The 72,089-nt window shown below is 37.3% G+C and overlaps 1 protein-coding gene across 1 annotated transcript; it reads left to right on the top strand.

Moving 5' to 3' along the window:
• Positions 1–13,344: 13,344 nt before the first annotated feature.
• On the top strand, positions 13,345–54,343 carry mpped2 (metallophosphoesterase domain containing 2b). Its single transcript, XM_065273542.2, has 7 exons — positions 13,345–13,578; positions 14,804–15,034; positions 16,768–16,949; positions 18,490–18,715; positions 50,614–50,729; positions 50,861–50,974; positions 53,112–54,343. The coding sequence occupies exons 2-7, from the start codon at positions 14,907–14,909 to the stop codon at positions 53,228–53,230; spliced, it is 885 nt and encodes a 294-aa protein (XP_065129614.1). The 5' UTR covers positions 13,345–13,578; positions 14,804–14,906; the 3' UTR covers positions 53,231–54,343.
• The last annotated feature ends 17,746 nt before the right edge of the window (positions 54,344–72,089 follow it).

Genomic DNA, 72,089 nt, shown 5'->3' with positions numbered 1-72,089 from the left:
CTGGAGATCATCTGCCACCTAGAGTCACGCGTGACTGTGTGCGCGTGTGTTTGTGTGTGTTGGGAAGAGATGGGAAAAGAGAGAAATAGTACAAGGGTCAAAACTGGTTCGCTGTCTGTACATCTTAACATCTCTTATAGCAACAACTTTTAAACACGAAGAAGAACAGCAAAATATACTGTTTAATATTCAGCACAAAGTTTTGATGCTCCGTGCGGGTTTAAAAAACAGAAAGTTGTACTTACACCAAACTGAATTTACTGTTTAAGATATTAATTTCCATTGACGCATTTTTAGCCGTTAGTGTTTTGCAAATGCGTTTGAATAAATCAATAAATACACTCTCCTAAATTCTTCGGACAGTTATCGATTTTATATTCCTTTGCAACACCGTCAATTTAACCAGCACTATAAAAACAGACAACTACTAGAAGTAGACAAGGGATTACCTTAATATGATATTTTCTCTTTGTTTTGGATAAACAGTGCTATTCTTCGGCGTCCTGCACGCCGAGCCGGCTAGGGTCGTTGTTTATGACGTCAAGACCGGGCCCGCCCCGACCCTCCCCCACAGACACGCCCCCAGCTCCACCCCAATGGGTTTTCAACCAGCGCAAAGAGGCTATTCAGCAGCATTTACCGTTTCCATGGTTTCCGTGATGAATTTGTATGGCCTCTAGAGGGGTAAGCCCAGGCCTCTCCACTGACCTGTCCCTTGTCCTATCCAGTTACACTGCTCATATGTAGCTGCGATAAACATTCTTGTGATTAAATTGGACTATGTTGTGTTAGCGTCGTAGGTTCAATGCTAAGGGGCACGTGCTGAATAAGAATGTATAGACTGAGTGCACTGCAAGTCGTTTAGGATAAACGCGTTTGTTGACCTGTCTCCTGTCCTATCCAGTTACACTGCACAATGTATCGATAAACATTCTTGTGTTTAAATTGGACCATGATGTTAGCAACGTAACGGTCGTAGGTTCGATCCTGAAGGAGCACGTGCTGAATAAGAATGTATAGACTGAGGGCACTTGCAAGTCGTTGAGGATAAACGCGTTTGCTGACCTGTCTCCTGTCCTATCCAGTTACACTGCACAATGTATCGATAAACATTCTTGTGCTTAAATTGGACTATGATGTTAGCAACGTAACGGTCGTAGGTTCGATCCTAAGGAGCACGTGCTGAATAAGAATGTATAGACTGAGTGCACTGCAAGTCGTTTAGGATAAACGCGTTTGCCAAAATGTAAATATGTGAATGGTCATTAATATTAAAATCATTTGGATTATCGTGCTATTGCGCAGTACATGGCACTTAAAAACTGACACATTTTCATTTTTAGACCACAGTCATTCATTCATTCATTCATTCATTCATTCATTCATTGTAGTGTAGCATCATATTTTCGCCTGGAATGTAAACATCTCCATCAAACCCTGTCACGTCTTAACAGCAGGAGGTGCCAGAGAGCTATCAAACAAAGTTAAAAGGACTGGTGCGCCCAAAACAAACAAACAAAAAGATTTTCCTATTCTCAGGTGAGTACCAATTCATATGCCCCCTTTTTCCCATAGAAAACATAGTTTCTTTGAAAAGTTTGCTGGCCACTCTTAAATTTAAAATGAAAATGTCAAACAATCCATTACGGAGCTTTAAAATTGTACAACCAACATGACCAGTTTCAAAACAATATTTCTGAAATGCAAAACACAAAAATACAATATGGTAAAATCATAAAAGAGAATAAAATACTTTTTTTGTAAAACCTTTTTTATTTTTTATTTGTGGTCACTGTCAAGTTTAAAAACACACACACATTTAAAAAATGATGTGAATAAAAACACTAAAATTGACAGTCGAAATGACTATGCATATACATTGTGCTGACATCAAATCATACAAAGTAATTTTGAACACAAATCTTTTAAAGCCATGCTTTTAATACACATATTACAAATGTGTAAATATTTATTAGATACAAATCTTTACAATAAATAAATGAGTACATTACACATATCAATTTCATTTTATAAAGGAATGAATTAGGCATTGAGTATTTAATTAACTTTATTTTAATTAAACCAAGTGACAGCTGCTCTGAGGGCTCATGATATAATTTGGGTAATTGTTACTCTGATTAAGGGTTTAATTCGTGGATTACAACCTGAGGACAGAGAGGAGGTGTCATGTTTACTTGTGGATTTTCCGAAAATCTATCATCTGTGATCTTGAATGTAATTCCTCACTTCAGATCTGAATTGAATAATCAGAATTAGTCTTACGGTGGTCAGGTTGCCTGAAGAAATCCAACAGTAATGAATTGTTTGTCATGTAATACTAAATGATTTATTTTAATTACACACACACACACAAACACAAACACACACTTATGGACACTATCTATCTATCTATCTATCTATCTATCTATCTATCTATCTATCTATCTATCTATCTATCTATCTATCTATCTATCTATCTATCTATCTATCTATGGCATTACAGCTGCGTTCACACAACACAGCGAGTGAAAAAGACTGATTTGTATGCAGAAGAGTCTACGTAGTCTCTGTCCTGCTCACTCATGTATATAAGACAGGACAGGTCAGATGTAGTTCCTGATGGACTGCCCATCCAACAGTATTCACCTCAACTGGTGCTAACAGAATGTAGAAATAGCGAGGAAGGTAATATATTTATAAAGGGAAAGCCATAGCATTTTTTTTACAGTTTACTCTTTGTTGCATGTTAATGTGATTTATTCATGTGTTTCATCGGTCATAGATAAGAAAAAGGGAGCCCAGAAAAATGTTGATTATATTTACATATTTGGCCAATGCTTTTATCCAAACAATTTTTTTTAGTGCATGTAGGAATTGAACCTCTTATCTTAGCCTTACTAACACAATGCTCTACCAATTGAGGTACAGGAACAAACATCTTACTCAATGAATAACAACTGTTTTGACTTCAAGGTCCTCACATTGTCCACAAAAATATTTCAAGGTCCCAATCAAAATTGCTACCCAATAAAATGTGACCTTGTCTCTAAAGAGCCAGCTTTATGATTTGCGTTTTATACGTAAAATCGTCCTACATAATGTAAAGAACATTCTGTTAAAATATAACCTTGATATCTTTCATATTGACTGAATACACTTTGTAAATGATTAAAGTAAAATTGATAATTGAAATTAAACTTTGATATAAGTAGAAAGATGTGTATTCATTATGAAAACAAACAAACACCAAAAGAAATGTTTAGATTTTTCATTATTTTAGCACATATCAATACTTGTTTTATTTTAGTTTTAACAATTTTAAGTAATCTTAAGGCACCCTGGTTAAGGTTCTTTAAATGTTATCTAACAAAGTAAAAATAAAAAAGAATAATAAAACAAAAACTTATTTATTATTCTTTAAATTTAACCGATTTACAGAAGTTTTGCAAAGTTATAATGCCTCTCATCAGTGCAGATGATTTATGAAACTGCAGACTGCAGAGATTTAGGAAACGTACACAAAGCCCCAGAGCAGAAGCACAAAAGCGATGAATAGTTTGTCACGGACTGCAGCACATGCCTGTATATGACCGCCACATAACTGTATTCTTCATCCACAATAGCCTCCTGCGCACTGTTTCATTTCATCCAAATTCATGAGGCCATTTTGAGCGACGGTCGTGTAGGGAGACGGCAATAAAATCTGTCCCGTTATCGTTGTTTTTATGACACAGGAGGAGAGTTTGTCACTGATGTGAAATTGAATACCATAATTTCTCAAACGAAGCTCCTGTCACTGTGTCGCGGGCACGTAATAACCTGAACAGTTGTCATCGCCACACGGAAATTTATAACGTAAAGAGATGCATATCATTGCGGTAATCTCTGCTGCTATGCAAGCTCTCGAAACACATATTAGAAGTGAGCTATTAAAATTCATGAAGGTTCTCAGTGTTCCTAAAAGCATGCGGTCTGGGGAGGTATTTACATGCCTGACACATACAAAGCTGGTCTTTCATGAGTAAGATAGACAGATAGGAATGGAATACGAGAAAGTATTAAAAGGATGCAGGGATGTGTCTTTAAAGGATGTTTCTATATTAAAATACTATGTTTTTCTAATTGTATGTTTTTAGGTATGCCGTTTGTAAATGTGTTTTCCCCACTGTATGGTCTGTAGTTTGTCTGTGTTTTGTCAATTTGGCTTGAACCACACTATCTGTCTGTTTAAGCATTGACAGATTAATTCTGTCATGGAGCAATGAGCAGGTGTAGAACTGAACCACACTGACAGAGCAACATTGTTTGAAACAATAGCGTGAGTTTGAGGCGGGGTTATCTGTTTGACCTGACCAATCGAAGACAGAGGGAGGTTGGTAGCCTGCTGGATTGTAAACTGATTGTTTTTTGCATCTTACAGCATTGGTTTAGCCATGTTGTTAGGTTAACCAATAGTAACTTCTGTACAGATACGTGTACCTGTATGTTAGATTTGAGTTACGTCAAAAAAATAACAACAGGTGGTTGATGGCAAGCTGTAACCCCAGCATGAGGTCCAGATTTAAGACCAAGTTGATGTCAAAAAGCAACCAAGGACTTAAGTCAAGCTGTAATGTCGGATTGACATTAAAAAAACGAACATCGGCATTGATGTCAAGCTGTTATGTCGGACAGACGTCAAAAAAACAACGTCGGATTGACGTCAAAACCCAATGTCGCCTGTCTTCAGGCTGTTATGTCAAATTTATGGCAAAATCCAACATCGGACTAAAGTCAAGCTTTAACGTCAGATTGATAATAAAAAAACAACATCGGCATGACATCAACCTGTTATGTCGGACAGATGTCACAAAACCAACATTGGACAGACGTCAAGCTGTAACGTCGGGTAGACGTCAAAAGCCAATGTCAGCCTAACGTCAAGATATAATGTCGGGTTGAAGTCAAAAACCAACGTCGCCTGTCATCAGGCTGTTATGTCAGATTGATGTCAAAATCCAATATCGGACCTGACGTCAGGCTGTAATCTCGGACTGACATAAAAAAACAACAACAGGGGGTTGACGTCAAGCTGTAACCTCAGCCTGACATCTAGATGCTAGGTCCGGGTTGATGTCAAAAACCAACCTTGGTTTGAACTTAAGCTGTAATGTCAGGTTGATATAAAAAATCAACATAGGACTGACGTCAAGCTGTAATGTCAGATTGACGTCAAAAAACCAACCTTGGTTGGACGTCAAGCAGTAAGGTTGGGTTTATATCCAAATCCAACATCGCCTGTCGTCAGGCTGTAACGTTGGACTGACATAAAAAAAACTATGTCGGATTGACGTAAAGCTGTAAAGTTGGGTTGATGTCAAAAACCAACGTCACCTGTCGTCAGGCTATGTCATGTCGAACTGATGTCAAAATCTAACGTCGACCTGATGTCAAGCTGTAACGTCTGATTGACAATAAATCAACGTCAGACTAACGTTAGGCTGTTATGTTGGACTGATGTAAAAAAAAAATGTCTGATTGACATCAAGCAGTAACTTTGGGTTGACGTCAAAACCCAGTGTCGGCCTAACATCAAGATGTAATGTCCTGTTGATGTCAAAAACCAAAATTTGCCTATCGTCAAGATGTTATGTCAGATTGACGTCAAAAATCAACGTCAGATTGACGTCAGGCTGTTACGTCGGACTGATGTCAAAAAAACAACGTCGGATTGACGTCAAGCTATAAAGTTGGGTTGACGTCAAAACCCAATGTCAGCCAAATGTCCAGATGTAAGTCAAGTTGACATCAAAAACCAACATTGCCAAACTTCAAGCTGTTATGTTGGATTAACGTGAAAAACCAATGTCGTCAAGCTGTTACGTTAAGTTGATGTAATAAATTAACGCCAGCCTGACATCAAGCCGTAACGTCGAGTTGACGTCAAAACCCAATGTTGGCCTGACGTCAAGGTGCTATGTCGGGTTGACATCAAAAACCAACGTCGGCCTGACGTTAAGCCTGTAACATCGGGTTGATGGCAAAACCCAATGTCGACCTAACACCAATATGTAATGGCGGATTGATGTCAAAACGTCAGGCTGTAACGTCAGACTGACATAAAAACAACATCAACAGGGGCTTGATGTCAAGCTGTTACCTCAGCCTGATGTTCAGATGTAAGGTCAGATTGACGTAAAGCTGTAAAGTCGGTTTGTCGTCAAAACCCAATGTCGGCCTAACCTCAAGATATAATATCGGGTTCATGTCCAAGTCTAATGTCGCCTATCGTCAAGCTATTATGTCAGATTGACGTCAAAAATCAATGTCAGACTAACGTCAGGCTGTTATGTCGGACTAAGATCAAAAATCCAACGTCGGATTGACATCAAGCTGTAAAGTGGGTTGACGTCAAAACCCCATGTCAGTTAAATGTCAAGATGTAACGTTGGGTTGACGTCAAAAGCCAACATTGTCTGGCGATAAGCTGTTATGTCGGATTGACATGAAAAACCAACGTCAGACTAACATCAAGCTGTAATGTTAAGTTGATGTAATAAATTAACGTTGGCCTGAACGTCAAGCTGTAACATCGTGTTGACGTCAAAACCCAATGTCGGCCTGACGTCAAGGTGTTATGTCGGGTTGACATCAAAAACCAATGTCGGTCTGACGTTAAGCTGTAATGTTGGGTTGATGTCATAGGTATATCTCTGTATGCCAGTGAGCCTACTTACAGTATACAATTCACTAAAATTATCTCTTTGTAGTTTGAAATTATTTACATTTGAGTGCATTGCAAAAAAATACTTTTGTGAATCACTTGGGATTTAAACGTCTGCTAAACGGCTCAATGTAAATGTAAAAAGTTGAGCGGGTTTATGGGGTTAAATATACAATGGATCTTGATAGCGATTTGTGCTTTCTGTAAATCTCTCTCACTATCAGATTATAGTCTTCCCTGAAAAAAGTTTTTTCATTAAGACAAGGACAAAGAGTGTTATGGTTCATCACACTGAGACACTCAGTCAGTAGAGCAAATCAACCCTACTTTTAATGTACTTATGTTAACACATTACAATTTGAGACACTGTAGTTCTAATTTCGCATACTATTTAGTATGGACTGTAATAGACACCATCTGTCCAGGGTGTTCTGCTTGTGGCTGTATTCATGCATTGATTTGGGATAGACACTGTAGTATGGTATAGGGATAGTACAGCAAGTATCTCAAAACCTATAACCTTCTGCCTTTGATAAACCCACTTTGGCAACATCAGTGATTGACAACAGTAGAATTAATTGAATAAGAGATTGAGAGAGACAGAGGTCCTGAGATGACAGGAAGGGAGGGAACAAGGTTGAGGTCTAAATAAGCTTTTTACAGAGACACATGACATGCTATCTCTAACTCACTCGCTTGCCCGTCTCTCTCTCTTTAGCCCATAGAAGCAAGTCAGTGTATCACAGCATCAGGGACAAGGTGATTGCAAGGCCACAGAGACACAAATCAATACTTCATTTGGTGGGCAAGATTCACTTTCCGTTGCAATATCAAACCCATCAGATGCTGTGGGAAAAAGGGGGGAAAGATCAGAATCTGTGAAAAACTTCACTTAAGACCTTTAATTTTCCCAAGACATGATAAATGTGAGAGTGCGCCCGGGCCTATTATAAGTCAAGGCACAATTGCGAGGTCATGCCCCGAACATGTTAAAACTGTTTTAACATCTCAATGAACAATACCTCTTTGAAGACGAGCATCGGCTGCAGTCCACATAAAAGTTACTCTGCTAATTGCTTAAATGGATCGAAGTAGGTCTTTAATGAGTGTCCTTCATATTGTGAGACGTTAACCCGTCCATCATGTTTTTCTGTTTCAATCTTCAGTAGGTGTTTTGTGTACACTGTCAGGTGTACATAACCTTTAAATGCAGTTTAAAACTATTACCATTTACTTGTTTCTACAATCGCATGTTAACATCATCAACTACTACATTTGTTTATTTATTTATTTTTTTAAAACCCATCTAAAGTGCCACTGAATGCAAAACTCACCAGCAGTAGGCTGTGTTGGATGGTTGCTGTGTGGCTTCTATGCGGTTGCTAAGGTTCACATTCACTTAGTCTGATGAAGAGCCTGCACGATTGTAATGCTACGCATATGTTATGTATATGTAATATAGCTCCAAGACATAGCCTTAGTGATCATTCCCTTGGCAGACATCACTATGAAAATTCCGAAATAGGTAACATATGGTTTTGCAAACCCGCTGGGACAATTTATGAAACTTCTATTGACTTTTTGAGTGATCTGTGTATGTATTTGATTAACCTTTCCCAAGGTTGCTTTAGTTTGATCACCGTCGTTCTTAAAATCCTTCAGTATTCATTCACTGTCCTCTTGATAATACAGTACGCATCGTGTTGCTTTGGCTTACATGCTGAATACGCATATTTATTATTGACTACATGTCATTTGCAATGACTGACAGCTGCGCCAGAGAACCATTCCCCGCTACTTTATTCCAGAATGTCCTGTAATTATTGGAAAGGTCAAAGGGCATCAGGCCTTCCTTCTCCAAGGGACTTCAACTACAAGCCAGAGTTCCAGAGGAACAGGAAATGACAGTGTCACGTAACCTTTGACATATTGACAAATATTCGTGTTCATCAAAGACGCATAAACTGAGCTGTGAGGTACACAATCAATATAAAACTCCAAAGAAGTCACTGACAGGAATAGATTCACATTTAATACGCTGCATTAGTTGGGAGCCAAATAAAAAGCAGATGTTTTTCAAGTTAAAATTTACCATAGAGTTGGGAACCGAAAATCAATACCAAAACTTGAATGGGGTTCTTACGGTTTAAATCATTTCAAATTTATTAAGTTTTCATTTCTGAATTCTGACTTAGATACACTGGAATCAAATCTATAGGCATCGCACCGAGAAGAATCATAATCGATAAGCAGAATCAAAATCACAATTTATAAAATTCTAGCAATACCCAAACCCTAACAAACAATGTGTCACTCCAATGTTACAGCATCTACAGTCCTATAAGAAAGAAAATCACACACTTTAATATCTTAATTTTTCTCTTAGACATCAATGAAATTAAATGGAGAACTTAAGTGTTCAGATTCTCAGATATTTCTCCTGAGACAAAGATTCAGAAATATCACAAATGTCTCTATTAGAGTTTTAGAACTTAAGAAAAAAGTAAGAACAACTTAGACCACAAGTGCACAATAACCATGAACAAGGAAAAAGAACCCTATAATATAATATCTGTGTTATATATTTTTTCCATGTTCATGATTATTGAGTACGTGTGGTCTAAGTTCTTACGTTTTTGCATGCATTTAAAATAAATAAAGATAGTTTTTGTTGAATCATGATTTGTAAGTTAAAACATCCATACACACATTTTACGAACACATTTGTGCGTATGCATGGTGAATGAGACCCAATATTACTGAAGATTTTATAATGAACTCAAAAATTTCTCATCAAATTTACACAAATCCAGTTTATTTTACCAATGCATACTCTAAGGGGTGGTTTCCCAGACAGGGTTTAGATTAACCCAGGACTAGGCCTTTGTAATATTAGGACATTAAGCAGTTTTTACAGACATATCTTACAAACAAACATTACTGGTGTGCATTTTTAGACAAAGCAATGGCACTTATGTAAACCGAAAAAAATATTTATTCAATTTACTCAATTTTTAAGGTAAGTGGTCGAAATCAATTCATTTAAGCTTCATTTAAACATTGTTTTTTTTTTATGTAGCCTAAATAAATTGATTGCGACCACTTTCCTTAAATTTCTTTAATTTAGTAAATTTATGTGTATATTAAGATATGTCAGTGAAAGATGTTTTTAAGACAGCTCAAGCATGCATTTTAGTCTGGGCCTTGTCCGACAAACCTCTCCTTAATATCTCATTTGTAAATTTGAAGAGGAAGGAGGAGGAAATAACCAGGCCATGGCAAATAATTGCTGTTTTGTATTTTTTATTCCAAAGGACAATTTCAGACTTTCACATTGCATGGCAGAGAGGTGCAGGCCCATGTCCCCCTTTACTAATTATCCCGGCCTCCACAGAGTCAATTCTTTTCATAGGGGTGGGCTCCTCGCAAGCTGCTCCAATTGTCAAGACTCCACGGGGGACAGCAAATGCCCAGTGACCACTGCTGAAGACCCAAACCCAAACTGCATTATGGGGAATTAGTGTGTATTGATTCATCCTCTCTAGATTATAGATTTGTTCCCTTAATTATTACTTTGGAGGTCAGCAACCGGTCAACTTTTAAAAAGAGATTAGTTTAACTTTACTTTGTGTATCTTTTAAACAAATTTTTAACAGCTATGAGTGTTACGGGCCATGCAAGTTTAGAGATGTTACAGCAACCATGAGCTGCTACTAATAAATCAATAGGAAACAATATTAAAAATACTTTTTTTATGGACTAAAGCAATTTAAGACTTTCAAAGAGACAGGGCTTTATTCATAAACAGATTGTTTTCAATGGTAGGTCAGTCACAAGAGCATTGCATAAGCATCTCTAAGATCATACGTTCGAATCATAGACAACACACACATTAAAAAAATGTATAGCTTGACTGCACTGTATGTCGCTTTTGATAAAAGTGACTGCCAATGCGTTATTATAAATGGATTAAAAGGAGGGTATTTGAGGTTGAAATGGGGGGTAAATATAGTGAAGACTTTGGTGATGTCATCAAATGAAGAAAGACATTTTAGAAGTGAAAACACAAAATTTTTTTTATTTGAGTAACATCTTTTACTGGCTATGTACACACTGTATTACTGTATACTAAAGCCACTTCTGCTTTTTTATTTTTAAAGCGAATTTAGAGTTTTTCTTCTTTTATTTACATTAAGAATGTATTTAGATGACACACAGAAGCAGTCCAAAAACCATCACATGTTTTGTGTGCTGTATATGGCACATCTCCTAAGGGGAAAAACTGTCCTTACATAAAAAGCTTTGACTTCCATCCATCTTTTACAAAAACATTCACCACATATTTCATTCAGCAAAAAAAAGCTCAAGGATAAATTTGTTTAACAAAGACAACTGATTCTACTATAGAACCGTCCAAAATACCCACCCACCAATGCATTCAGGATCCCCACATACACCAATACTAACACAGCTCTGCGCAGTAAACAGCGTGTGCAGACAGAAGAGCCGTGCGGGTGATGCGAGTCTCTGTCAGTATATAACTGGATGACAGAAGGCACGGAAGCCAGAACAGCTTGGTTGCCATGGAAGTAAAATTCTCTTTCAGCTTGCATTTGCCTGCCTCCTTCATCCTCTGTTCTTTAAAGAGCGCCTGTTCTTTCTCTCTTTCTCTGTCACACGGACAAACCGCAGTCAATAATGACAACCATGCCAATGCACGGACAATATTAAGGGTTCAGTATGTGTATGCATCTGCAAAGAAGTGTAAAAATCTAGGTTTTGATAGTATACATTAAAGTAAATAAATACTATTGCATTTTTCTTGGTAATTTAGTTTTATTAGTGTAGATATTATGCATTCGGCAGATGATTTTATTCAAGGCCACTTACAGTGCATTCAAGCTTTACATATTTTTTTATCAGTATGTGCTTTGGACTGAACCTATGACCTTTGCGCTTATCATAAATAGATCTGTAATTATTAGGTGAAAAACCTGATGCACATTTATCAGTGTTAACAACTGTTCTGAATGCAAATAATTAAATGCATCTAAATATACAACCATGTATAGGTAGGATAGCAATATACCCTTCCATGTATGCATTGAGCCGAAGCTTTCATCCAAAGTGATGTCTATTCACATCTTTGCATTGACTTTGTATGTAATCGTTGAATTCGCATTTGGTGTGTATGCCCCATTAGAGTGAATACTATTTTAAAGGAGTAGTTTACATTCTGTAATCATTTTCATACCCTCAAGTTGTTTTAAATTTGTGTGCATTTCTTTTTTTCTGCTGAATACAAATGAAGATATGTTTGTAACCAAGTAGATCTGGGGCACCATTGACTTCCATAGAAAGAACATAGAATACTATGAAAGTGAATGGTGCCCCAAATCTGATTTGTTATTAACTTTGTTTTTTTTATATCTTTATTTGTATTCTGTAGAATTAAAAAATGTATACAGGTTTGGAACAACTTGAAGGTGAGAAAATGACACAATTTTTATTTTTTAGTGCACTATAACCTTTAAACAGTATGTGTCCTCCCTATGATTCAAACCCATTTGTACTTCTAATGGAATGATGTGAACTGAGCTATGATAACTAGGACTACACACACTTGTGATTGTACCTGTGGTTTAGTGATATAAATATGTTAAAAAAATTAAAAGGTACAAAACTGTACACTTTTGTTGCTGGGGTGGGCACCATTGACTTCCATAGTAACACATTGAATACTATGAAAGTGAATGGTGCCCCAGATCAGATTTGTCATTAACATTTTCAAAATATCATCAGATTTAATAAATTTGTACATGTTTGGGTCAAATTGAGGGTGAGAAAATGACAGAATTTTAATTTTTTAGTGCACTATCCCTTTAAACTGTATGTTTGCTCCCTATGATTCGAACCCATTTGTACTTCTAATGCAATGATCTGAACTGAGCTTTGATAACTAGGACTACATATATATTTAAATGGATATTTCTAGTACAATAACTGGCCTAGGGTTTGATGTATGAAAACTAAAATCTAGATTTTAAAATCTTACTTTAGATGTAGTTATACATTAACAAACTTGTGATTGTTCCTGTGGCTTAGTGATATAAATAGGTAAAAAAAAAAGGTACAAAACTGTGCACTTTCTGTTGTTGGGGTGGTACCATAAAGGTTCCTGAAAATTTTTTGTCAGGCTGTATGCTCCTCTCTTTTGCACAAAAGATTCCTTAAACTGACAACATGTTAAAAAAGGTAAGAAAGAAAATATTCTTTTAAAATCCTTTGCCTTAAATGTTTTTTTTTCTCTGTGAAGAACCCTCTTACAAACTCTTTTATAACATTGCATTGAATACAACTCGCACAAAAATCACTTTGACCCCAAAGCCAAACTATCCTACAAGGCTCCACAAAACAACACGAATGCAAAAACTAAATCTTTCTAACCGACCTTTGCTTGTACAGTAAAACGCATGCATGCCATTTTAAAATTGCCAAATCCATTGGTTGCCTGCCCTGCTGCGTACATTTCCGGTTTAAGGTTTTACCCAATGGCTGTCAGGTTTCTTCCCCTAGACGTGACAGCGGTGCTCTACCGTTGTGCTCTCTGACCCCAGTGGCAGCGAGAGCTCATTGCACTCGTATCTCTCGGGCTCCCCCTCTTCCCCCACCGACGCTGCTCTCTCCCTCCTATCTCCCTCCTTCCTCGTCTGTCGCATTTCGGTGAGAGTACTAGTGGAAAAAGACCCCGGGGGTCGAAGGTTCTGCCCTGCCCGCCACGACCTCAACCTTTCGCGGCTTCCTAAATATCAGATGACCGTCGTCTATGACACTTCGGCGGACGACCCCCGAGCGATTTTTGGCCAGAAGAGAAGGTACGCTCAAGTCGCTTTTCACGAGAAAGATCGCTAGGGGAAAATCGCGAGGCACAAAGCGGTAATGGGTTAGAGGTGGCTGCATGTCATGTTCGAGGGAACGAGATCAAAACGTTTCCCGCGATGCACGGTAACATTTTTAGAGCCGCGCGACGGATACGTTGCAACGTTTTACATCGGTGCTGAGGATTTAACGCTGTAACATTTTCCCGCGGTTAAGTTTCTTTTATGTTTCAGCCTGGCTCGGCGTCTGAATAAAGGAATTATGTGGAAAGCGGAAATATTTGATCGCGTGGCTTTAATGTGATTTAGATCGTTCTTGCCCTGCATGCTTAATACAAAACTATGATCTTATATTTTGGCGTTTGCATGAAGGTTTTTGCCATTTTACTACCAAAAGCAGCTTTTTTCAACTGATTTTAAAAATGAAAACACAAATACAGACTTTTTTCTGCCAATTTTAAAGCTTTGCTTATGTTGACAAGTAATGAAGGAGTCGAGGGCTGCCAGCTCACTGTGTTACACGAGCTGTTGGTCATAAGCGTTATTAATGTGGCTGGTCTAAGGTCGTCTAGGGAGGGTGACCAAAGTTCAAGTTTATGGCAAAAGGTTAGCCCGCCAGAGACCGTGGCGAAAGTGCAGCCTAACAAAATAAACGAAGAACTGAACGGCCTGAGAAAACCTTCTTGCCTATGTCTTTGACTGGTAAGCTTTGTCAAGGCAGCATTTTGGCGTGGTTAAAAAATTATCACATATGCACTTTTAAATGATAATTTTAATTTAATCTGTTATTATGAGTAGGAGGCTTAAATGTTTAAATGTAGTTCATAAGAAATATATGTTGTCTGTGAGACTAAAAAAATAACATGAATAAATAGTTCAGGAGACTGCATTTAATTTTATGACTTGATATGGGTACTAACATGCATATATGCTAATTTTCAGTTCAAATACAAAGATAAAACCTTTCAGTCTTTCCGTTGTTGTGTTTGTGGTGTTTTTAATGCTGTTTAAATCCTAAAGCTCTATTGGTGGAGCATTGCATTAGCACCACAACGTTTGTGGGTTTGATTCCCAGGAAACACATTAAATTCCTTTAATGCACTTTTTTTGCATTTTATCCAGTGATTTGGATAAAATCCTCTGCTAAATGTATAATGTAAATATGTCATTACTGCCTCAGTATTAACTTTAATTTATATCACCAACGTTGGTGTCCATGTAGGTGGTGACTAAGATCAAAGCCTTGGGTGTTCACTTGAAAGATGCCGGCTCACCGGATCGGCTCTGTTCTTCTGTGACCTGCTCATGTCCCAACCAGAGGTGCCATGGCTCGCAGAATATCTTCTCAGGGGAAGGTCACCATCTCCGTGGATGAGTACAGCTCCAACCCGACCCAGGCCTTTACCCACTACAACATCAACCAAAGCCGCTTTCAGCCCCCTCATGTTCACATGTGAGTGTGTGTGTGTGTACAGTCTTGCTGTAACTGAAACATTGATTTAATTGATTGATTCAGGAAAGAGGAGAATGTTGACAGAAAGGACATCTGGCCGCCTTTGTCTCATCTCACCCACCAGGTGATCAGGAACTCCTGTGGTTTCACTTCTGCTGTAATGAATAAAATTGACCTTTTTAACTTAATTTTGTTGCAGCGTTTGAAGAATAAGGATCTTAATGATATTTTGTCGGTCATAACAAGGTTTAATAATGCGTTTATGTCAAATATAATAAGAGACTTTATTTCTTGCACTGCATAAATCTTGTTAAAATTCTTCATTCGGTTTTATCGTAGCCATAAACTGTGCCTGTAGTTTCTTTCTATTTCTAGCCCATAATCTCCGCCTGAACCTGTGATTGTCTTTCACAATAGGACTTTGTTGCTTGAAAAACTCAATCTGTTGTATGAATGCTAATCTTGGATGATCACCCAAATGAGCTTTTGGATTAACAGATGCACAATGACTGAGAGCCATTTAAAGTGCATTATGGGATTGAGTATGTTTAAATAATATCCGTATCTAATGCGAAAAAAAAAACTATAGATGCTGAATGTTGTATATAAAATCTGCACTGCTGCCTTTTTGTGCTTTTCATACACGAGATTCTTTCTAATCATAATAGAGATGTTTGGACAAATACAGTGGCTTGCCGCTCATGTTCTTGTACTTATTAACCAGAGGGAGGTCAAAGGTTAGTTGAGTTGATTAGCTCTTGACAATAGCTCTTTGACCCCAGGGTCAGGGCTCACCTCTATAGAAACCCGACTATTGACTGATGTTGATGATGGCGTAATGAGGAGCGGTCTGGATATTGAAAAACGCACCACCATGCTGATTAGCCAAGCCATTGCTGCTTCATTCGTACTGTGCAATTAAGGCACACGAACTTAAGCAAAGAGAATCGACCAGGATGCATGTGCCATTGAATTGCTTTTAGCCCAAGCATGGAAAAACAGCCATTTGCCATTTTACTCTATTATCCGCCTGGAGCAAGGCACTCTCGCCAGCAAATGCAAGCCTGAGCTTAATTTATCAATATGGCGACAATGCTGAAGAAACATTTGTAGGTAGAATCTGATATAATTTTTGGACATAGAAAGCTCAGTGGAATAGGACGGATGAATGTAAATAGCCTTTAAAATCAGCATGGCTTACAGAAACATTGATTTGTTGTTTTGTTCCCCTTGCCGGTGCACTTCCAATTCACACTGAAATTCAACTTGTAAGGTAACAGGATTATGTTGCACTGCCTGGTTTATGTATCTTATAGATGCTAGAGAAAATTGCATTTGTCAGATTAATGTTGTTTGCTTATGGAAATGCAAGTGAAAAGGTATAAAATATAGAAATGAGGCACTTGTATGTGATTTAAGAGTATTTGAACCTTTCACAAAAGTTGATTATTAAAACCAAATTCTATGAAAATAAAATGTTTATGAATTATAAACAATTTTGAATCTGTCTGTGAAATCCAGGCTAAAGACTGGCACATTAATTTTTTATTTTTACTGATTGAATTTGCTATAATTTTAATCTTTGACATAACCTTACTCTGTCAATATTAAAGATATCAAAGTTTTCACAAAATTTGTACTATACAATATGTAGGTAGATGATTTTATGTAGAAAATATATGTATAAATAAATACTTCTCCGAAACAAACACCCTATGTCTCTCTTTTTACAGGGTAGAGCCACTTCCCTATGATGCGCCAAAGCCCGTAGGTCATACGCGATTTGTCTGCGTTTCGGACACTCACTCGAGGACAGATAATATCCAGATGCCTTTCGGCGATGTGTTGCTTCACACCGGAGACTTCACTGAACTCGGCCTCCCGTCTGAAGTGAAGAAGTTCAATGACTGGTTAGGTAAGTCTTCAAAACCTGTTCTGTCACTATTGCTGACAATCACTTCCTTTGCTGTCTCACATTTTAAGCTGATCCTATAAAATAATTATTTAATTTAGCAACTTGTATAAACTGTTTTAATGAATGTAGAAATGTAGCTTTAAAGGGACACTCCAATTTTTTTTTTAATATGCTCATTTTCCAGCTCCAATAGAGTTTAGCATTTGATGTTTATTGTTTTGGAATCCATTCAGCTGATTTCTGGGTCTGGTGGTACCATTTTTAGCATAGCTTAGCATAATCCATTGAATCTGATTAGACCATTAGCATCATTTCGATATTTTTCCTATTTAAAACTTGACTCTTCTGTAGTTGCATTGTGTACTAAGAACGACTGAAAATTAAAAGTTGCGATTTTCTAGACAGATATGGCTAGGAACTATACTTTCAATCTGGCGTAATAATCAAGGACTTTGCTGCAGTAACATGGCTGCAGGAGGCGCAATGATATTACACAGTGCCTGAAAATAGTCCCCTGCTATTGAAAATTACCAAGGGGACTATTATTTTTTTTTAAATAGGAAAAATATTGAAACTCTATGGTTATTTTTGAGCGTGATGCTAATGGTCTAATCAGATTTAATGGATTATGCTAAGCTATGCTAAAAGTTGTACCGCCAGACCCAGAGATCCGCTGAATGGATTCCAAAACTGTAAAAATCAAATATTTAACTCTAGGGAAGCTGGAAAATGTGCATATTTTTTTTTAAAAAAAAGTGGAGTGTCCCTTTATGGCAAATTAATTTTAAACAACTTTAGTTTTATAATTTAACCCGACTCCCTTCATAAACAGCCGTAGAAACTGTCATTGCGTTAAAAAACTGAAAATTGTTACGCATTTCAACTGGTTACTGCAAATCGGGGGAGTGTGTTATTTTAAACGTATGTAGCTAAAATCACAATTATGTCGTACATTTTGTTATTTCAATGTCAAAACTGATTTGAACCGAGTATAAAAAGCTACAGCGCTGTAGGATTCATCAGCAGTATTTCTGGCAAGTAGAAAAGCCGGCACTGTTACCGGAGGTGAAGGAGGTCAAATTGGAAATTGAAAAATGCCCAGCTGTTGGCTTTAATAGTTGCTCTTTGGTCTCGTCTTGTTGGTCTTTGCAACAATTCACTTTGATGAAATCATGAAGGTTCCTTTAGGGTTACTGGGGTCAAAGAGATTGTTTATCTGGTGAAATCAAAGTCATGCTTCTGCCCACGAATGGCAGCCCCAGTGAAGTGGCGAGTTGTACGCTTGCCTTTGGACAGTCAAAGCCTTTTGTTATGTAAGCTGTAACTTTATTATGTTGTTTTACAGTATCTTTAAATACTAGATAACCTAATACTTAAAATATATAATGTTTATAATAATATAAAGAATAGCAAATATTCAAATAGTCATGATTCCATTAAGTGGTCTTACATCATTATTTTAGTTGACTTTTGTGCTGCTTTTATGCAAAATTGCAGTTCCAAAATTGTGTTTTTCTCATTTTTGTATCTTCATTTACAGGCACTCTACCCTATGAGTACAAAGTTGTTATCGCTGGAAACCATGAACTTACCTTCGATAAAGACTTTATGTCGGAACTCATAAAGCAGGATTACTACCGTTTCCCGTCAGTGTCCAAACTGAGGCCTGAGGATTTTGACGACGTTCAGACCCAACTTACAAACTGTGTGTATTTGCAGGACTCTGAGGTCACCATTAAAGGGTTCAGGATATACGGAACTCCTTGGTAAGTTTTTTTTTTTTTTCTCTTTACTTTATTCATCTAAAACATTGTTTCGTCACTCCATTGTTGGTTTGCTTCCTCTTACACGTTACATCTTACTGAAAGATCCCATGCAGTGGGGTAGATTCGCATGCTATTTTTTTAGGCTAAGAAAAGGCTTGTTTATCCGAAAACTGACATCAAACAGACATCCCCTTTTGATGTTTTATTTACTTGGTTTATATTATGCTAAAGTAGAACCAGTAGCCGCGTGATGAATTTTCGATAAAGCTCCATAAATCACAATCAGCACTGTATATATTTCAACCACACGCAACATATGTCAGGTCTGTTAGTTCGGTAACAGATGGCTGATTGACGCACATTGTTTTTTTTGTCTCTGATTAATTAAAATCAAATAAGATTTATTGTGTAACAATAATTTCTCGTGCCTGGGCCGTACCATGAGATTGACTGATTGACTTTGGCTGTGGACAGACAGACCTCTGAAGACCTGGGTTATGTTAGACGCTGTTGTACTTTCTGCTCTGCAGGACATGAGACATGTTCTCACTCGCTACAGATAGTGTTACACACACACACACACATGCATTCACTCTTTCATTCCATTTATCATTCTTTCTTTACTCCGACTTTTGCACACACACACACACACACCCGTCATCGCGCTTTGGCATCCTTATGTGAAGTCCTGACCGTCTGATAAGCCAGGCCATTATCTCAGTTAACCCCTCACCCACTGGCCTTCCTCTCTCCCGCGGGACGCCTACAGAGCTGTGTTAGATTTCAGGTGCGGAGAGATGCCGAGCAGTGTCTGGCATGGAGAGTGTTGTGGCAATATGAAACGATGGTCGACAGTTACAATAAGTCTGTTTATCAACTGGATACGAAGGCGACGTTGAAGCGTCAGTGAAATATGATGAAAATAGTTCATTGAGTGTATGAATCTTGTGAAAACATGTCCGCGACAAAACATCTGATCTTGGAGAGTATTTGTCATATCTGTCATTTACAATATTGTGTCAGAGTACCGCTGCTTGTGATGTTATTAAAATGCCGCACAATGTTTTGTACATGTATATGTAAGCGCTTTCTCTGATATTTCAGAGCTGCTGATGAAATAAACCTGCAAACCTTTTTACACGCTTGCAAAGGTGAAACATATGTGAGCAGTCAGTTTAGTTTTATCAGTGCTAGTCTGAATATCGGAGTATAGTCTGTTTTTTACGTGTATGCAAACATATACGCACGATCGAACGTACAACCTTGCAAAGTATAGTTTATTTGACTCGTACATGTATACAGATGTTTGACGCATGCGCTTTGTGACAACATGCAAATGTATCTCCTGGGTTACATACTACATTCTCATGTAGGCGCATGCGCGACCTACGGGTACAATATATATGCAGGGTTTCAAAATCTGGCAGTGTGCATACAGTAGGCGTGCATTCTTCTGAGGCCGAAAATTGCGTCACGCATGCTGTACGCGGACTCTCGCATACGTGTAAAAAATTGACCATTTCGGCCAAAATATACTATCTCTGAATGTGGTTAAAAGTGGATGAGCTCAAAACGTTTTACACCTGTATTTAGTGTCGTTCACTTTGTAATCTGTAACTTGTAATCCGTAAAAGTTACTTTGGATAAAAGCGGTTGCCCGATGCATAAATGTAAAACGTAGATGTCAAGATCACAATAGGTCTCATTCACTAATGATTGCGTAACTTTTTTGTATTTATACGTTCACTTGAACTCTTTAATGTTAACTTTCCGTGAAATTCACAACACGTGCGTAAGCACACGAGTTTGTTCTTATACTTGTTCTTACGTTAGTAAATTTGGAGTGTTCCACATGAGCGGCCGCGTGCACAAGGGTGGCAATTTGCATAAAACGCGCCCAAACCAGCTTCATATAAGGGCTTTCCGCAGCGCTGGTCCACAGAAATTTTTAGAGCAGTTTGTCACCGAAGCAAAAAAGCTTGAAAAGAAATCCATGATCATATTTATTATCGGTAATGTTCTGTTTTGTTTTTCTTTTTTTTTTTTGGAGATTTTGCGGTCACTGGAGGAAGCCAGTGCTGTGTGTCCACCGTAACATTAAAGAAGTTTTGGATGCGTTAACAAATATGACATTTCATTGATATGATAGAGACACACATCTGAATCTACAAAAAAAGAGAGAGGAGATCAAGTGATTGACATTTAGACCTTTACATTAGGCATTAAGCAAACACTTTCATATAAAGATTTAAAAAGTGAGGAAGGTAAGCATAAAAATTTGTCATTGCGCGCATCTTCTTTATATGTGTATAATAATGTACAATATCCCGTATATAATAACAATATTGATAATGTAATATAAATGTTATTTATCAGCATTATTATAATCAATATAGCGTACGTGATTATTGTGTACGTGCGGTATTTGTTGTTTTTGAATTTTTTTCGAAAGTTTTTTGTTAAATCATGATTTGTTCGTGAACGTTTGTACGCACATTTCACACACAATTGTATGGGTACACTTGCTTAGTGAATGAGACCAGATAAATGTGTATTTTGCATAAAGAATGGTAATGCGTTACTCTTATGAGAAATGGAGGGAAATTTTGGAAAATCTATAAAATAATGTTGTAATGCCAAAATTCTTATAGTACTAATAAAACGAAATAGCACTAAATAGGCAGAGTTTTCTTTAAGCAAAATGTAATTTATTAATTTAAAATTAAGGTTAAAAATAACAGATTCTTGATGGGTTTCCTGGAAAAAAACCCACAACAGCATTCTCAAATATTGTAAAAATCTCTTAAATGTCAAGGTTCATTTTGTAAGTCATTAATACAAATGTAAACAATATACTTTATTTAAAGTACATGTTTTTAGCATGTATTGTGTAAATAGTTACATTGTGTTTATTTTTCACATAGCGTCAAAAAAAATAAAATAAAACTACACAGACAGAACTACGGTTTTAATATGTTGGCAGGTTTTCAGCCATCCAGAATTAGAATGCAAATTTTGATAAGAAGTGGGAAAGCCAGACATGTGTGATGGGTGGTCTTGGTTGGGTTGTGGGGGGAGGGTTTCCTCTTTGGTCCTGGTTTTCCCAGCCTCTCCTGCAGGAAGTGTTTTTTGTTCCGACGCATCCTTTTGCTTTGTTGGGAGCCAGGATCAAAACGCGAGCCCAATCCCGGTGGACCCCCTCCAAGGGCATGCTCGCAGCGGGCCGCTCTGACCTTTCTGACCCGGGCCTCAGTTATCAAGGAGGTCATTTACACAGCTTTATTCATCTTCCCTACAAAGAACTCGGTCATGCTTGACTCAGACCGAGCTCCCATCTGTGCCGAGGTAGAAAATAAGCTCCACTGTGTTATGTATGTCTATTTATTGGTATTCCATTACGTTGCCTGTCGTATATTGACCTTGACTGTGAGACGGCCGTGACTCGGTGTCTCACCGTGTGTCGTACAGGACAGATCTTCGATATGCCTTCATATGCATAATCTAGTAGAGTCAAGCTATCTTGCCCAAGTTATCCTGATAATACTAATCCCGCTTAGAGATACGTGTATCATATATTCCGGCTTGCGGCTGTAATTAGTTTGATTAAGGAGCGAGCTAGTTGTGCTTAATGGTGATTCGGCTTTTCAAAATCAAAAGCTTTTTAATCCTCTTAGGAAAGGCAGACGCAAAGTCATGTGACCTGAGCTCATTTCGGATGAGTGTTTAAAAGGAAAGGCTACAATAGATAGTGGGGGTGCACCTCGTTTGCTGCCATAGAAACTGTATCACAGCCTTATCCCCTGTGCTAACATATTTGATTTATTATACGCTGGCAAAGGAAATATGCATCCAAATAATGTAACCCATTCATGGTTCGGTATTATATACTTATTGTTGTCATTTATGATTTTTTTATTATATGTTGTGATAAAACTATAACGTTGCCGTGCTCATATCTTTACTATTGAGAATTTTAACAGAAGATTATGCTGTACTCATTAAATAATTGGCTTGGCTTTGATGTTCTACCCGTAGTTCCTGTGGGGGTTTCACTAAATCACTTTTGGTGCACAACCGGGTCGATTGATGTTGTTTGGATTATGCAAACACCGTTCCTCGAACTCCGCGCCACCTGAAAAGTGTACACCGCACCTGGGTCGGCCTAAAAAGGGTGGTCTGCGGAACATTTTTAATAAACTCCTATCCGGTTTGTTGGAGGCCTGCACCTGTGATGTTTTGATTTTCTACGATGTAAATTGCGATATAAGAAATACTGGATGCATTCGCCAGACAACATGAAAAGCTCTATTTAAGAGAATTTTACTATGGGCTTGCATTTCTTGTATAGTTTTTCATTTTTAAAAGTGTTTTTTTCAATTTCTCTGATATTTCAAACGGCTCTTATATAGTGTAACACTGGAAAGCCATATAAAATAGATTTCCTTTTGAAATAAATATTATGTGATGTTAGGCCTGTCGCGATAACAAATTTTGCTAGGCGATAAATTGCCTCAGAATTTATCGCGATAGACGATAACATTGATGCTCCGGGGCCATTATAATAATGCAGATACACCTTTTCAAAGATCTATAAACTTTTATTTCTAAACAATAAGTAATACTGGAACTGGAAGACATTTTAAATATCCACAAGAAATGAACAAAATAACAGGATGATTGCGTTTTAGGTGCATATGCATGTTTGTCGTGTTGCCACTACAAACTGCTACGTTTTTACCACAAATGCGACATAACGGCTCGTTCAGGTTTAGTGGTTCACCTCGGTCATTAGGTTTAAATCCAAAGTACTCCCACACTGCAGCTGTAGCGTTTGGTTTTGAAACTTGGCTGTTTACACTTGGTATTAAGATGTGTTTTTGATCAGATCACAAGTGGACGAGAGAGACATATCATTTACACCTGGTATTAAAATCCGTCTCTTTTGTCCACTTTCGACCGCTTCTGTGCTGAATACTGTGAGGGGTGGTCTGTCGAGACGGTGGGCGAGTCTCTCCGCTGTCATTTGAACGCCAGCGGGAGTAATTATGAGTTTATATGGACGCGAACTAATATTATGTCCACTGCTTGTTAAGCAAGTAAACATGCTGCACAGTATTTTCTACATGTATATGTTAAAGCTTTCTCTGAATTTTCAGCGCAATTGATGAAATAAGATCGCGCAACTTTCACACGCTTGCAAAATGAAACTGCGGAGATCACCCGCTTTAGTTTTTCAATGAAAGGCTAAAAATAGCACTGTTCACCTTGTGTCAGAAAAGTCAGAAAAGACGTAAAACATTGTGATCCGATCGATAAAAACGCATGTTAATGACAAGTGTAAACAGCCTCTAGTAAATCCATATTTTTCTCCAACTCTCGTCTCAACTAGTGTTTTCTCCTGCTACACTTCTCACGCGGCGCTCATCCTCCTCAGTACTCCTACTGTGATAGGCTACACCAGGAGTCCTCCCTCCCCACACAGATCATGCGACTGACAAATGACTGACGAGGGTTCACTCCTTGTCACTCGTTGCACGGAGCGGTCATCCAGTCTCTTTGGTAGAGAGAGAGAGAGAGACAAGGAAAACAAACAAGCATGCAAATGTGAATTATTGCGGCCGAAAAAAATGATCGAGCTCATTTTATTTACCGTGCGATTAATCGATTTATCGTTTATCGCGACAGGCCTATGTGATGTAACTATTGCAGAGGCGCACATTGCGATGTCGATGCTGAAACTATATATTGTGCAGCCCTAGTTTGTTGCTGATATGAATGCAAAAAAAAAACTACATAGTGGAAGTGAACCGCTGTGTGTTTGTGTCTGTGTATGCTCACCTACCTTGATGACAAGTGGGACTGACACACTGCAAGCAGAAAGATAATTTCTGATTGCCTCTGCAGATATTGTGTTCGGCGCACAGCTTGCTTTCTTTGGAACTTTTTTTTTAGCACTTTTGCAGCACTAGGTTTCTGTATTTATTCTTTAAAAATATCTAAAATATGCATAGAATAGTTACATCTATATGCGAGGCACAACCTAATGCTTTTTGGCTCAATCATTCAAAAATATTTGAGTTTAATTAATTATATTTTTACAAAAGCAACACACACATCTGCTACAAATGAACATTTGAAGTTTGTTTCTATTACTTACCATTCTTGGACAATTACACCAAACGTGACAGAAGTGCAAATGTTACAACTTACCCCATAGGTGGGGTTCATTGTAACAGGCAGGGGGTAAGTTGTAACACTTGTTAAAAATTAAGTTTGCAGGCAAATATTTCAATAAAATTTTGTCTATATAGTTGAAGTGGATATTTTTTATATATCTGTCTATAATAGACAGGTATCCACACTGTATTCATTCAGTCCTTTTCTAACAATAGTTCAATTATAAATGGATACAAATGTCTAAATATGTGAAAAAAGCAGCACAATTATGACAAAACATTTTGTGACCCAGTTTGTAATAACCATACTACAGTTTAAAAATCAAATTCTGAGATAATGAGCATCAAATACTGATTTTAGCCATTCATTTCATAGTGATTTCAATCTTTGACATGACCTTTGACTTGACCTTTTTCAATTTGACACATGATTTTTGATAAGACAGCACATTTATTTTGTCGGCAGCCAGCAATCATTAGTGTGTAGCCTATTTAAAACAACGACAAGAATTACGCTAACGTTTTCATATCGTAAGTGCTGAGGGGTTAGTTGTAACACAGCGTTACAATTAACCCCGTTGGGTCAAAATATTTTCAAGCCCATCAAAAAAGTTGCTAAGAGCTGCAGACATATTTCAAAACGATGCTATGTTTTAGTCAACAAGACACTGATTAATATGACATAGCATTGGATTTGGTATCTAACACACCCAACTTAGAAACCGAAAAAAAAACATATGATGAAAAAATTTACTTGCATGCCACCAAAACACTCGTTCATCAAAAACTCTCTGGAAAAACATTATACACTTCCAATAATTTGCGGGAGAACGGAAAATCAAGACGCTCAACCTTGTGCAACAATGTAAACAGTCCATAATACAAATAACCATGTGTTAGTTTTTGGCCCGTGCACACCTACAGCTCGATAACACAAGCTTACCATGGTTCAGACCCAAATCTGGTTGTTAAGTCTGATGTCATGCGCCACTACAGATGCCTTAGAGAAATAACAAAAAAAATCACAGCTGTTATACACTCTTATAATGGAAAAACTACCAAAAACACCCAATCCTAATTTTTATCTCCATAACAAAATCTGAGATGACCAGACATGGATTTATGGACGTGGATTTTTTTATGAATTATTAATACATTGCTCTCTTTGATTCTGTGAGCCTGAGACTGCAGTGTGCACGTGACCTTATAAAGTTTTCGCTTAACTGTGTGCTATGAATAAATAGTGCTCATCAATGGCTGTTTAAATAATATCCTCTATTGAAATAAGTGTTGGCTTGGAGCTGGAAACTGTATTCCTTATGTCATGACTTAACAAGCGGATACTAAAGGGGGAGGAGGGGAAATCGAACTCTGGTTTGGAGTAGGCATTTGAACTAAGTGTGAACGCCTCCTTTGTGAGAGTATTTTTAGTAACTTAATTAGCCCTAGAAGTGATAGCTGTAGTATTCTTTTTAATAATGCAGTTAAGTGAACATAAATATAACACCGTTAATAGGGGTAATGATTTGTACCCCTTCTGCATGACACACAAACACCTTGGAAGTGAATATTTGGCATGAATTTAAGTGATGCATCTCTATAGATCCCTTTATTCATTTGCAAACATTTATTATGTAGGTCTTTTAACTCATTTCCTGCCAGCAGTTTAAAAAAAGTTGCCAGCTAGCACCATAATTTTTTTTATTTTCATTGAACATTGAATGCCTTCCAGAAAATGTTCTTCATTAAATATATAAACATATGAATAAAAGAACAGACCCTCTGCTTTCAAACTAAACAACAGTTTCATCATCATATCTTCATCTGTTATTTTTTATCACCTCTCAAATATGGGTAGGTTTCTTCAAAAATACCAAATTTTGAGCATAAAATGTAATTTTTGTAAAGGACATTTATTCGCGTGAGTAATAATCAAAACATACACAGAATTTTAACTGTTTTTGGCCTTAGTGGATTCTTCCATGTTTTATAAGTTGGGTAAAAGCGCCACCTGGTGGATAATTACGGAAATATGGATTGCTGTAAAAATCCGTCATTGGCAGGGAAGCGTTTTCTCTTAATTGACGCAATAACTCGTCAATGGCGGTAAAGAGTTAAGATATTTTTTTAGTTGGCGCTAATAGCAAAGTCGGCTGTGTATTGACATATTGCGCAATAGCAGTTTATACACGCCGAGTTTGAGTTCTGACTCATGGTTCCTTCCTAACTCCTGTTCCCCTTGCTCTAAACATATATGATTTTCTGTTGTCTTTTTGCTATCCTTTACAGTCCCCAATTTTTTTAAATAATTTTTACATTTTAAAATATAATATTTTTAATTATGTCAATCACCTGACATGTAAATAGTACTAAATACAATAAAGTAGTTTTTTTCTGTATAGCTCAGTGGTAAAGCATTGCGTTTGCAGCGCAAAGGTCATGCGTTTGAACCCAGGTAACACAAATACTGATAAAAATATATAGCTTGTAATGCACTGTAAGGGCGCACTCACACTATCCAAACCAAACCGTTTAATCGCGCCGCGGCCGGGTTGCAAAGGTGGGCCGGAGAGCTGTTCACTTGGACTCAGGCGCGGAAGGCTGTGGTGTGAGCGCAATCGCGCCTGAGCGCGATTCAAAAGGTGAAGATGTCAGTTGCGCGACCACTCACCTTCATCTGCCTCCGTAAAAACCTTTTGATGCGCGCAGCAGGGTTACGGGAATGTCCGAGCTGCACACGTGACAGATCAACTAAGCAATATGATGACATGTGAGAGGGCTGTCTGTAATCGCGCACCAAACTAGAGATCGACCGATATATCTGTTTTCCGATATTTTCCCCGATATTTGAGCATTTTCCGATGATCGGATATCTGTTTTGTAATATCGGATTGACCGATAAACAAGAAAATTGCGCGCTGGACGCATCTGAGGAGAGGAGCTCACAGCAGCAGCAGCGTGCACAGCAAATATGACGGCGGAGTGACGCGACTTTATTAAAAGGACTTTGAGTATACTTACTTTGCATATGAGGCATTTATAGCACAGCTGATTTGTGCATTAATGTATGTTATGTTAAATAAGTTAATATTAAAAGCAATGTATGCAGCTTGTCCAAGAATAGAGACGAACTCACAGAGTCACGCTGGCTGATCCATCAAATCCGGTCCCAATAACGACGTAGCTTTGCATGAATAAAACAGCCATGAATTAATGCTTTGTGGAATTAAAAACGCTAAATTAAATTCGTTTTTCTGTTATTTATGCTTATCATTAGCATCGTAAAATCACGTTCATATTGCTGATCACTTACCGGAGGCTAAAGCACATCTACCACTTTTAACAAGATTTACCCTATTAACATTTACCAGATAAACATTATTTTGCTAAAATATCTAAATAAATGTCTGTGGATATTAATTAATTATTTATTACCTCCGCAAGCGGTCACAGTTTAATACAGTTAATGCGCGAGTAAATGCATAGATAAACAGCGCTGTCTACAGCCATTTCATAAGCTAAAACAACTAAATATTAATTATTCTGAAATCAAATAATGTTACCAGTTAAGAAATTTGATGATATATAAGCCGTTTTGTTTGTTTCTTTCCTGAATGTAGTATTCCAGTCAGTGATATTATTTGTAAAATCTCTTTGCTAACTACTTGTTGGACTGCTGAAGGCTACAGGTTGATGGTCAAAACAACGATATTATATCCCAAAAAAGGCACTTAATCCACCTGTTTTACTCTATAAACTATGTATAACAAGCAGCCAACTCCGCTATACTTTTCTCTCTCTCCCGCTCTGTTACCTGAAAACCGCAGCGCGAACTTTGGATCAGTCCATTTCTGACGAAATGATAGGGGTGTTTGGAATAGTCCATGTATTGGGAATATAGTTTCTACATTATTCATTAAATTAATATTATTCTTCACTCTTTCAGACCCCTCTATTTATGACTTTGTATGCAAAGAGGGAGTGATTGTGATGATGATTATTATTATAAGGGTTTGATCAGTTCAGTAGTGTAGTAATTATTATTTCAAAAACAGAATTATAACAGTAAATAAAAATCGGTTCAGCATATCGGTTATCGGGCACATAAGCCTCCAAATATTTGTTATCGGCATCGGTTTGAAAAAATGAGTATCGGTCGATCTCTACACCAAACGACTCCGAATAAAAAATACAGACTTAACATAACGGTGGGTTCCAGTGTTAAGAGAGAGCTTTACTTCCTGCTTTTTTCAAAACAATCGCATCTTAATGACGAAAGCGCGCCCAGACTCGGATCGAAAAAAAGTACAGTGTGAGTGCCTGCACCTGGGGGAGTAGGGAGGGGTGACAATCGCGCTGGGGCATGGTTTGGTTTGGATAATGTGAGTGCGCCCTAAGCCCCTTTGGAAAAAAATGCGAAATGCACAAATAAATATAGGTATGCATTGTTGCAAAGTAGTATGCATAACCTTTTAAAAGTAGGAATAATAAACTTAAATTTGTTGTGACACCACAGAAAAGTGTGATTATTAACCACCCAACCAAATTTGAATGATTAAAAAACAAATGGGCTAAGTTATAATAATCAGGCAGGGCGGCACTGAAACCACGCCCACTGGTTTCAAGCTGCCATCTCTTCACCCAAAGTTCACCCAAAAATGAAAATTTTGTCATCATTTACTCACTCTTATGTTTTTACAAACCCCTATAAATTTCTTTGTTTTGATAAACATGAAACCTGTGTAGGTTTTGTCACCAAACCTTTGGTGGACCCCATTTACTTCAAAGTAAATGGGGTCAAAAAACGGTATGGTTACAAACATTTCTCTAAATATCTTTCTTTGTGTTCATCAGAACAAAGAAATTTACACAGGCTTGTAACAACATAAAAGTGAGTAAATGATGACAGAATTATTATTTTTGGGTGAACCATCCCTTTAACTTTCAAACACCGCTGCAGCCTAAATGGCTACTTGTGATTGTGTTAGGGGCGGGGCCATGCTCTGTGGCTCTAGTGCTTTAGCCCAGAATAATCCTGAACACAGAAAAACTGTTTAAAGGGATAGTTCACCCAAAAATGAAAATTATGTCATCATTTACTCCCCCTCATATGTTGTTACAAACCTGTATAGGGCCCTATAAAATCCGTTTTATTTTTTCCCAAATTCCGTTTTATTTTTTCCCAAATTCCGTTTTTGTCCGTTTTAATTTTTGCAAATTCCGTTTTATCCGTTTTAATTTTTGGCAGTTATATTTTTTTACCCTTTACTGTTATTTTAGTCATAGAAAGAGTATGCCTTTAATGTTAATGATTACAATGTAAATGATTTGGGGAAAAACTGGATAACAGGATTACTTAATGACAATAAAAGATGCATTTACACACGCACACGCGCGCACACACACACACAACTCAATTCAATGCATTGTTTAGTGTTGTTGCAGGAGGCTACAACAAGGTGTCAAAGCAGTGGTGCCTTCAGAAGTGCCTTAAACACATCAATCCAGCGGAACGCGATCCATATTTTATACACAATCACTTGAAATGCATATAACTTTACAAACATACACAGGATAATGATCTGACTTATGACAGCATGAGCACGCAGCTCTTTGCACGTGCGAGCGAAAGAGAGACAGAGAGCGGCGCCATGATGCAGATCATTATTTTTTTAAATTCGAGGGATAGTTAGTTTGCCTCAGCTCCCTTGAAATGCATAAAACTGAAAGAAATACATGAGGATTTGTGTTCGCACTTCGGACAGATGCGTGAGCGCGTGCACGTGTGAGAGGTGCAGTGAGAAAGACGTGGATGAGAGAGTGCATGTATCTTTGCGCTCACCGTGAACAAAGTGTTGACAAAACTTACAAAATAACAGTTCTCCGGTCACATAAAAGTCATGTGAAACCTGCCCGGAACTAAGTGCATAGCGTCGAATTTCTTAATTTTTTTCGCTGACGAAAGCAGAGTCGTGGAGAGCCGCTTCGCCATGGTTTCAGTGTTTTAAAGGGGCTCTGAAACGACGGGAGGGGGCGTGTCGCCCAGATTTACTTTCTCCGGTCTGCATTCCCCCCAGTCATACATTTGTCTCCCACACAAAAACACAATTTTATTCAAAATATGTCAAATTCCGCGAAATTCCGGGTTAATACTAGATTCCGTGTTAATTAGCCAATTCCACGATTCCCTCCGCGATTCCGTGATCGCGGAAATTATAGGGCCCTACCTGTATACATTTCTTTGTTCTGATGAACGTATTTTGAGAAATGGTTGTAACCAAACCATTCGTGGACCCCATTCACTTCCATAGTATTATTTTTCCTACTATGGAAGGCAATGGGGTTCACAAACTGTTTGGTTCCAAACATTTCTCAAAATATCTGCCTTTGTGTTCATCAGAACAAAGAAATTAATGCTGGTTTGTAACAACATGAAAGTGGGTAAATGATGACAGAATTTTTATTTTTGGGTGAACTATCCCTTTAACGGTGTAACAATCCACTACTGCATAGTTCACATCTTTGAAACATGTTTCTGCAATACATTTATAATGTGTTTAGACAATAAACAATTCTTTGAAATGACTTGACACAGACTTCAACTAAGTAACAAAACTCCTTTTAAAATTCTTAAAATATTTATACCAACAAATGCATTTTTTTTGAGGATGCGATAAATGATGTAATCAATCATCGCTCACTGCAGCATTGCTGTAAGATTTGTCAGGCATGTTAATAACGTCTGTAGCCTAATGCACGTTAACGTGATCTACTTCTGGCGTCAGATGCCCTGCTAATGAATAGTAATTGACTAGTATAAAATTTAATTGACTGTAAAAACATGCGTCGACAGGGTCTGCAACAGACCGACATGCCGGTGTGTGTAACAGTTTGGGTAAATATAGGCGTGCTTAAGCTTCTACCACCCAACTCTAAAGATAGATAGATAGTTTATGTATGTGTGTGTTTGTGGGTTAGCTTGGAAAAATTTTTCATTTATTACTGACCTTGAAACCGACTGTCTTTTGTTATGGCGAAAAACCAGAAACATTGACTTCCATATTGTCCGCAAATCTAATTACCCCTTCCATCCGGCCTTCTCGGCTATCAACGGAGACCTCTGTGGAATCAACAATGCACTGTGGCTTCTGACGACAAGCTACCTGCACACGTCACCGATAGTAAGCTGACCCTCGGCTGGAGGGTGCCCTCATTTGTCAGCGGTAATTAACAGCTGACATCTCCTCCGCTGGGTTAGCCGACGACTGGCGGCGCTTTTGGTACCAGGCCGGGGGGATTCAGAAGGGAGGGGGGACTGGGGGGTTCAAAAAGAGAAAGTATAGTGGACCAACTAGAAAAAGAGGTCAGACGATGTTAGAAAGTAGGGTATGCAGAAACAGCTAGGAAGTTGAAGCGTTGTTTTCTTAAATAATGTTTGTTTGTATTGTTTTTTATACCAGGCTTTCATAGGAAAGCAGTACTAGTTTGTTTATCAAGTCCCTATGGTGCTATTTTCTGTATGGTTTCAAGGTGATGTTCATGCACAACAGATTTACTCTAGTCTACCTTGGTTGCCCGGGGTTACATTGAGAGCTTTTTTTTGGAAACCGCAACCTAATAATAAGCTTGAGTGCAGAATAACAAATGTAATGGCCTGTTAAAGTAAAATTCACTTATCGAGTCCATAGCAAAACTGAGTCACGGGTAACTTAACAATGAAACGAGGGAACTGCTTCAAGGTTTATTCATAGTGAGTCTGAAACTACACGCTATACTAAAAAGATCCATCACCTTTTTTAATTGGAAGGCTAGGTCGATATAGTTCTCATTGTTTGTTTTTCACTTAATGGCGCCTTTGCAAAATCAGGCTACTGTTGGCGGTCAGTCGCGAAGTCCTCTGGTCACCCCCCATTTTGTTTTCTCTTCATGCCTTACATCCATCTCTGTCTCTTGACCTCTGCCACCTTATCCAACACCGCTTTCAGAGTCACAGCACTCTGCCTGATCCCAGCCTCTTTCAGTGGCAGATAAATATTTCAGCAGTCCTTTTTAAATGCGAGGTGTCTGAGGGGCTGGCAGACCTGTGCGTTAGATTGGCACGCTGATTCTTAAGTAAGCACAGAGACTGTGTGTTTTGGGGGGGTGGGGTGCGTTTCAGTCGCAGCACAGGCGTCTGCTCCCGTGTGCCACTGTGCGTATGTGTGTTGTGTCCAGGTCACAGAGAGTTCATCAAAACAAAGTGCTTACGCAGTCATAACAAACACAACCAAAGCAGACACAAATATACACTTGTGTCAGACAGAAAAAAACCTTTTGGGAATTTTCTTTTGAATTCTTAACCATGTCTATTTTTTTGTTTGTTTAACTTATATTTTAACTAATACAGGGGTTTTCAAACTTTTTTGTCAGATGAACCCCCTTGACTTAAATTATTTATTTAAAGTACCCCCTGAGATTTTAAGTAAATATTTGAATAACTTAATAGCACATTTGCATGTTTAACTTCAAAATTGTTGATTTTTCATATTTTTAAGTTGTTGTTTTTTTCTTTAATTTTTCTTTTAATTCTTTAATTTTCTTTAATCGATACATAAAACATATCTCTGAGTTTTCTGATATATTGTAGTGTTTTATAATGGTCACATGACATTTAGATTAAACAAATAAAATATATCTCTTGGGTAAGAAACTATTTTATTTAGATTTTTAAAATTTTATGATTTCAATGTATGCATATGTTTTAAGTTAATTGTAATAACAAACACCCTGCAATTCCTTTACAAACCACCTTCGGGTGAACTAATATATCATCTGAACTAATATATTGGCCAAGTTTTTAATTCTGGTAATTATTTTAGCCTCTTGTGTTTTAAATACATAAATACATAATTTTATAATTTTATATAAGTTTCCAATTCTACATTAGTTAACATGAACTAACAATTAACTCTTTCCCCACCATTGACGAGTTAAGAAAAAACGCTTCCCTGCCAATAGAGACAGAGCGCATTTATTCTAATTTGAGAACCACGCCCACCGGGGAAAACAATCCAACCGTCTCCATTGACTTTGTATTGCGTGAGGCTGCCTCCTTGTCATTTCTGGCTTATAACAAAAATAATGTTAACAGAATTATGGCTAAAATCTGCTGTGTGACAATGTGTACGGCTAACAAGCTACAAACCCAGAAATAAGTTTTTATAAGCTACAGAGCTGTAAACCCAGCCTTTAAGGAGACAAAAGTGGATAGCCGATTACGTTTCCCTCAAGTGGGCATAGTTCTAATAATAGTATTACTTTGAAAAGTTGCCTGTATTTTAAGTTGCATACTTTTATGTCTTTACACGCTCGTTTTTTGGGGTCGACAGTAGGGGTGTGCCGGTTTCAGAATTGGTGATGACGGTTATGACGTGAGTCAAATGTGACGGTTCGTCACATAACCGTCAGTGGGGGGCGTTTTGCTCGTTTAAATGCTCGTGGATTGACGGGAAAGTGTCATTTTACCATAAAATCACGAATGTGATGCCAAATGTGTTTTAAACAGTAATAACTTTGAACAATTTAACAGAAAGCAATGAAATATTCAAAAAAAAAAAAACACACTGTTGCCAGAAGACAGAAGACGCTGTCACTCTCTGCCCAGCATAAATTAATCCTCTATCTATCATCTATTTTAATAATCTTCAGAGAAACAGATTTGTGCATTGGGCTTTTTATGTCTGTAATTGTGTCTATATCTGTCATTACATGGACCAGAACAGCACGAAAACAATGTGGATAAAAAGTGTATTGAAGAGGTTTTGCTCATAAATGCGCAGGTAAAAGAAAGTAATGTGAATTTAAGATTGTAATTAAACGCAGCCGGTGTAAAAGCACAATGGCCACGCGCAGCAAACGCTCTCCGCAGACGCGCTGCACAGTGCTCACCCGGCGTTTGAATAAACTAGACACTGATTAGCTACTTGCTCTACGTTTCTTTAAAATTAACAGCAAGACAACTAGCAGTGAATGTGCGTTCAAGAGAGTTAGTAGATTAGCATGGGAGGATTTGAACTTGAAAAGCGGAGTGTACTGACGCCTTTCCGCGGTTAAAACAACATTCCTTCTCATGGTCATTCATGTTTATTTGATGCTATAAATTAACTAGAAGGAAGAGATGATTGGAAAGGTGAGACTTTGTTTAATATGTTAAATCTCAAAAGTAACCGAAAAGTAACCTGGTCTGTCCTGTATGTCAGCGCGTTGTCAGTGTCTACTCCGCTCTGTATTTTTCACTGCGTGAGAACGTGAGGGGGCGTATAACACAGACTGTTAACAATTGTTTTTAATTAATGTCAAAATGTCAATGTCAATTTTATTTGTATAGCACCATTTTCACAACACATGGTTGACCAATGTGCTTTACATAGAAACATACAGCACATTTGCACAGTAAGATTAAAAATAAAAGTTTAAAGTCCATATTTAAAAACTAAAAAGAACCATAATCAATATTTAAAAAATAATTTAAAATAAAATAAAACTATAAGTTAAATCATGGTAAAACACAGTCCTTCAACCAGAAATAAAAGCTTTATCAAACAGATAGGTTTTTAATCTTGACTTAAAAGTGAACACAGAGGGAGCTAATCGGATAGATGAGGGCAACTCATTCCAAAGTCTTGGGGCGATAGATGAAAACGCACGATCGCCCCTAGACTTCAGCCTCGTCTTTGGTGTAACCAGTAGTCTCTGGTTTGATGACCGGAGAGATCTTTTTTCACTGCGTTCAATTAAAAGTTCAGATATATACAAAGGGGCCATACCATGTAATGACTTAAACACGATCAGTAAAATTTTGAAATCAACTCTATAGCGTACAGGCAGCCAATGTAAAGACTGTAAAACTGGAGTGATATGATCCCGCTTACGAGACCTGGTCAGAAAACACCGTCTAAAAATTAGTATTTAATTTTAAATTAGTATTTAAAAATTCTTTATGTTAAAAAATGTTTTAAAAAATATTTTAATAACACGGTTTTGCCGGTTATAGAGTTCTAATGACGGTGTTCAACTATAACCGTCGGTCTCACGGTTACATAATGACCGTCACACCCCTAGTCGACAGCTTATAAAAACTTATTTCAGGGTTTTTTGGCTTGTTAGCTGTGCACCCTGACACACAGCAGCTTTTAGGCATTATTCTGTTTTTGTTATAAGTAGGGGTGTAACGATTAACCGTGCAAGTGCGCGTTTTCTCAATGAACGAATTTGAATGAGTTACGGTGAAATCCCGGCACATCCGAACGCCAGGGGGCGCTCTTGTGCAGAAACTCCCTTTGTGCCACAGAAGAAGTAGCATTACAAACGCTATTCCAGGAAATGTCTACAGGAATGTTTATACGCTGTTCTTCAAATTGTTTCAGGTATTTTCATGATAATAAATAATATTTTGAATGATTTTTATTAAACGAGTGTTGCTTTTTTAATTTCACGTTATAAACGACTCATAGTGATTTTAGATTGATAGGGACTTCCTACTGATCACAGAGCCGTATTACACGCACAAGCTGTGCATGAAACAAAGAATCGCAGCCTTGCGATTCAGAATCCATTTCACACAAGCATTTTTAATGGGACACGCGATTGAATCGCTACATCCCTAGTTATAAGCCATAAATGAGAAGGAGGCTGCCTCATGCAATCAATACAAAGTCAATGGAGACTAGGGCTGGGTATCGATTCAGATGTTCCGAATCTATTCGATTTCAATTCATAAGCTATCGGTTCGATTTCGATTCTCTGTTCGATTCCGATACTCGTGCCGATTTTTTTACTCGATTCATGATTCAACTCGATAAATATACAATACAAATACTTTATTTATTAAAAAAAACAACAACAGTGAACATAAGTTTAAAAGTGGGTAATTATTAATACAAAGAAATTAAGAGCCACCAACCTGTATATTACACTTTTTTATTTTAGGTACACTTGGGTACATTAAAACAGATCCCATCTCTAATTTTCAAATGCATACAATTATGTTAAATACAATACAATTTTGATGCAAGTTGAAAAATATGTGTTGAAAAAAGTTAAAACGGTCGCATTCCTTGATCAAACAGGATCAGGTTATTTTCTTTGAAAAAAAATCGATTTTTAATCGATCACGTTTAAAAAAAACAATTAAAGAGTAACTAAACCCTAAACCAACTTTTTTTAGTTAATGATCTGTAAGAGTGATGCTTTATTAGTGCTGTTCATTGATTTTAGTAAGTTTTTTGACATTTGGATGTAAAGTGTTTCAATACTACAATATATGGTGTAAAAACGTCTGAGTGCTGCCCTCTTCAGGTTGAACGGTGGCTACTGCAGTTGAATTTTCCTATGGGATGTTGGGTCCAAAAAATGACTCGTGACGTAAGCAGGTTCAAGATCACCACGCCCTTGTTACGATCTCACCACACACTTAGTTCGTCCCCTCTATCTCCTTGGGATCTGCCCACTTTTCTTGCATTTTTCAAATATTGCCAGTGGGTGGAGTCAGGCTCTGACCAGGGGTTTAGTTACGCTTTAATGGAAAAATCTATTTTTTCCCAGCACTAATGGAGACGGATGGATTGTTTCCTCCCGGTGGGCGTGTTTTTCAGGTTATGACGCGTTGCGAGTATGTCTCTATGACGAGTTTTTCCAGCAATATGTATTTCCGCTATTATCCACAAAGTGGCGCTCTTACACAACTTATAAAACCTGGAAGGATTCACAAAAATGCAATTATCTCAGCTTTTTGCTCAAATGTTTTTATTTAATTTTGTATTAACCTGCATTAACAAATAATTATAAATGTTGAATAAATTGAATGAACACACATACGGATAAAAATGTATATCAGTATATGCATTGTAATGCACTGCGTTTTGGATAAATGCATAAATGTAAATGTATTGTTCATTTGTTAGTTAATAAATGCAATCCTATACCCTAACAAATGAAACCTTATTGTAAGGTGTTACCAAATAATTACATAAATAAACGTCATTTTTATTAGTGCTTATACTTCTTTTTCGTCCACCAAAACAATTTGTACTGCAAACATGAGAAATAATTTCAATCACATGGGTTAAGGAGAGGTGTATTTTAATTTTCTACATGATTAAGTCTCCAGCTGACATTAAAAGGAAAAAGATACTTGCACAGATAATTTGAGTCTATTAGTTCCCTATGGCATATATGTATGTTTGAGAATATTGTAATGAAATGGGCCTGGGTTTATTTGACATGGGGCCGTGTGCAGTATAGAGGCTCTTTGTGAGGCCTTAGTCATATCCAGGATCCAGTATATAACAGACACATGAGAAATTGTAGAAAATTGTCAGGCCAACCCTAAAAACACAGTTACGGTTTTTCACATGTCATGGTTTTATGCAAACCTCCATGAAATGTAAATTGCACATGCACATCATTATATATAGTTTTTGTTTTAGAAATCGGCTAGCCTGCTCTTTGTATATTGGCATCTGCCGTTAAAAAAATCCATATTGGTCAACCGCCACCCACCAATGCAATGTCATCCCTTACTGAACAACATAACCCTGCACATAGTTGTCACAAACTTCATTTTGGAGCGAGAGAGAAATAGTCTTTTCTTTGACTAGAATAAAATAGAGTTATGCTTTTCTGCCCACAGAGGGACCATTTGGGAGCTCATTTGTACCGCCTCCCCGTATTTGTTTTTCAATCTCTGATCCTCCATTTATTTTTATATACGTGCATGTGTGTGTCAGGACGTAATGACATCTCGTTGACGGCTAGCTCGATGCGAGGATGGAAGGCCGTCACAGACGCTGGCGCTTACGTGCGAGTTAAAGCAGACGCACCGAGCGCGCTTGCAGGAAAGCTAACAGGGTTGGAGAGATTGTACCCAAGAGTATCGGCCCAGTGCACATGCTCGAAAGCAGCCACTCGCCTTTATTTGCCTTGCCATCAATCACTTGCAGACAGGCTTGGCTAGCAAACACACACACACACACACACACTTAGGCAGAGACCTTAACAGCCATTTCCTCTATTCAGGCACTATTTCATTCACTATCAGCTCCTGTCGCTCTGCTCAATCTTTGCATTAATGGGTTGACAAACAGTAGATAATGTCTATGAGACCATGGACGTTTAGTGTCCCCGTCATAAACCGCAATTTAGTTTGGTTGTGATGGCAGTTAATTTTGTTACAAAATATTTGCTTGAAACTTCGTTTGCTTTGTGAGGAAATGTATTTTCTGATTTAATTACGATAATACATGTAGCTTCATATGTAAACATGGCACTAGCAACACCAAGGTCAAGGGAACGCACAAATATTAAAAATGCATACCCTGAATGCACTGCAAGAGCGTCTGTAAAATGCATAAAATTTTAACAGCGTAAATATAAGGGTAGTTTTTTACAACGTACTACCCAGGTGTTAAAACAACAAGCAGTAAAAGCTGTATCTTCCATGCAGATCTGTCCCAACCTGCTGTGACATGATGTTTTGTTGGCTGCTTCATTTGTATTTCGGCCTTGAGCTGAGTGGCTGGACACACGGTTACATTGGTCAAAAATTTTGTTAAAAAAAAAATGCATGCATAAAATATAGTGTGACTGTCATGCAGCAGTTGTTTGGTGTACTTCTTTTTTGCTGACTTGGAAACATCAGAGGTCTCATTTATAAAACCTTACGTAGATTAATATGTGCGTACGCATTTAAGGCAGATTTTTTTTAGATTTGTAAAACCATGCATACACCAGAAATTGCGCACACGTCCCTTTATAAATCCTAGTCATTGTGTACATTAATCTCCTCAACGAAGCAACCTTATAAAGAGCATACATTGCCTAGTCTTACTATGCATACTGTCATCTGCATATCAATATGCATATTTACATCCACGTGTGACGGTATGATACAATACAAAACACAAGGAAAGCATTGTTGCTATCCGATCGAAACCTCTAATCTCCAAAACAGTTATTTTTTATGAAATTACAAAAACACTGGGTTTGTCCAAATTGATATTATGATTTTATATATGGCTATACACATGCCTATTATATTATTAATATTTTTATGAAAATCAATCTCAGAGGGAGATAAACTATTTTTGACCAGCGGATGGTGGAGATTTATTTTATGTACATCATCAGAACGAGTGTATCACAGCATTGTAAAACACTGAATGCATTAAGACTGCGATATTTAATGACCAATTTTAGGGCATAATTTATGAAGAATAGACAAGCAGATGAGTCTGCAATATAAACAAAACAAGTTTAGAGTTTTCCCATAATAAAACATTATAAAGTGCATTATGCAGCGTAGCCATAAGGCATTTAGTCAATGACATTAAAAGACAAAAATCAGTTTTTTATTTTATTATTATTAAACCTTTATTTTACCAGGAAAGAAAGCACATTGAGATTAAAAATCTCTTTTGCAAGAGCGTCCTGGCCAAGATTAACAGATACAAGTACATTTGAGTATGAACAAAAAACATCAACAATACATACACATATACACACACATCAAAATTCCACTATCAATATAAAACTAGTTAAAACATCTACAGCCCGATGTTTCTTTCTCCCAATTTATTTAAAAGTTTTTTAAAATTATCCAATGAAACCAGTGTCCTCAGATTTAAAATACTTTGCAAGCAAAAAACACTTTAAAAAAAGTTATGTACAGGGCAGGCAACCAAATACGACCAGAATATGAAATCAACAGTAAGTACCTAAACTGTTTCCCCTATATAAAATCGAATTATAAGAAAACGCTTCTTTATAAAAATCCATACATTATAAAATGGCCTAGTGCATCACGTTTTGTTTTTTGTAATTTTACAGGTTATCAAGTTTATTGTAGTGATGTAGGCACTCAGGTTTTTCTGTTTCTTTATTTGGCCAAATAAAGTTTATAATAGATACAGTGCACAAGCTATAAGACAGTATTGTCTATCAGTGGTTCCCAACATTTTTCCTTGGGGCCCCCTAAGAACACATAAGGGCGCACTCACACTATCCAAACCAAACCGCGCCCGGGCGCGTTTGACCCCCAAAGCCTGGTTTGTTTGATTAGTGTGATCACACTGTAACAGCGCGGTTTGGTTAATCGCGCCCTGGCCGGCTTGCAGAGGTGGGCACGAGTGCGGTTTACTTGGGCTCAGAAACACGCAATGTGATCACAAATCATGCTAGAGCGCGTTTCAAAAGCAGAGAATTGCATCAATTGTACGACTAGTCATCTTCGTAAACCTTTTGATGCTTATGTAAATGCTAAGGGTTGCGTGAAAGTCTAAGCTGCATGCGCAACAGACCAACTAAGCAATACTATGGCATGTGAGAGGGCTGTGTGTCATCGTGCACCAAAACGACTCTGAATAAAAACACAGACCTTAACATTACGATGGGTTCCAGTGTTAAGAGAGCGCTTCACTTTCTGCTTTGTTCAAAACAATCGCATCCTAATGACGAAAACGCGCCCGGGCTCGGATCGATAAAAGTATAGTGTGAGTGCGTGCTTCTGGGGGAGTAGGGAGGGGGAACAATCGCACTGGGGCATGATTTGATTTAGTTTGGTTTGGATAGTTTGAGTGCAAGACAGTCTGAGCCCCCCTCATACCTTGACATATATCTTTCTGTTTGATTTTGCCATTACGCTGAGAAGCATGTTGAGATGGAGCGAAAAAATATTATAATCATTCTGTGTTTTAATAATCATTCTGTGTTCCTCATTACTCTGCACAAAACCAGTAAAAGAGTGCATACACATGGACTAAGAGCCTGTACACTGTAAAAAAATTCCGTAGAAATTTCAATGTTATTGCAGCTGGGTTGCCGGTAATTTACCGTAGATTTACATTTATGTTATTTACTGGCAAGAGTTTGTTCAAAGTTAAATAAATTTCAAATATTAACAAGTCTTTATCTTTACAGAATAAAACTATACAATAACCGCCTCATGCAAAGCATTCTGGGAACCAGAAATCATCATCAACCTTTTTCTGTTTTTTGGTCCAGATTTTGTTTCCCAGAATGTTTAGCTTGATGCTGTTTTTTAGTTTTACTCTGTAAAGATAAAGACTTGTAAATGTTTAATTTTCATTTAACTTTGAACAAAATGTTGCCAGAAAAAAACATAAATGTAAATCTACGGTAAATTACCGGCAACTCAGCTGCAATTTCTACGGAATTTTTTTACAGTGTACGGTGCACACTTATGTATTGCAAGTTTATTTTGGCATAAATTTAGTTTTTTTACGCACGCTTTATAAATGAGGCTTCTGGCCACAAGGTTGATCCGTGTTTGTAGATTTTTGCCATATTGTTATTTGAAGGACCCCGTTCCTTTGCACCAAGGTTTAATTGGGTCTCAGAGTTTAATTGGAAGCCATTCTAAAGCGACAAACTAAGAGCTTTTCTATTTCTCTCACTAAATGCTTTCTCGTTCTCTCCATAATTGGTTTTCAATGCTCTGCTCCAGGGCTCTTACGGGACTGTATTGTTATTCCGAGCGAGTACAAATCAGCGGGTCCTGGTCTCTGCGCTCTTCTCATCTGTTTCAACATAATTTAGCAATGAAAAAGACGATCCAGTCCTCGGGTCTCTGCGAAAATCTTATTTCCCTCTAGTCCTAACCTCCTCTCAAAGACTCCGACTTTGTCAAGTGCTCATTGTAAAATGACCTGTGGCCAATCGGCCATGTGTTGTATTCATACTGGTAGTGTCAAGCTACTTAAAATACAGTAATCTGGGAAAACCCAGCAATAGTAAATAAAACCATCCTACATAATGTAAAGAACATTCTATGAAAATATAACCTTGATGTCTTTAAAGGTGCCATTGAATAATAAACGGTAGGCATAGATGAATAATAAGAGCTCTGTACGTGGTAATGAAATACCATGAGCCTCAAACGCGATTGTTTCCTTCTTCTTATGTAAATTTCATGCAGACAAAAGACTGTAATGTCACAGTCGAGATGTATGTCCCCAACATTAAATTAAGTACAGTGTTGTTAATATGTTTACTAATGTGAGCTACTGGCATGAGCCACAGAGCTCAACATTATTATTCATAACCCTTTCAAATGGATCATTTTTGCACTTAATAAAGTTGCATACCTTTTATGTAAATATCAAAGAACAATTTAACATTATTTCAATGCATTCTATGGCACCTTTAATATTGACCTAGAAAGTTCATGTCAAAGATGGATTGAAATGATTGAAATTAAACTTTGATGCCACCAATCTAAAAATTGAATTATGAGACTTTATCCTCGATTACACAGACAGGGTTACATCTTATTATCTGTTATTATTTATCTGTTATTTATTTAGTTATTATTTATTTTCAAGCAGTTTATATATTCATCAGTAAGCCAGTTTAAAAGACACAACATAAGTACATTAACATTTTTAATTAAAAATCCAGTAAGTAGGGGTGAGCGGGGCACCAACTAATGCAGGGTTAATTATAACACGGCTACTTTACATATTTCTACAAGGCTGAGCAATCTGTGCTTTTGGTCTTTTTCCTCTTACTGTCAGAAGATGATCTCCTGCGAATTTGTGAAAAGTTTTGATGTGTTTTGGTTGCGATATTAAACAATGAGTGTGTTGGAGGCATAGAAGTAAATTCATTTTATGTTTTTTTTTTTTTTTTCTTCGATTTCTCAGTTGGATATGTAAGTCACCAAATCTAACCATATGTTATTTGAATCACTGTCTTGTTATGGATTTAGCATCATGGATGGATGAATGTGTGGATATCTAGCTATTATGAGCTGATATATAAACAATATACTAGAGATGTTCCGATACCATTTTTCTCTTCCTGATACCTGGGCTCAGGGTATCGGCCGATACAGAGTACCGATCCGATACCGGGGTGTGTATCTGTATAATATACAGCTGTACATACTACTAGCCCTGTTTGAATGGATATAACTGTTTTATGGTGTGCTTCAGACTTATTCCTGTATAAAACATGAAAAAATACATACAGTGAACTGGAGTATTTTTATTATCTGAAAGACATTTGACAGTAATATTAATTTTTTTCTAAGTGAAAAAGAGACACAAACCTAACACTGTAAACAGAAAGGGTATTTTAGTTTTAGAATATAACTGTATAAAACAGTGCAACAAATAAGGAATACAAAAATTATATGAATAATATAACAAAATAATCTATATAACTCAAAAGTCCAGAAACAATTTTATTATACAAAAGGCATTTCAGTTTTTAAATACAAAAGCAAAATAAAGCTCCTTTAACTCTTTCACCGCCAGCGTTTTTAAAAAAAGTTGCCAGCCTGCGCCAGCGTTTTTCATGATTTTCACCAAAGTTTAATGCCTTCCAGAAAATGTTCTTCTTTAAATATATAAACATACAATATACCAAATGAAAGAACAGACCCTCTGCTTTCAAACAAAATAAACCGTTTCATCCTACCTTCAGTGGTTCTTTTGTAATCAGCTTTTGAATATGGGTAGGTTTCTGCAAAAACACCACATTTTGAGCAAAAAGCAGAGATAATTCCATTTTTGTGACGGACTTTTCATAGAGATCCCATTCAGAGCGATCTTTAAAACAGACACGGACATGCAGCTGCTTTCCATAGCGCAATACTTTCGGGTTTAAAAAGTTGCGGAAAGCGGTATTGCGGAAAGACGGAAAATCTCGTCATTGGCAGGAAAGCGTTTTCTCTTGATTGACGAAATATCTCATCAATGGCGGCGAAAGAGTTAAAAACACTAAGTGTAGTGTAGTGAAATGAGACTTGAGTGTAACTTTCGTGTTTTTCGGGGTGAAGCCAGTGGCGGAGCCAGAGGGGTGTCCAGGGTGGCACTGGACACCCTTGACATGTCACTGGCCACCCCGTGTGCCACCCCAAATTTAATGCGCTTTTTTCACTTAATCGCTATGTTTATTTTCGAAGTGCGGCAGCGCCGCACATTGTTAAAAACAAACATTATGAATATTAACCCTCCCTGCGGTCGCGGCGCAAACTCTTTATTTTTCAATCACTGCGCAAAGAAACTTGGATTACTCTTCTGATTTTGGACATGCAGATATGATTTATACATCATTTAAAATGTTAAAGTGTCATTTTTTGTGTGTCTATAAAAACTGAATGTTGTGCTTTTCAGAAAATTAAGAAAATATACATAAAGCGCGTTCTGTTATCTCTCTCCATCAGTGATGTCTTTTCAAAAACGCGTCAGAAAAATTACTGTAACTTAACGAATACTTTTCATACCATCAAAAGATAATGTCATGTCTACATAATGCTTGGAATCTCTTTAAAATGATGTAAGTGAAGGCGTACATTGCTAATACTACATGATTTCACCGTATATGCTGGAAGTGTGGTAATTTTCTTGTGGACTGAATAAAGTCTAGGTTTGCCAATTCTGTTTACAACAGAACCCAGCACCATGTTTTCATTCTTGACGTGATCTTTATAGGCTACTGTATGATTGTTAATTCGACTGGATTGTCACATTGAACTTGAAAGCACGACGCGCATATCCGATAGTGCGCGTGCACAGCCAGAGCTTAAACAAATTCATATTCGCGTCTTTTTGGCTTAAACGGACAAATGCTCATATGTCAAAATAGCTGTCTTGGTGATTTTCATACTAAACATTTGGTTACTGTACGTCTTAAACGAATAAACATTTTATTGCATTCGGTCTTAGCCTAACCTGTTGAAGTCTCTCTGTCATTAAAATTTATTAGGGCTGCAACTAACGATTATTTTACTAATCGATTAATCTGTCGATTATTTGTTCGATTAATCGATGAATCGGATAAAAAACAAAAAACAAGAAAAGCATTCATTTCCAACCACTTATTCAAAACAGAACTAAATTCTTTAGAAATTGCACAAACATGTTGCTCCTTGAACACACCTGAGCTGTTACAATAATAATAAAATAAAATAAAAATGGACTAACACAAAAAAATACACATGTATGCTTTACATCTGACAAATATATAGACTTTTTATGATGCATTTCCCATCAAGAAGCCTCTCTTGATGGGATCAAAAAGATAGTATATGAGTACACACTCAGAAATAAAAGTACAAAAGTTGTCACTGGACAGTACCCTTTCAAAAAGGTAGGGATGTCCCGATCAGGTTTTTTTGCCCTCGAGTCTGAGTCCGAGTCATTTGATTTTGAGTATCTGCCGATACCGAGTCCCGATCCGATACTTCTATAATACATAAAAAAAAGAATAAAGAAGAGCGAAAAAACAGAACCAGGATGTTCCTTATGTCATGCCGCACGCATTGCTGTTTCTGTGTGGAGTCAAAAGAGTCTAACTCTGTGCCAGCGCATAACTACAGATGTGTTAAAAAATAATGAATATATAGTATATATGTTCAGGGGTTAAATTGGGGTTTGTTTTGTGGGGAGGCTCTGTTGGGAGGGAGGGTTCGAGGGGTAACATGTTTAATCCTGATGACAGCAAAGCCACTGGGTGTGCTTCAATGACATTTTGTATCTCTGATAGTATTTTATAAGTTTCAGTTTTAAAGCTGTGCCACATGTTGACCCAAACTTTAAAACCTGAACTTTAAATTATGCAAATCTATGAGTCTGACACCCTATATGCATTTGGTGCACATGTCATTATGCACAATTGATCAAACTTTGAATGAAGTTATAAGACTCAACCTCCTTGACTCATTCTAGGCATAAGATAGGCTACCCAAAAAGACTCAATTAACAAGAAAAACAACATACTGATTCAGCAATATATCTTATAAATTAGCCATAGAGATTCCCTAAGCTGGTCAGCAGTTAGTTATAAAATACCTATAGTTAGGTCGTGATTCATTTGTATAATCAAAATACATTATTTTATTAAACTATACAATCAGTTGTATCCAGTTATCTAGTTAACATTTTGTAATGAGATGAGTGACATGGCTATACATACTTTAATACTTTGTTTCTAGACTTCTATTAGGTTTTTTCGACGTGGGCACCATTCTTACCTCTCTTTCTCTCTCTCTCTCTCTCTCTCTCTCTCTCGCTCATCTCTACAGTAATGTCAAATGATCCTGCGCGAATGCGCATTCTTGAGGTTCTGAGTGAGACGCGGAACTGCGTCTGAGCAAATGTTGACAATAACGATCAACGCGTCGTTTAAATGAGCGGTAAAAACGCGGTTTTGTTGTGGGTTCCTTGCACGCACGAGTGTGAAGCCTATGAATGAAAGCACATCAATAGGCTTGTTCGACTTCATGCGGCGCCGCAACAATCGACAGCCGGGTGACTTCAAACTACCGCGAGAGTGATCCGCGAAATCATACGGAGGAGTTTGCTTTTAAATCGTTCTCGCGGAACTTTGACGTCATGCATGCAGCACCACAAGAACCAGCAGCCGGATGAAGTCGAACAAGCCTATTCTCTTCAGTTCACACGCACCAGCGCAGCGCGTACACTGGCGCGGAGCAGAGCGAGAACTTAATGGATTTTAAACCCTGCATATGTATCCGAGTCCTGATCGGGAGGTAACGTCCGATTCCGATCGAGTCTGAAACCACGTGATCGGGGCCGATTTCCGATCACGTGATCGGATCGGGACATCCCTACAAAAAGGTACACCTTTGTACCCAAAAAGTGCATATTAGTACTTCAAAAGTACATATTGGCAGTTCAAAGATACATATTTGTACCTAAATGGTACATATTAGGACCTTTTATAAGGGTACTGCTCCCAGTGACAGCTTGGTACCTTATATTTGACTTTATGTGTTTTCTCTGATTGGATAGCTATCTCATTTGTTAAAACTGTTCCATTTACATTTGGCCACATAAATGCGTCTTGTGAAAACGAAAAATGCGTCTTCTACTCCCGCGCAAAAAATGCAAATACACCATTCATTACTTTGCCTAATGTAAGACGATGTTTATGCAACAAAAGGCGGCACTTACTGTATGATGTACTGTATGTTGGTGCCAGGCACGCGCGTCTCCTTGCTCGGCATGAGTTGGAGCGCGCAGTACAGAACAGCAGGAGAGTGACGGCGCGATGATTTAACATACAGGTCCATGACGGGGAAAAGCGTTCATACAACTCTCTCTCAACGTTTTATTTCTTTGTTTAATATCATTGGAGTTTGTCATTGGAGTTTTTTTTCGTTCTAGAAACTTTTTTTTACTCGCTGTCTTCGCTCCATAAAGCATAAGCGTGTCGTCTTTGTTTGATTACCTCTTTGCCGGTTATAACTTCCAGGTGACGCGCTTACGTTTGGGAGGAGTAAAACACTGACATGTGGTTTTCCTCTACCTTTGCTGTTTTTTATCTTTTCTCCGCCGCCCTGCCGAACTCTGCAAGCAACAGTGCACGAGAGAGACCGACGCTCCGTCCCAAACCACATACTTCCATACTATATAGTAGGCGAAAAGCACTACTTCTCGTACTCTTTGCCTACTATATAGTCTGGAATTAGGCGGTTTGGAACGCAGTGCGAGTGTGTTCACTCCGCTCCGCGCTTAACTGAAGTTTTTCCTTTTTTTTTATTAAACGTCTCTGCGTCACGCGACACAACAAATCGATTATGAAATTCGTTGCCAACACTTTTAGTAATCGATTTTATCGATTTAATCGATTCGTTGTTGCAGCACTAATGGCTGCACGCTTTCATATCTTCGCCGCTTTAAGTAAACAGTGGTTGCGTCACGCTTGTGGTAGCTTCCTGGTGTTTGCATTCAGAGCAGCGAAGAAGAGATGAGTTTCACTTTGCAGCGTTAGCTTTAGCATTAACTATAACGGCCATTACTAGGTTTATTTAAAAAATGGTATCGGATTGGTACATGGGTTCAAATACTCGCTGCTTCCGATGGCAGACTTTTTTGTGGTATCGGCCGCATTTCCGATTCTGGTATCAAAATCGGAACAACTCTATAATATACCTATAGTGTATATAAGCAGAATTGTATTGAATTATTAATGTTTAAACAGCATTTTCTAGCAGGTTACAACAAAACCTCTGTTTGTTACAATTAACTCATTCCTCGCCAGCCTTTTTTTTTAAGTTTAATTTTTCACATAAGCCTTCCAGAAAAAAATTTCTTCTAAAAATATATAAACATACAAATATATCAAATGAAAGAACAGACCCCAGGGGAAAAGTTTTATCCTATCTATATATTTTTTGCTGTTTATAAGCTCTTAAATATGATTAAATATGAAAAAAAAAATTTAGCAGAAAGCTTAAATAATTGCATTTTGTGAAATGTTTTTATTAGAGATCAGATTCAGTCGATTATCAAAACATACACGGAGTGTAAAATTAATTAATAATTTTTTGCTTTAGTTTTTTAAAAATGGAGTAAGTGCGCCATCTAGTGGATAATCACGATATTACAGATATACATAAAAACGTATCAGGAACACGTTTTTTTTCATGCAAATGTTTTCTCTTAATTGACGAGATAACTCGGCAATTGCGGGGGAAAAAAACCCCACCTATGGGGTAAGTTGTGACGTTTTCACTCCTGTCACTTTCGGAGTAATTGTACGATAACGGTAGGTCCCAAAGACAAACTTTAAGTGTTCATTTGTAGCAGAGATGTTTGTATTGATTGTGTAATAAAATGATCAATCTAACTTAAATATTTTTTGAATGATAGAGCCAAAAGTATTACTTTGTCTCCCCTATTCACAAACGTATAAATGACGTTTTGCGAACATGTATACAGTGGCTAGCCAATTAGAAAAGACCATTTAGATATTAAAGATTTAAAGGTACAGTAGAAAAAAAAACATGAATTTTAAAGGTCAGAGAGAAGATGGAAAGGGCCATGAGTGCTTTTTGTATTTACATTTATGCATTAATCCGAATCATTCAAAGTATTTTATCAGTATGTGTGCTCCTAGGACCTTTGCACTGCTAACACAATGCTCTACCAATTGAGCTACATGAACCTTGGTGCAAGAACCCATCATTAACATTTCAGCATACTTGTGGATAAAATTAAAATGTTGCTGATGGGTAGAATAAGCCTCCTTTAAAATCTTTGCATGCTCCCATTTCTCATTTATCCCATTGCCTCCCATTGAAGTGTTGTGTTGGTGTTTTGTAAGCGCCGCTGAGCGGTTGCAGATGCATCTCTAGAGAAGTAGCTCTCTACCGAGCCCTCCAGTTCTCATTTGTCTGCACTGTCTCCATCCATCACCCTGCCCTGCTTATCAGTAAGAGGTCAGTTCCTGCCTCCTCCGCCAAGGCCTACATTTAGCCCTGGCCTTGGGCAGCCTTGTCTAGCCGGGGCCACACGCTTGGCCCTTATCAGATGGGGTCTGAGAGTGGTAAATAAAGGTCTGGCCCGGGTTACCGTGGCCTGTCAGCAGGCCTGTCCCAGAAGGAAAATAAAACTCTTATTAACATGCTTCTGCTCATTGGCGTTGACAGCTTGATCAATCTGCCTCCTCTACAGATGACCTCTGCTCCGCTGTAAACCGCCAAGCGCCCTAACAGAGGCAGAAATGAATAGCCCGAGACCTCAGATCTGATACTGCAATACTCTGAGGCATTTTGGGATTTTTTTTGGTTTGGTTAAAAAAAGTGACAAGCGATCTGGATATTGTCAACCCTTGCTCGGGAGAACAGCGCGAAGGCATGTGTGTGAGTATTTCGACGTTTATGAAGTGCGTTAAACATTTTTTTTGTTCCCACAGGACCCCGTGGTTTAATGGATGGGGCTTTAACTTACCTCGTGGCCAGTCTCTACTCGATAAGTGGAACCAGATCCCTGAAGATATAGATATTCTTATGACACATGGGCCTCCGCTGGGTAAGCATGGAAATGGTAACGTAACCGTAGATGCGCGTATGTGGCAGCTTGTGTCTGCAGATGGATTGTTGTATTTTCAAGTTGTCATAAATGCGATGATGACTTAGGATGTGATGTTGGATTTGGCACAGGGTTCAGAGATTGGGTTCCCAAGGAGCTCCAGAGAGTCGGATGTGTGGAGCTCCTCAACACTGTACAAAAGAGGGTCCGACCCAAACTCCATGCATATGGGGGAATACATGAAGGTAAGGGTTTAAATAAGAGTTTAGAAGTGCCTCTCACATGTCTTCTTGTAAATTAGGTTTTTTTCAGACTCTTAATGAGGCAATGTGGGACTTTTAGTAGGATCTCTCGACAGAAATGCAATATAATTTACATAACTATATTATCAGTGTATTCAATGGCGGGGAACAAGTTAAATGAGGAGTTATGTTGCGTTCACACCAGCTGTGGTAGAGACTAGGGCTGTTTTCGACTAAGGATTTTCATAGTCGAATCTGATTTTGCCATAGTCGACTGATAGTCGAACCTTTTATTACCTATTATTTAAATCCAGAACAACGAGGTGCACCGGTGTAGAAGCAGGGTTGGCTACCTGTCTTTCCCCTTATGAGAAAAGATTAACAAGCTATACTACAGCTGAATAGCCTATATATATTTTTTAAAAATAAATTAAAGAACAATTTCTTAACAAGAAGGCTTTTTAAGTGCAAATTTACAGAGCTTCGGTAAATACAGAATAAAGCAGTGTCTTAAAGAAATTAAAATTAAGACAGTAGGCTATTTATGCACCTGTACAGAAGGCAATGAATATTTATTTATGCCATTTTCAATAGTATATTAGTAGATAAATTAATGTGTATCTATAGTATGAAAAGTATGAAAACGAATACATAATTATTTTGGCTAGATTAAAGGGATAGTTCGGCCAAAAATGATATTAAACCCATGAATTACTCACCCCCAAGCTGTCCGAGTGGCATATGTCCATCGTTTTTCAGACAAACACATTTTCGGATATTTTAGAAAATGTTTTAGATTTTTCAGTTGATTAAATGTAGTCTTACGGGGTCCACGACCTTCAAGTCCAAAAAAAAGTGCGTCCATCCTTCACAAAATAAATCCAAACGGCTCCAGGATGATAAACAAAGGTCTTCTTAGGGGTAATCTGTGTTGTTGTAGAAAAATCTATATTTAAAACTTTATTAAAGAAAATAAATACCTTCCGGTAGCGCCGCCATCTTAGACTCCTCTGTATTCAGGAGAGAGTATCAGCGTAGTGTACGCACTTTTCTTAGTGACGTATGACAAATTCGATGAGATATCATAGTCGAATCAAACCTCTCAGAATCGAATTGTCGAATCCTCGACTATAAAAAGTCAGCCCTAGTAGAGACGTCAAGCGCGAGTGATTTCAATGTTAAGTCAATGTGAAGATGTGTTGACGTGCGTCTGGAGGTCTCGCGGCGCAAATGAGGCGTTTAGTGTGACGTGGTATATGCAATTCCGCCTCATTCGCACATCTAGTTCACGCGAATGGTGCGAATTGAGCGCTGCCATGGAAAACGTTGCAAAATGTAAACTTTGGCGGAAAAACGTGCCGCGTTAACCAATCAGGAGCTTGCTCTTGTAGTGACGTGTTTACAGGAAGCAAATTTCCGCGTGAACGTCTCAATGACTAGAATTTCGCACGTTGTTTTCACGCGCAAATGAAGCGAGTAAACTCAAAATGTTCAAAACAAATTTGATGCCTCAAACGCGGCTGGTCTGAACCCACAGTTACAACGTCAGCTAGACACTTGGCTGGTTTTCCTTCACTTTCACACAGTTTGCCTAAATGTAAATGCAGATGTCATTTAATGTTGCTGATAACACCAACATTATGGATTTAATAAAAAATAAATACAAAAAAGAATGCCTTTAGGTCAATTACAGTAATCTACAAATTAAATCAGTTTATGTTTAGCATGAAAACAAAAATATTAAATTTCAATGCCAACGTTACGGAAGTGGACAAAATGTCCGATGGTGGAATTTGCACAATATTTTCTTTTAATGCCCCTCAAAAATATGAGCTGAATGGACACAACCTTTAACCTTTTCAGGTATTTATGGACAAAAAAAGATATTTGTTGGCAAAAGGCTTACCACAGCGAAAACCATAAACAAAAAATGCATAAACAAAAAGCTCACGGGTTATAAAGCAAACACTGACTAAAATATTTAAAAAAAAATTCATCTTTTTATTTACAGTAGTGGCCAATGTCACTTTTGTCCACTACTTCACGCTTGAATATGAGGATATACACAAACAACTGTTTCTTTAACTCTCCTTATCTCTCTCTCTCTCTCTCTCTCTCTCTCTCTCTCTCTCTCTCTCAGGGTATGGCATAATGACAGATGGCTACACAACATTTATCAACTCCTCCACATGTACAGTCAGTTTCCAGCCCACCAATCCACCAATCGTATTTGATCTCCCCAACCCAGGAAACTCCTGAGATTCATTAAAGCCCCCCTCCCTTTTTCTACATGACAACTCTTGCTTAAAATGAATGGTCTTTTTGTACCGCTTGTATTTAAAAATGCATGGCCATCAGATATTTTTAAAAGTCGTAATGAAGCCCATGGCATTCGAATGGCTTTTGGTGGGCAATGAACTTGTGAATTCGTATTTTGATTTGTCCGCATCCGTTGCCTTCTGCGTTTGCTTTATATTCTGGTCAGGATCTCAAAAGTGCATTTATAAAGGTACTTAAAGTGTCAGCAATACCTGACCATGTTTATGGTTGAATATGAATTGCGCTTTGTAAATTTATATTATGAACTTATTTAAAGTCTTGGACTCGATACCTTGTATGGTGTTTTGGGTAAAAATCATATTTCATCTCTTTCCAAGGGTCCCATAGGTTAGATATTTATTACTGCGAACGGACTTCAAAAAGATGCTTTATCTTACAGGCCATTAAACATCACAGCACATGCATTTTGTCCTCTCAGCATATAAAAGAGAGGCACGGTGCATGTCAAAAGATGGAGAAGCTATCGTGTGTGTGTGTGTTTTTTTTTTTAATGAGGTTGTTGTGAATGGACTTTATACATTATCGCTGTTTGTGTTCTCGCAATTTAAAAGACGCTGATTTAGCAAATTTAGTATGGCCTGATTATGCAGATGACACACCAATAGAGGACGAGATGTGATTGGTTGATTGGTCTATCTCTTAAACATATATGTGGAAATATTTTAACACGTTTTGAACTCCTGGTACATTCTGTAAATAACCAAACAAACACAGTGTGTATTTATCCTGGGTTTTATATAGCCTACTTGTATTTCATTGGTTTCGAAGCTGGAAATGACATCACAACACCCCAAGCCAATGTTTTCTTTCTCTCCATGTAACTGCCATTTTTACTTGTGTCGTGTTAATGTGCGTGTTGTATATTGCGCTGTGTGGATTTATGTGTTCTTGCGAGCACAAAAAAAAAAGAAAAAATGAATTTCATGTCATTTCTGCTTTGTACATGCTTTCTTTATACTGTATGTTTTGTGCCTTTTTTATCCATTGTGACATTTAGCCAAGTTTATATGCAAATAAAATGCAAGATTTTTATCTGATGTCATTTACCTTTTTTTTAAATGTGTTACCAAATACACACTTAACTAAAAGCATGTTTATCATGATTTACTTAACCCCTTCATACCTGATTTTTCAGCGTGCCTTATTTTGATTGTTTATTCAGCATTTTTATTAGTTGAACCACAACACATGTGATGTCCATTTCAGTGGATGCAGGGTCTGAAGGGGTTAAACTTTTGATCTTATACTAAAATTCTTGAGATGTTAAAGGGATAGTTCACCCAAAAATGAAAAATCTGGCATGATTTACTCAACCTTAAGTTGTTACAAGCATGTGTACATTTCTTTGCTACGCTGAACACAAAGGAAAATATTTTACCAAGCAGATTTGAGGACATTTTTCCTATAGGGAAGTCAGTGGTGCTCCTGTTTCCTGCTTGATTATAAGTCTTCCTTTGTGTTCAGCAGAACGAAGAAATTTGTACCTGTTAGGAACAATTTGAAGGTAAATAATGAAATAATTTTTATGTTAAAGGTGCAGTGTGTAATTTTTAGAAGGATTTCTTGACAGAATTGCAACATAATATACAAAACTATATGATCAGGGGTGTACAAAGACCTTTCATGATAAACCGTTATGTGTTTATTACTTTAGAATGAGACGTTTTTACCTACATACACTGAGGGTCCCCTTACATGGAAGTCACCATTTTGTGCCGCCATGTTTCTACAAAAGCCCTTAACGGACAAACTTTTTTTTACTAAGTTTATGATGTCTATGATGATGACATGTTTGTCCGGTGGCAGCTTCCGTAGCTTCCCTATTTGTTTCAAAAGCAAGAGGTTGAGCAGTGGACTGAGTCGTTGGTTGCAATTTGCAACCTCACCACTAAATGCCGCTAAATTGTACATACTGCACCTTTAAACAAATTTATTAGACCACCCGGGGCCCAGGAAAAGATTGCAGCCATTAGTCGGATATATGTACTGACGGGGGGAATAAAACAATCGCTATACTTCGTATTGATTTTTTTCGAATCGCTATACTTCATATCATTACGACTTAAAAATATAAATGAAAAATATACTGATACATAATAATTGAAAATATACTGTAATATCCTCATTTTCCAGCTCCCCTAGAGTTAAACATTTGATTTTTACCATTTTGGAATCCATTCAGCTGATCTCTGGGTCTGGCGGTACCACTTTTAGCATAGCTTAGCATAATCCATTGAATCTGATTAGACCATTAGCATCGTGCTAAAAAATAACAAAAGAGCTTGATATTTTTCCTATTAAAAACTTGACCCTTGATTTGACTCTGCAATGATATTACGCAGTGCCCAAAAATAGTCCCCTGCCATTGAAAGCTACTAAGGGGACTAGTTTTGGCTGCTACGTAATATCATTGCGCCTCCTGCAGCCATGTTACGGCAGTAAAGTCCTTGATTATTACACCAGAATGAGAGTATAGTTCCTAGCCATATCTGCCTAGAAAATCGCAACTTTTAATTTAACGTCAGTCTAAGTACATGTTGTAACTACAGAAGAGTCAAGTTTTAAATAGGAAAAATATCAAAACTCTTTGGTTATTTTTGAGCGTGATGCTAATGGTCTAATCAGATTCAATGGATTATGCTAAGCTATGCTAAAAGTGCTAGCGCCAGACCCGGAGATCAGCTGAATGGATTCCAAAACGGTAAAAATCAGATGTTTATCTCTAGGGGAGCTAGAAAATGAGCATATTTTCTCTTTAATGATCCACTATTATCATTACAATTAAATGTATTTCCAATATAGCTAATAAAGATATTCTTCTGCATTGCTTGGAGTTCAGCAACAGCCTTGATTGATTTATGAAGCCCATTAATTAACCCACATCTGTCAGACCCGAAAATAAATAGATGGGGTTGACAGGGATGGGCCTAACCTCGTGTTGTCCTGTCGGATGCTATCGATCGTTGAAATTTGTCATCGTAGCCTTGCCGTACTTGTCTGATGGATGTCAGAGGCTTCATAGAGCGCTTGTTCACACTGACCCCACAAAGATGTTCAATCAGTCAACATCATACAGTGTCGTCAACCAACTCTAAACGGTACAAAGGAAAGCAGAACGGGGCACCTTTAGTAATGGTTTAATGTCAGCTCTTCAAGGTCAGGTTTAATACATAAGATCTGATGAAACGCTTGGGTTCACATACCCTTCCCCGCAGCAAAACGTCCATATCTTGAAAGTGTCCTGGAATTTCGGTGGAGTGCTTCCTCTTTGAGACCTTTCATTATATGCGCATGACCTGCTGTCTTTTCACTCTCTTATGTTCACAATTGGATATTGCTAGGCATCGTTGCAGTACGTTCGCTTTAGGGATAAAGGATTTCTAGAAATAGACAGGGACGCAAATTTCAATATATAATGAATGAGGGTTGGATTATGAAAATTGCTTAAAAGGCGGTAGTGGGCTTTTGACACTTAACTCAAGGTCATTTTCAACCTGCGTACAGTCAGTTATAAATTCATACTGTATACTTTTGTATTTGAATCATGTGCTCTAACCCTGCTGTCTATCTTTATTACCCATGCAGGGTCAAAAGCAGTGCTAATGTCCTTTAGAAACTACAAATGTAAATTCAACCTATAAAAGAGGCCTTAAACCATTGTTACCCTAAAGTCAAAGCCGTCATTCCTTTCGAAGTATCATTTAAATGATTTCTACCTCCAACTAAATTTCTTTCTTGTACGCCCGTGAACCTTGGGGTTTTTTGGCCTGGTTTCTTGTGTCTTTTCATTTCTTTCCAGGAGCTGGTCTACAAATCATTTTGACTTTGACACTTAATGCAATGTGGCCGAAACATTGTGCCCTGTCAACACGGACCCAGAGAGAAAAACAGCCCTGCTGAGGAGTACATTAAGTTTTCCACCTGACAAATTCCATATATTCTGCTGAGTGTAATAAATCAATGAGGGAGTAAACAAAATGAATAAATCATACTGGAAATCTCTGTATACTTTGGACCGCTCCACTGGAATTATTAACGGTAGCTGAATTACGGCAACCCTATAGCACTATAGCACATGAAAGGTAGATCTGTCCCAGGACCTTATTCTCTGTCCTGTTCTGTCCTTTCTTATTCCTAATAACAATCCAGATATTTTGTTTATCCTAATACCAATTCTATCTATCTCTAATTCTAATAACAAATAACAGCATGATTTATTAGTTTATCAACTTAGTAGTTTTTTTATATATGTACTATACAGTAATAAGATATAATTTAAAAGCACATATGTAGGTCTATATATTATTTAGTCAATCATCTTGTCACAACTTAACACAGATTTGTGTTAGTATTTGTTTAAATCTACTGTTGCTACATAGATTCTGACCCACTCAGGTACTCAAGTTTATGTTTACTGCTCGGTTTCAACTCTGTCTAATGAACCTCAGTATCTTAAGGGCTTTGGCTCCATCTAGTGGCTTTTTACGGAAATAGCTAATGCCAAAATTATTTTTGGTTAACGTTACGTTAAATTAAGGCCTGTTGTACACATTCAGACTTTAAATCCAACTCGTACATTCATATAAATGCAGTCCATTTACCATTTACATTCGCAGCCTGTCTGTGTTTATAGGAGAGCATGTAAGAGATTACAATTCAAGTGCACGTGCCTATTTTGTCATAAATCAGTCGTTACGTTGTGCTAATGGTTGAATTGGTTGAGCTACAGACGTACGGTATCAACATGTATAGGCTACATTGTTCAAGATAATTTTTTTTTACTTTTTTGTCAAAACATGTTTATTATGTTATCATGTTTTTTAATTGTGGTGCTTTGCTGTATTTGTATTTTTTTTTTGTTACGAAGGCTTAAACCAAAACAAACTAACTGCAGTTTGATTGATATTAACTGGAATGCACAATCAAAAAGCACGATTTTTTTTTTTTGGGGGGGGGGGAGATAAAACGGCGTTATCTCGTTTTGGAACCAAACTCTATATTAGTGCTGGGCAAAGATTAATTGCGATTAATAACAAATATACAAAATAAAAGTAACTTTTTGCGTAGACAATTCTGCAATATGTAAAAAACACTAGTCCAGAAACAGTTCCTTTCAATTTGTAACTGTTTTGTTTTCTTTATTTCACATATATCTTAAAGATCCCTTACAAAAATTTACCATGGTTTTATTTCAGTTAAAACCAAAAAACCATGGTTACCACAAAAAATATGGTTAAACTATGGTAAGTGTAGCAAACCATATATGCAATCAATACACCAAAAAAACATGGTTACTACACTTTTACCACAATTAAACCATGGTTAATTTTCGTAAGTTTGTTTAACTTACGAAAGTTATTTTCTTCCAACGTTAATTTAGTGTTAAAAAACTGAAACATGAAGTGCTTCTGGACAAGTGTTGTTTACAACTCGCAAAATGGTCTACATAGCCTACTGTGAGTCAATATCACTTTATAAAGTGCTTTTTGCTGTCCTCATCAGAATCACTCAGTCATCATGAATAAAATCCAAATTAATGAAATTCTGAGGTTTTATTATAAATGGCCAAACATTAAACACACATACAAGTACAATGATAAGTCTTTTGAAATATGTTTTTCTTTTTTATTCCATTTCTTTTGATTGAATGAAAGTGAATCAATGACATAAAATTCAAAAACATTTAGTTTTATCTTATTTTCCTCAACAAGTTATTTGATAAAACAAGTCATTTTTATCATTTATATTTAATTTTCATAAAAATATTAAGCATTTTGCATGTGTCCCTGAAATTGCTGTCCACCCTGGCATTTTGGGGTAAACACCCCTTTAAAAAAACAACTGATGTAGTCAATGACATTACATTCCCCATTTGGTCCACACTGTCATTGTAAAATATTAATTAACATAAAACTTTGTGTAATATACATATTTTGATTTTCTGCTGTGCACAGTCAGCTTCAATGGTGAACCACTTAGCTAACTGCAGCTACATCGTGTTTTCAAAAAAATGTCCACCCTGTCATGAAAACTTACACTAAATTTGCATGACGGGGGGACATATATCATAAGTTTGTTTGTGTAGTGATCTGCTTGAATTTAATTTATAAAAAGTACTGGAGCTAATATGGATTTCTAACAGCCTAAGGTCTCCTTAATAAAAAACATGAAGTTAAATGGAAAATCTCAGGTTTTTTTTTGGGGGGGGGGGGTGGATTTTGCAGTCTCAAAGGCACTTCAGAGGTATATATGTGTACACACACACACGCACGCACGCACGCACGCACGCACACACACACACACACACGTAGATGTTTCTTACATACATAAATGTGTCTGTATTTATATATACATACAATTAAAATTTACACATCACACACTTGTATATTATGCAAAAAACCCCACTTATTTTATATGCGATTAATCTTTGCCCAGCACTAATACTAATATATTTTGATGTCCCCATGAGGAACAGAATGATGCTTCTTGAAAATGTGTAGTAGGAGAAGGGTTTCTGTGATGGTTGGGGTTAGGGTTTGGATTAGGGGAAGGGAATAGAATATACAGTTTGTACAGAATAAAATGCATTACTTCTATGGAATGTCCCCACAAAACATGGAAACCAGTATGTATGTGTGTGTGTGTGTGTGTGTGTGTGTGTGTGTGTGTGTGTGTGTGTGTACAGTATATGTACAGTATATGTTTACTGCTCTGTTTAATGAACATCAGAGGTCTTGAGGTCAATTGGCTCCATCTAGTGGCTTTTTAACAGTACAAAGCATGTAACAGTTATATAAATATTTATACCACGGGGGCTGTTGAATGCTTTATTCTGAAATGTTTCACGGGTATGAATTATTTTTCGATAAACAGACACATGACCTGTCTTAAAATAACAACCAGAGCAATGTCTATGGTAAACGTGGTATAAGTGGAATAATTGAGTTGACTCTGGTCCTTTGAATTATTTGAAAATAATACACATCTGGTCTAACTACACGACGAGCTTTACCACCTTGGGTGTGAATTATTTTCAAATAATTAAACGGCCCGTCGTTGTTCCTTACATATAACAGAGCCGCCGTTTTTACCTACTGGTGCTGTGCTGGCTGACACCTGTTGGGCATTGTTGAGGATTCTCATAAACTCGTGCCCCAGCTGTAGCCCCATCTAGAGGGCATGAACATAAGCACATGGCAAAGAATATAAAAACGGATTTTTTCAGTCATATAAAGTTGAGGACAAAAATAATTATAATAACCAAATAGTAAAAAGCTCAAGTAAAGCATGCAACAACTCCCAATTTCACAGACAAGGCTTAGCTAAAGCCAAGACTAGGCCTTAGTTAAAGTAGGCCTGTTCAAACTTTTTTTTTAATAAACATGCCTTAGAAAAATATGTTACTGGTGTGTATCTTGAAACAAAACAATGGCATATTTTAAGACTGAGGATAGTATTTTTACTACAGTTTATCAATTCATTATAGTTACAGTAATAATACTACAAAATGCTGTAATATGAGTGAACAATGTGCTGTACTTTCTTAATTATACTAAAGCACAGTACAATTAACAACAGTTTACTATAAATATTACAGTAAATACTACAGCATTTGTCTTTTTTTTATCCAACTCACTATCCTACATAATGCAAAGCAGAACAATATCTGACTTAAGATGCTGTTGTATTTATTCAGAACACTAGGGGGAAACAGTACTCCACGGATAATCAATTTATATCTATCTATCCATCCATCCATCCATCCATCCATCCATCCATCGGGGAATAGAGATTCAGAACAATAAACATAAATGTCACTTGTTTTTCCAGGCACTTATGAATCTTAGTTGTGTGTGTGTGTGTGTGTGTGTGTGTGTGTGTGTGTGTGTGTGTGTGTGTGTGTGTGTGTACCTGGTAATTATCACGTTGTGGGGACCAATTGTCCCCACAAAGATAGGAATACCAGTGTTTTTGTGACCTTGTGGGGACATTTTGATGTCCCCATGAGGAAACAAGCTTATAAATCAAACAAGATGATGTTTCTTGAAAATCTAAGGTACAAGAACGTTTTTTGTGATGGTTGGGGTTAGGGAATGGGGCAGGTAAGGGGAATAGAATATACAGTTTGTATGGTATAAAATGCATTACGTCTATGGAATGTCCCCACAAAACATGGAAACCAGAATGTGTGTGTGTGTGTGTGTGTGTGTGTGTGTGTGTGTGTGTGTGTGTGTGTGTGTGTGTGTGTGTGTGTGTGTGTGTGTATCTGTCCTTAGGGACAAATGAATCTAAGGGTGCTTTTACATATTCATCACAACACAAACACACATAAACTCTTTTATAATGTCTTTACAATATCATTTTTTTTTTGTTTATGCTTCTTACAGTATGCCTAATAATGAGACAGGCCCAACGAAAGCAAACACAAATTAATGTTAATATTTCAGCACTTCTCAGATAAAAAATTATTTTTTTAAAACACTTTGTTCAACCTCCACATCATCAAGTCAATTGTGCACAACATAAAATCAAATTCTCCTTGATTTGAACAAATTGCAAATGCTTGTATCATGCAGATGATTATGTCCAATTGTCTGCTGTTTGCTACATTTTAAATTGCTTATGTAATTTTCATCAAAACGCATTATACTGGATTCATTTGAATAGTCTTACACCTCAAAACATTCAGGAATTAGTTCATCGTATTTCTATATATCATATTTCGATATGAAAGTAAAATGGAAAATCAGAAGAGTCTACGTGGTTTAACTACAAGCAAGGCAGATAGTTCCTTGTTATAGCAACAACCCTGAACTGGGCTCAGTCTTATTAAATAACCTTCAAGAAAAGGAACGTGCAGATTTGATGTTGACTCTGGGCCAGATCCGTACCGAATACTCACCAGAGCTGCTGAGTTCGATGCAGATCCGGTGTGAATCTAGCCCAGATGCTTATTTATAATAAGCATTTGTAATGTTAATCACCATAGCACACACTTACTGTAAAACACATACGCATACATCCACTGTAAAAACACTGAATTATTACTATAATATTTAACCTAGTTATTTCTTCCCCCCTTAAATTCTTTTTCCAGCACCCGGCCTTTTCTTCTTGAAAATAGATTTTTTTAATTACAGGCCTTACGTTTGTTTTAAGACCAAAAAAATTATGAAAGTCTAAAGAATCGACCAATTAAAAGGCAATTTTGTCTCATCAGATCACAACCGCTCCCCCCTTCCCCAAACATCTCCTCTCCCGCCCCCGTCTGCAGTTGGGGTGGCCCATCAAGGCCTGACATTTAAATGGGCCGATGTTGAACACATGCGGGATGATGGGACTGAATCAGATGGAGTTTCCCGCTGAGATGATTAGCGTGTGGCTACTCAGCCGCACTGCGTTCTCTCAATCAGAGCGAATCGTCTTCATTTACATGCGCTGACTGCTGTCATTAGTTTTATGCAAAGAGGACGGATGATTCTGGGTCTGGCTCACCTGCAACATCAAAGACGGGGTCTGATGCTTCCCTGCATGTTTATATACGTATGTATACTGGATGAACATCAGAAGGGACAGTCAATATTGAGACTATGTACAAAAAATTTCAATCTTTGACATGACCTTAATCAGTCAGTAATAAAGATATCACGGTTGTATTTTTACAAAATGTTTTAGGATGATTTTATGTGGTAAAGTACAGTAAATCCCCAAAAAACACTTATTGAGGAAGTCATTTGGATTTTTTCGTGCCACCAATGCCCAATATGTGGTCTCTGTTTGACTTTTCAAATGTAGCATGCACATGTGTGTCCTCTTCAATTCCCCCAGGGCTCCTGGTACACCTCCTCAGCAAACAGACGACTTTGCCACACTGTGGCAAACCACCTACTGTATCCCTCGCTGGCCGTCACACCCCAGGACACAAACCCCTGAGTGGACGGTCACAGCTGTTTTCAATGCCCCACAGTGACCACTACACACAAAGCCTTACATACACACGCAAGGTCACGTCAACGCGGACACATCTGCCTTTACTGTCAGGCATGGTGATGTTTCCCACGATGCTTTGAGACAGACTCCTGTTTGTGTTCAGTCTGTTTGTGTAGAAAAGGCCCTGAACTATGCCAAAGAAAAACCCAGTTTGTACAGGACTGCTGGTTTCATTTACATTGCTTTACATTCATGCATTTTATCCAAGAGACTTACAGGGCAATGGCATCCAATCTATACATTTCTTTTATCAATATGTTTCCTAGGATCGAGCAAATGACCTTTGTAGTGCTAACATAATGCTCTATCCATTGAGCAAATGTTAAGATGTTGATTTTGATGCTTTAGATTTATGCATTTGGCAGAATTGCAGTGTATTACAAGCTACACTTTTTATCAGTATGTGTATTCCTGGGATCAAACCCATGTCCTTACATCTACCAACTGAGCTACAGAAATGCCAATGTAAATTTGATAAAATAATGTAGTGATTTAGTATGCAGGTCAACAAACTTTCTAGGTCTCCAGGCACCGAACACCATCTTAGGAAAAAGAGTCAAAAAGGTGTCACTGGGGCAGTAATGTACCCCTTTGAAAAGGTCCTAATATGTACCCAAGTACAGATATGTATACAATGAGTACTAATATGTACTTCTGAGGTACTAATAAGCACTCTTTGTTACCAATATTTACCTCTGAGGTACTAATGTGCACTCTTTGGTACCAATATTTACCGCTGAGGTACTATTAAGCACTCTTTGTTACCAATATTTACCTCTGAGGTACTAATGTGCACTCTTTGGTACCAATATGTACATCTGAGGTACTAATATGCATTATTTGGTACCAATATGTACCTCTGGGGTACTAATAAGCATTCTTTGGTACTAATATGCACTCTTTGGTACCAATATTCACAGCTGAGGTACTATTAAGCACTCTTTGTTACCAATATTTACCTCTGAGGTACTAATGTGCACTCTTTGGTACCAATATGTACATCTGAGGTACTAATATGCATTATTTGGTACCAATATGTACCTCTGGGGTACTAATAAGCATTCTTTGGTACTAATATGCACTCTTTGGTACCAATATTTACAGCTGAGGTACTATTAAGCACTCTTTGTTACCAATATTTACCTCTGAGGTACTAATGTGCACTCTTTGGTACCAATATGTACATCTGAGGTACTAATATGCATTATTTGGTACCAATATGTACCTCTGGGGTACTAATAAGCATTCTTTGGTACTAATATGCACTCTTTGGTACCAATATTTACAGCTGAGGTACTATTAAGCACTCTTTGTTACCAATATTTACCTCTGAGGTACTAATGTGCACTCTTTGGTACCAATATGTACATCTGAGGTACTAATATGCATTATTTGGTACCAATATGTACCTCTGGGGTACTAATAAGCATTCTTTGGTACTAATATGCACTCTTTGGTACCAATATTTAGAGCTGAGGTACTATTAAGCACTCTTTGTTACCAATATTTACCTCTGAGGTACTAATGTGCACTCTTTGGTACCAATATGTACATCTGAGGTACTAATATGCATTATTTGGTACCAATATGTACCTCTGGGGTACTAATAAGCATTCTTTGGTACTAATATGCACTCTTTGGTACCAATATTTACAGCTGAGGTACTATTAAGCACTCTTTGTTACCAATATTTACCTCTGAGGTACTAATGTGCACTCTTTGGTACCAATATGTACATCTGAGGTACTAATATGCATTCTTTGGTACCAATATGTACCTCTGGGGTACTAATAAGCATTCTTTGGTACTAATATGCACTCTTTGGTACCAATATTTACAGCTGAGGTACTATTAAGCACTCTTTGTTACCAATATTTACCTCTGAGGTACTAATGTGCACTCTTTGGTACCAATATGTACATCTGAGGTACTAATATGCATTATTTGGTACCAATATGTACCTCTGGGGTACTAATAAGCATTCTTTGGTACTAATATGCACTCTTTGGTACCAATATTTAGAGCTGAGGTACTATTAAGCACTCTTTGTTACCAATATTTACCTCTGAGGTACTAATGTGCACTCTTTGGTACCAATATGTACATCTGAGGTACTAATATGCATTATTTGGTACCAATATGTACCTCTGGGGTACTAATAAGCATTCTTTGGTACTAATATGCACTCTTTGGTACCAATATTTACAGCTGAGGTACTATTAAGCACTCTTTGTTACCAATATTTACCTCTGAGGTACTAATGTGCACTCTTTGGTACCAATATGTACATCTGAGGTACTAATATGCATTATTTGGTACCAATATGTACCTCTGGGGTACTAATAAGCATTCTTTGGTACTAATATGCACTCTTTGGTACCAATATTTAGAGCTGAGGTACTATTAAGCACTCTTTGTTACCAATATTTACCTCTGAGGTACTAATGTGCACTCTTTGGTACCAATATGTACATCTGAGGTACTAATATGCATTATTTGGTACCAATATGTACCTCTGGGGTACTAATAAGCATTCTTTGGTACTAATATGCACTCTTTGGTACCAATATTCACAGCTGAGGTACTATTAAGCACTCTTTGTTACCAATATTTACCTCTGAGGTACTAATGTGCACTCTTTGGTACCAATATGTACATCTGAGGTACTAATATGCATTATTTGGTACCAATATGTACCTCTGGGGTACTAATAAGCATTCTTTGGTACTAATATGCACTCTTTGGTACCAATATTTACAGCTGAGGTACTATTAAGCACTCTTTGTTACCAATATTTACCTCTGAGGTACTAATGTGCACTCTTTGGTACCAATATGTACATCTGAGGTACTAATATGCATTATTTGGTACCAATATGTACCTCTGGGGTACTAATAAGCATTCTTTGGTACTAATATGCACTCTTTGGTACCAATATTTACAGCTGAGGTACTATTAAGCACTCTTTGTTACCAATATTTACCTCTGAGGTACTAATGTGCACTCTTTGGTACCAATATGTACATCTGAGGTACTAATATGCATTATTTGGTACCAATATGTACCTCTGGGGTACTAATAAGCATTCTTTGGTACTAATATGCACTCTTTGGTACCAATATTTAGAGCTGAGGTACTATTAAGCACTCTTTGTTACCAATATTTACCTCTGAGGTACTAATGTGCACTCTTTGGTACCAATATGTACATCTGAGGTACTAATATGCATTATTTGGTACCAATATGTACCTCTGGGGTACTAATAAGCATTCTTTGGTACTAATATGCACTCTTTGGTACCAATATTTACAGCTGAGGTACTATTAAGCACTCTTTGTTACCAATATTTACCTCTGAGGTACTAATGTGCACTCTTTGGTACCAATATGTACATCTGAGGTACTAATATGCATTCTTTGGTACCAATATGTACCTCTGGGGTACTAATAAGCATTCTTTGGTACTAATATGCACTCTTTGGTACCAATATTTACAGCTGAGGTACTATTAAGCACTCTTTGTTACCAATATTTACCTCTGAGGTACTAATGTGCACTCTTTGGTACCAATATGTACATCTGAGGTACTAATATGCATTATTTGGTACCAATATGTACCTCTGGGGTACTAATAAGCATTCTTTGGTACTAATATGCACTCTTTGGTACCAATATTTAGAGCTGAGGTACTATTAAGCACTCTTTGTTACCAATATTTACCTCTGAGGTACTAATGTGCACTCTTTGGTACCAATATGTACATCTGAGGTACTAATATGCATTATTTGGTACCAATATGTACCTCTGGGGTACTAATAAGCATTCTTTGGTACTAATATGCACTCTTTGGTACCAATATTTACAGCTGAGGTACTATTAAGCACTCTTTGTTACCAATATTTACCTCTGAGGTACTAATGTGCACTCTTTGGTACCAATATGTACATCTGAGGTACTAATATGCATTATTTGGTACCAATATGTACCTCTGGGGTACTAATAAGCATTCTTTGGTACTAATATGCACTCTTTGGTACCAATATTTAGAGCTGAGGTACTATTAAGCACTCTTTGTTACCAATATTTACCTCTGAGGTACTAATGTGCACTCTTTGGTACCAATATGTACATCTGAGGTACTAATATGCATTATTTGGTACCAATATGTACCTCTGGGGTACTAATAAGCATTCTTTGGTACTAATATGCACTCTTTGGTACCAATATTTACAGCTGAGGTACTATTAAGCACTCTTTGTTACCAATATTTACCTCTGAGGTACTAATGTGCACTCTTTGGTACCAATATGTACATCTGAGGTACTAATATGCATTATTTGGTACCAATATGTACCTCTGGGGTACTAATAAGCATTCTTTGGTACTGATATGCACTCTTTGGTACCAATATTTACAGCTGAGGTACTATTAAGCACTCTTTGTTACCAATATTTACCTCTGAGGTACTAATGTGCACTCTTTGGTACCAATATGTACATCTGAGGTACTAATATGCATTATTTGGTACCAATATGTACCTCTGGGGTACTAATAAGCATTCTTTGGTACTAATATGCACTCTTTGGTACCAATATTTAGAGCTGAGGTACTATTAAGCACTCTTTGTTACCAATATTTACCTCTGAGGTACTAATGTGCACTCTTTGGTACCAATATGTACATCTGAGGTACTAATATGCATTATTTGGTACCAATATGTACCTCTGGGGTACTAATAAGCATTCTTTGGTACTAATATGCACTCTTTGGTACCAATATTTACAGCTGAGGTACTATTAAGCACTCTTTGTTACCAATATTTACCTCTGAGGTACTAATGTGCACTCTTTGGTACCAATATGTACATCTGAGGTACTAATATGCATTATTTGGTACCAATATGTACCTCTGGGGTACTAATAAGCATTCTTTGGTACTAATATGCACTCTTTGGTACCAATATTTACAGCTGAGGTACTATTAAGCACTCTTTGTTACCAATATTTACCTCTGAGGTACTAATGTGCACTCTTTGGTACCAATATGTACATCTGAGGTACTAATATGCATTATTTGGTACCAATATGTACCTCTGGGGTACTAATAAGCATTCTTTGGTACTAATATGCACTCTTTGGTACCAATATTTACAGCTGAGGTACTATTAAGCACTCTTTGTTACCAATATTTACCTCTGAGGTACTAATGTGCACTCTTTGGTACCAATATGTACATCTGAGGTACTAATATGCATTATTTGGTACCAATATGTACCTCTGGGGTACTAATAAGCATTCTTTGGTACTAATATGCACTCTTTGGTACCAATATTTAGAGCTGAGGTACTATTAAGCACTCTTTGTTACCAATATTTACCTCTGAGGTACTAATGTGCACTCTTTGGTACCAATATGTACATCTGAGGTACTAATATGCATTATTTGGTACCAATATGTACCTCTGGGGTACTAATAAGCATTCTTTGGTACTAATATGCACTCTTTGGTACCAATATTTACAGCTGAGGTACTATTAAGCACTCTTTGTTACCAATATTTACCTCTGAGGTACTAATGTGCACTCTTTGGTACCAATATGTACATCTGAGGTACTAATATGCATTATTTGGTACCAATATGTACCTCTGGGGTACTAATAAGCATTCTTTGGTACTAATATGCACTCTTTGGTACCAATATTTACAGCTGAGGTACTATTAAGCACTCTTTGTTACCAATATTTACCTCTGAGGTACTAATGTGCACTCTTTGGTACCAATATGTACATCTGAGGTACTAATATGCATTATTTGGTACCAATATGTACCTCTGGGGTACTAATAAGCATTCTTTGGTACTAATATGCACTCTTTAGTACCAATATTTAGAGCTGAGGTACTATTAAGCACTCTTTGTTACCAATATTTACCTCTGAGGTACTAATGTGCACTCTTTGGTACCAATATGTACATCTGAGGTACTAATATGCATTATTTGGTACCAATATGTACCTCTGGGGTACTAATAAGCATTCTTTGGTACTAATATGCACTCTTTGGTACCAATATTTACAGCTGAGGTACTATTAAGCACTCTTTGTTACCAATATTTACCTCTGAGGTACTAATGTGCACTCTTTGGTACCAATATGTACATCTGAGGTACTAATATGCATTCTTTGGTACCAATATGTACCTCTGGGGTACTAATAAGCATTCTTTGGTACTAATATGCACTCTTTGGTTCCAATATTTACCTCTGAGGTACAATTAAGCACTCTTTGGTACTAATATGAACTCTTTGGTACTAATATTTACCTCTGAGGTACTAATATGCACTCTTTGGTACTAATATGAACTCTTTGGTACCAATATTTACCTCTGAGGTACTAATATGCACTCTTTGGTACCAATATTTACCTCTGGGGTACTAATAATCACTCTTTGGTACTAATATTTACCTCTGAGGTGCTAAAAAGCACTCTTTGGTACCAATATGTACCTCTGACATACTAATATGAACTCTTTGGTACCAATATGTACTTCTGAGGTAGTAATATGCACTCTTTGGTACCAATATGTACCTCTAAGGTACTAATATGCGCTCTTTGGTACCAATATGTACCTCTGAGGGTCTAATATGAACTCTTTGGTACCAATTTGTACCTCTGAGGTTCTAATATGCACTGTTTGGTACCAATATGTAACTCTGAGGTACTAATATGCGCTCTTTGGTACCAATATGTACCTCTGAGGGTCTAATATGAACTCTTTGGTACCAATTTGTACCTCTGAGGTTCTAATATGCACTGTTTGGTACCAATATGTACCTCTAAGGTACTAATATGCGCTCTTTGGTACCTATATGTACCTCTGAGGTACTAATATGAACTCTTTGGTACCAATTTGTACCTCTGAGGTACTAATATGAACTCTTTGGTACCAATTTGTGACTCTGAGATACTATGCACCTCTGAGATACTAATATGAACTCTTTGGTACAAATTTGTTCCTCTGAGATATGAACTCTTTGGTACCAAAATGTAGCTCTGAGGTACTAATATGCACTCTTTGGTACAAATATCTACATCTGAGGTGCTAAACTCTTGCAACAGTGTACTTTTTTTTAAATGTACTGCCCCAGTGACAGCTAGGGACCATTTAAAAAAAAAAAATTCTGATACTGCGTGACATATCCAAACATCATTTGGACATCTAAAATGTAAATAATAAAATATAATATTTAAGGAATAATTGACAACGGGCCATTGAATTATTTGAAAAATCATTTTTAAATAATTCAAAGGACAAGAGTCTATTATTCCCCTTATACCACGTTTACAAAAAACATTGCCCTGGTGGTTATTTTAAGACATTTGATAAGTTAGGTGTGCGTTTACAGAAAAAAAAACAACACCCATGGAACATTTCTCAACCAATCAGAATACAGCATTCAACAGCCCTGTGGTATAAAAGATATATGTTTTCTCTACAAATCAGTTTATCAGTTTCTCCTGCAAACATCAAAATATGAGCCTCCGACCGGAGTGCATGTTTGTGTGATCTCTTTTTCAGGTGTAAAAACTGTCTGTTCAAATTATTTTTCCACATCCTTCCTACTGTAGCTAATTACTCGACAAACAGCCTACAGGTCGCACACACACTTTCGCAACTGGATACATGCCACGCAGGTCTGTCTGCAAATATCATGCGACAGGCCGTGGGTTCCATCACCTGAGGTCAGACAGGCCACGGACCTGCCGCTTGGCTGGACACCACCGGAGAAGTACAAATCGGCAACAGATTGTTCCTGACACAAGTTATACAGCGACCTGACAGGACAAACAGAGCCCCGGCTGCTGGGGACCGGCTACCACTGCGCATCATGGGTGACAGGTTTGGTGTGAAGGAAAAATTTGCTAAGAAAGCGACCACATGTCACAAAGAAGTGTAATGGATGAAATGGACGGATGGATGAGTGCATATTGAGAAGAATGGATGAATGGAGGGTGTCAAAATGTTTCGAGGCTATTTCAAAGGTTTGAAATGCCACCGCTGCAAAAAAACAGGGTTGGGAAATCATAGGTTGGTGCGGTGGCATAAGAGTTTGTGTACGTGTTTCAGTACATTGGGCTGTTGGGCTATCCATCTTGCAAAAAAGTGTTGAGTTTAGCAAAATTTTTAGCTCTCTCATCAAGTGGCAAAAAGAGAAAATTACAGTAGATCACACACACACATATATATATATATATATATATATATATATATATATATATATATATATATAGTTTTTTAAGAATACTTTTTTTAAAATAAAGTAGATGACCTAAGTTTTAATGTTATCCAAATTTAAATAACACAGATGTGAAAGCTGGCATTATCTGCTTTATCAAATATTACCTAAACAAAAATAGCCTTTAGAGAATCAAAGTAAGTTTTACATTTGCATTTGGCATTCGCTTTTATCTAAAAACAACTTATAGTGCATACATTAAATAAGTATGTGTGTTTCCTGTGGAATTAAACACAACCTTTTAAGCTGCTAACACAATGCTCTACCAGTTGAGCTATGAGAACACAGGCAACATCAATCTAATATATATGTGATCCTGTCATGAGGGTCAATTTTTAAATTGAGATTTATACATCATAAAAAAGCTAAATTGTTAGAATAGGACAATTTTTGGCCAAGATACAGCAATTTGAAAATCTGGAACTTGAAAGTGCAAAAAATCTAAATATTGAGAAGTTCGCATTTAAAGGATTAGTTCATTTTCTTAAAAAAAAATCC

The sequence above is a fragment of the Paramisgurnus dabryanus genome, chromosome 23 (genome assembly GCF_030506205.2).
Source record: "Paramisgurnus dabryanus chromosome 23, PD_genome_1.1, whole genome shotgun sequence".
Taxonomy (NCBI): Eukaryota; Metazoa; Chordata; class Actinopteri; order Cypriniformes; family Cobitidae; genus Paramisgurnus; species Paramisgurnus dabryanus.
Note: the sequence above shows the minus strand (reverse complement) of the source record. Positions and strands in the feature narration are given on the sequence as shown.

Excerpts from the sequence above, each read along its gene's own strand:
- mpped2 (XM_065273542.2), top strand. The coding sequence starts at position 14,907 with ATGGCTCGCAGAATATCTTCTCAGGGGAAGGTCACCATCTCCGTGGAT. Across the intron at positions 15,035-16,767 it reads CAGCCCCCTCATGTTCACAT|GGTAGAGCCACTTCCCTATG; the intron begins GTGAGTGTGTGT and ends CTCTTTTTACAG. Across the intron at positions 18,716-50,613 it reads AGGATATACGGAACTCCTTG|GACCCCGTGGTTTAATGGAT; the intron begins GTAAGTTTTTTT and ends TTGTTCCCACAG.